Source organism: Hyaena hyaena, unplaced genomic scaffold, assembly GCF_003009895.1.
Source record: "Hyaena hyaena isolate Hyena2069 unplaced genomic scaffold, ASM300989v1 scaffold_226, whole genome shotgun sequence".
In the NCBI taxonomy this organism is placed as follows: Eukaryota; Metazoa; Chordata; class Mammalia; order Carnivora; family Hyaenidae; genus Hyaena; species Hyaena hyaena.
The window spans coordinates 2297317-2369405 of NW_024080858.1; positions in this window are offsets into that span (position 1 = coordinate 2297317).

Genomic DNA, 72089 nt, shown 5'->3' on the forward strand with positions numbered 1-72089 from the left:
CTAACCTTTACCATCTTAAATAAATTACTTAAATTTACGTCAATTTTCCAACCAAAAAAATAAAGGACAGGATGATAATAAGAATTGTCTCTCAATTGTTGGTGTTTCTTTGGTTATAAAATGAAATAAAGAAAATGCTCTCAATTCCAGGGAGGTCTTGGTAGGTAAGTTCCTTGCCCCCCCCCAAACGAAACCAATGATAAAAACAATTGTACAATATGAACACAATTTTTAATTATATTTTTAAAGTATCAGAGAACTATGAAAGAAATGAAGATAAAAGGCTTAAAAATTACAAAGACAGGAAAACAATTAGAAATATCAGTATTTTCCCTCCCCTGGAACAAAAGTGATTGTTCCTTGTGATGTGATACTCCTGAGTAGAAACTAAGGATCCACCAGTCCTCAGGTTTTGTCAGCATTCAAGAGTCTCTCATGGTTTGCCTCTCTCCCTGATGGATGTGGGAGGGAGGGGGGGATGGGCATGGAGGAGGGCACTTTGGGGATGAGCACTGAGTCTTATGTGGAAACTAATTTGACAATAAACTATTTGTAAAAAAAAAAAAAAAAGAAGAAGAAAAAAGAAACTAAGGATCCACTTGGCCATCCCACTCAGAATGCCTATATTGGAGAATGAGGAACCTGAAGCTTCTTAGTGTATAAGAGAGACCAGACTGATAGATTAGACAGTCTGGTCTAATCAGATTCAAAGTCAGTTTTCCCTACAACACATTTGCTGAAATTAGGTCCTCTGTGGGAGGCTGGGGAGACAGGTTGAATCCTTTAAAGGAAGAAATCTCTATAATCTGTTGTACTCAGGAATTAAAGACCCAGTGGAAGAGGGGGGTTTCCTTAGAACATAGCCTACCTTCCCTTTGCAATGTTAGCCTGATTTTGAGGAAGATTGGAATATAGGGTAGAGAACTGAGTTTTGAAGATTTGAATATCAGAACATAATCCCCAATTGCTTTAGAGCTGAAAAAATAGAGGCATATGGGCTCCCAGTAGAAAGTACAGCAAGATATATGTGTCTTACTAAAACTATTTGCTGACTAAACCCAATTGCCAATTGAATTGGAACTATCAGGCAGCCTATCTTCCAAATGTAAGAAAGATGAAAACTTCTCAAGACAAAAGTAAGTCTACCCTGAACCCCTAGGCTTCTTTATACATAACATGGAACAGATAATAAAAAATTATCACACATATCAAGAAGAAGAAGTTATGGCCAATGACAAAGACAAAACACCAACAATGACAGCAAAAGAGAAGCTAGAAGACATCTAAAAGATGAGTCAGAGAGTGGAAAAGATAATAATGAACAAAAATCCACCATGATTACTATTTTAGAGAAACTAGAAGGAAAAAAACTATGTGAAAGAAGATAGATAAATTTCACCAGGAAATTAGAATCCTCTTCAAGGTTATCAAAAAGATATTCTAGAGCTGAAAAAATAAAATATCTAAATACATGAAATTAGAAAACACGTTGAAGTATAGACTGAATTGTTCAATTAACTGCATTAGTTAACTAGCAGAGCAGTCAGTGAAAAAATATCAATTACATACATAACAAAAAATACTAAATATTAGGATACAGATTAGTGATATGTGAAACAGATCAGTAAACCTAAAATCAGTAAAATAGAGTCCCAGTTGAGAAGGAGAAAGATAACTGAATAGAAATAATAAAAAAAGATTGTCAAAGAATTTCCCAGAAGCATGGAAACACAGTATTTCACTACTTCAGAAAACGGAATGAATTTCAAGCAGTACAAACACACAAGCACACACCTAAGAATATCATAGTAAAACCTGAAAACCAGACACTGAGAAATCTTAAGAGCATTAAGATTTATGAAATATATAATATTTCTTAAAAGGAATGACAGTAAAATAGATGGTTGATCTGAACAAAATGTTTGAATGCAGAAGATAATGGAATAAGATATTTACTCAGTACATATAATTGCCAGATTAGAATTACTTGTTCGTAAAAACAACCTTCAATAATGAAAGAGAACAAAACTTTCCTTCGGCAAGCAAATCATTGCCAGCAGTTACCACTCAAAGAAACACTAAAGTTTCTTTTTTAGTAGGTAGAAACATGATACCAGAGAGAAGCATGAATGTGCAGGCCAGTCTAAAATACACAAGAAACACTATATATGTGGATATAATAATTTAAAATAATGTACAAAACAATGCTAATAGTATCTTCTGGATTATAAATATGTGCAGAACAGAACACATACATATTTATCATAAAAGCTGAGAGGCATGCAAATAGTTTACAGATCTAGGCATCTAGCAGAACAGGGAAGAGGTGAATTAATATGCATTGTGACATGACATTAAGGACACATGCTGCAATCTTTAAGGTAACCATTAAGGGGCGCCTGAGTCGCTCAGTTGGTTAAACATCAGATTTCTGCTCAGATCATGATTCACGGTTTCTGAGTTCGAGTCCCATGTCAGGATCTGTGCTGACAGCTCAGAGCCTGGAGACTGTGTCGGATTCTTTGTCTCCCTCTCTCTATGCCCCTCCCCTGCTTGTGCTCTGTCTCTTTCTCTCTCTCAAAAACAAACAACCAAAGGTAACCATTAAAATGATTATGTAAATATAAGAAATTAAAGAAAAAAGGCAAAATAAATGGTATTGACTGCTAAAAATATAGAAAAGTGAACAAACATAATGCAGATATGTGAAAATAGAAAAAAAAACTATGAAAGCGATGCGGCCTATGTAAAATGAATTACATTAAGTAATTAAAAGACTGACATGTTTCCAAGTATAAAAATTTAGTATTATAAAACCTAGTAGTATGCTGTTTACTAAAAACATAATTTAAAAATAGAGGGTGTGAAAACTTGAAAAATAATTTTTTATGCAAGATTAACCAAATTAATTTAGTGTTAATTCTTTGATAATGAAGACTTTGAGGAAGAAAACATTAGTAGAAATAAGGAGGAATATTTTGTAATGATAAAAGGCAAATCATTAAGAGATAGGATATCCTTAATATGTGAGCATCTACTTTTATAACTTCAAATATATAAGGGAGGACACTGGGATGGCTCAGTTGATTAAGTGTCTGACTCTTGGTTTCGGCTCACAATTGTGAGATGGAGCCCCATCTTCAGCCCCATGTCAGGCTATGCTAGGCATGGAGCCTGCTTGAGATTCTCTCTCCCCTTCTCTCTCTGCCCCTCCACCTACTTGCACCAGTGCTCTCTACTCTCTGTCTCTCAAAATAAACTTTAAAAAAAAAACAAAAATCAAATGTATAAGGAAAATTATGGAGATAGAGAAATCCACAATCACCAAGAGGTAGAATTTTAACACAATTCTCTTAATAGTGATAGAAAAAGTGGACAGTACATCTGTAGGGTAAGATTTGGGGTATATAATTAACAAACTGGATCTACTATATAAGTAAAGAAAAGAAATACTAAACTCAAAAGTGGCTAAATGAACTTTGATTCTTCTGTACCTGGACTACTACCAAAGGCCACCTTATACTGGGCCAGAAAGAAAACCCCAACAAATTTCATACGGTTTTAATCAAGAAGAGTACTTTCCTAAACCTTATGTATTTCATCTACAATTCAATCACATTAAGGATAACAGGATAAAGTCCAATTACCTGGTACAATTCTGACACTGGTCTCACATCTGATTGCCAACTAAGATTTTGCACCCAATTTCAATGTAAAGCAGTGGTACCCCCACACCACCAAACAATTCACTTATGCCATCTGGGTAATCTAGAGTTCAACTCAATCCTAGCACTCTACCGGGAGATAGCTCCAGAGCATACAGGTTAATGGCCCAGGCCTATAAGACTGCTTTTTTCCCCTAATTTGTCATCTGTACTTCTGACAGACCAGCTGTAATTTGGAGGTTCTAATGACTTCCTCCTTGGGCTTGATTAATTTGCTGGAGTTGCTTACAGAAGTCAGAGGAACATTTTACTGACTAGAGTATGGTTTTATTATAAAAGGATATAATGCAGGAAGGGATAGATGGAAGGGATACATAGGGCAAGGTAAGTAGGAAGGAAAAGGGGCTTTAATTTCCTCCTTAGTCATGTCACTCTCCAGGTCTCACCATGCATTCACCAATCCAGAAGCTCTCCAAACCCTGTCCTTTTGGAGTTTTATGGAGGCTTCCTTACTTAGGCACGATTAATTAAATCATTGCCCATTGGTAACTGAACTCAATCTCCAGCTCCCCTTTCCTCATAGAAGTGAGACTGAGAGTTCTAACTTTTTAATTACAATGTTGCCTCCACCTGGCAGACAGCCACCATCCCTAAGATTTCCAAAAGTAGCCTCATTAATACTACCAAAGACAACTGTATTGTGCTCTTCACTTGGGAAATTTAAGGGTTTAGAAGCTCTGCCAAAAATAAGGACGATGACCAAATATTTTTCTTATTATAAATCACAATACAATATCAAACATATCTTTTTAATAATCTATATGTCAATTAGGAATCAAAATAAAAATTAGGAATTTTTTTAATCTAAAATACAAATAACTACAATATATTAAGTTACAGAGTATTCAACTAAAGCAGTCTGTTAGGGAAAATGTCATCTTATATACCTATGTTTAAAAAAATGAAGATGCATAGATTTAACTTTCCATGTCAAAAAACTAGGAAAATAACCATACTTTAGATCTATGGCAATTAGAAGTCATAGCAAAACTATGACTATGAGAGTCAATGAAATTAAAACAAATGCACAGTGGAGAAAATTAGAAAAGATAAAATTTGATTAAAAGAATTAAAATATTATAAAACCTTCATTCTACTGAGGAAAAAAGTAAAAGAAAGAAAATACAGGTTACTATGAGCAGAAATGAAAAGGAGATATCACAAAGGACATCTATAATGAAAAAAATAGGAAGTCTTTTTACCAATAAACTTGACAATTTAGATAATTAAACAAATTAATTGAACAATCTAACTTACCAGGCCAACATTAGAAATAAATAGTAAAGAAACTGAATTAATGTTCAAAGAATCAGCCAGTCCCAGATAACTTTAGTGAAATGTCCCAAAAAAAATATTTTGTAAGAACTTTGGGGAAAGAAAGGAATGCTCAAACTCTCTTTATGAGTTATGGGTTATTTTAATTCTCAAACCTGGCAAGGGCAAAATTTGCAAAGCAATTTATTTTATGAGCAGAGATCTAATATTCTTTAAATGTTTCTATGGCAAATAACTTTCAGTATTTTTTGGTAAACAATAATGTATCATCATGATGAAGTTTTTAAGGTATTTCTGATTTAAAAAAAACCCCAATCTCTATGATTTATAGTAACAGAGTACCTGGAAAAATTATATCTCAATAGATGCAAAAAAATTATTTCATCAAGGTCATCACTTTGAATGTGACTGTTGGTAAGAATGTAAACTGAGCATAGACACCATGGAAAACAGTAGAAAGTTTCTTCAAAAAGTTGAAATAGAGCTATCATTTAGCAATACCACTTCCAGGTGCAGGCATGCCTTGTTTTATTGCACATTGTCTTATTACACTTGGTATATATTTCATGTTTTACAAATGAAGGTTTGTGACAAACCCTGAGTATAAGAATATTAGCACCATTTATCCAACAGCATATGCTCAATTCATGTTTCTGTGTCACATTTTTGGTAACTCTCACAATATTCCAAACTTTTTTATTATTATAATATTTGACTTGCTGAGATCTCCAGATAAAACATTAACAGATAAGGAGTTGCTTCTTATGGATGAATGAAGTGGCTTGTTAAGGTGGAATTTACTTCTGGTGAGGACAATGTGAAGATTATAAAAATAACAACAAAGGGCTTAGAATATCACATAAACATCGTTGATGAAGCAATAGCAAAGTTTGGGAAGACTGCGTACAATTTTGAAAGAAGTCCTATTGTGGATGAAATGCTTTCAAGCAGCATTGCATTCTATAGAGAAATTGTGAAAGGAAGAGTCTATTGATATTGCAAACTTCACTGCTGTCTTATTTTAAGAAATTGCCACACCACGCCAGGCTTCAGCAGCCACCACCCTGATCAGTCGACAGCCATGAGCACTGAGGTAAGATCCTCCACCAATAAAAAGGTTGCGAATCACTGAGACTTGTATGATGGTTAGCGCTTTTTAGCAACAGAGTATTTTTAAAATAAGGTATGTACATTGTGTTTTTTACACTTGATGTTACTGCACACTTTAAATAGATTATAGGAGGGGCGCCTGGGTGGCTTAGTCGGTTAAGCGTCCGACTTTCGCTTAGGTCATGATCTGGCGGTGCGTGGGTTCGAGCCCTGCGTTGGGCTCTGTGCTGACTGCCAGCTCAGAGCCTGGAGCCTGTTTCAGTCTGTGACTCCCTCTCTCTCTGGCTCTCCCCTGCTCACGCTGTCTCTCTCTCTCTCCTAGAAATAAATAAAACATTAAAAAAAAATTTAAATAGATTATAGGATACTAAAAATGTATTTTTAGTTTCATATGTACCAGAAACTAAAAAATTCATTTTGATCTATTGTGATATTTTCTCTATTGTGGCTTGGAACTGAACCCAGAATATCTCTGAGGCACAGAGATATTTATCCAAAGGAAAAAAAATCATTATGTCAAAGAGAAATCTGCATTTCCACATTCATTGCAGCATTACTTATAAAAAATTAAACATATACGCAACCTAACTGTCCATCAATGGATGGATGGATAAAGAAGAAGTGGTGTGTGTGTGTGTGTGTGTGTGTGTGTGTATCTCTAAATGTTATCTGATGACTCATATTTCCAAATCCACAAAGAGACCCAAAGGCATCAGAAAATAAAGGGAGAAGAAACTAATTATAGAAATTGGAGCCCAACTATCTTTTCAGGAAACCATACAAACCATTGCATGATTTGTTCAGTTTCCCCCAGATTAAGTTTTTCCTTCAGAATCAGATCGATTAAATATAGATAATTGTTCCTTACTGTAGCCATAAGCAAACATTTTTATCTCCTCAGTGTAAGACCCCTCTGATATACCCTTTAACTAATCAAAAGGAATTCTTGTGTTTATCATATAAACATGTGTTCTGTACATGGACAGGTGGTCTTTTTAAGTACTTATGTAATCCCCTCAGTCTCTCACATTTATTAAGAGCCAAATATAGTTGCGTTTTGGGAGTGATCCAAGACACTAGGTTTTATGTCTATGTATCAAGGTTTCACTCTGGCCCAAATTTTCTAGATTAAAATATGTGAACTGGTTAGTTAAAATATGTGAACCATGAGATCATGACCTGAGCCAAAGTCGGAGACTTAACTGACTGAGCCACCCAGGCGCCCTGGCTCAGTCAGTTAAGCCTCTAACTTTGGCTCAGGTCATGATCTCATGGTTCATGGGTTCAAGCCCCATGTCGGGCTCTGTGCTGACAGCTAGCTCAGAGCCTGGGGCCTGCCTCAGATTCTGTAGCTCCCTCTCTCTCTGACCCTTCCCTGCTCACACTGTCTCTCTCTCTCAGATATAAATAAAAAACATTAAAAAAGGGGCGCCTGGGTGGCTTAGTCGGTTAAGCGTCCGACTTTCGCTTAGGTCATGACCTCGCGGTTCGTGGGTTCGAGCCCCGCGTCGGGCTCTGTGCTGACTGCCAGCTCAGAGCCTGGAGCCTGTTTCAGTCTGTGACTCCCTCTGTCTCTGACCCTCCCCTGCTCACGCTCTCTCTCTCTCTCTCTCTCCTAGAAATAAAAAAAAAAAAAAAATAAAAAAAATTTTAAATATGATATGTGATTTCTGTGATTGTCCTCCTCCAAAAATGAAACAACTTAAACTGTAGAGACTCAAAAGACACATATAAAATCAATGGCTAAAATAATCTTAAATATATGAACAGTTCTCAACTAGTTAATGGTTACCAAGACAAAATATAACATATACCTCTTATACCTGGCTAAAGGCTTGCAAACAAGATAAAATAATAAATTGTGAAAAGACATCCATGCAATTAAATAAAGTTAGCCAAATTAACCCTTCATCCTATCCATCTGATTAAGACTAGAGTGTATAGAATATTGGATAAACCCAGATTTTTCACACAATGCATAGTGATATTCTTATGCATATATCCCTCCTACCCATCTAATATCTAGGTAAATTCAATGTTCCTATAAAGGCATTAAATTAAGAAAAAGAGATTAAAACCCTCTGGGACAAATTTTGTCCCTTTGTGAACTGGTTGTGACCAAACCTATGGAAAAATGAGAAACTCCCACTTACGGAAGAGGTATAGGTCTTTACTTATTTAGATGGAAGAATAAAGAAAGACACTCTCAGGACATACTGGCAGACAATACCAGAGAAAACCTCCTCTCTGTTTCAAAGCTAAACCCTCAAACATAATAAATAGCTAAACTTGTTTCTGTGATTTATCCCAACCAAACTGCTAAATGTAGACTTCCCAGATTAGCATTTTTAACTGCTAGCGAGTCCATTTGCCTATTAAATTTATTCCTACACTATTTTTTTGGTTGCCTCCCTTCTGAATTTTATTTTTGGTTTTTCTTGCTGACAACAATTCTCCCTTAGAGATGAGGCATATTTGTGTGCAGATACCTAATGTCTCTGAGATATTGTTTGAGATTCAAAAGAAGGGTTAGAGAAGATTATTGATGTCTGCTTTCTTTAGAGAAAGTTTAATAGTGGGGGCAAACTTTTTTTCTAGACCTTCAAGTGTTTTATTATATAATTTAATGTTAAGGAAACAATCTGGGAATAGGAAAACAGTATGAGTGAAAGTACTGAAACTGAAGTGCTTAAATAAGCATGTAAAATGAGGGTAAGTAAGTTAGTTGGATTTATTCATAATGAGAAGAAATTAGAAGTAAAGCTATGATGGGGGTGGTGAAGTCATAATCGGGAGGGACTTTAGCCAGTTGCCATGGTGTGTGAAACTGAAAAAATCTTGTTGCTAAGCAGCTAAATCTTGATCTTAATCAAATGAGAGGCACAGGGGAAGATATTTATATTTCCCTTTGCCATGTGAGGTCTCCAATAAAAATTTTTGTCCATAAGATTGGTGAGACAAACTGTAAGTATAAGGACTATAGTTGGAAGGGATCATGAAAACCTCACTGATTTTTCTCCTGGTAAGTCATGCAAGAAGTTTAGCTGAGAAGGAGAGAAGCATCCAGTGTTTGTGCATGCATGAATATATTTGTGCATATATGAATATATGAACACAAGCACACATACACACATACAACAGGATTCTTTCTTGCCAAGTGTTCACATCTTGTTTAGGATTCATGCCATTTAATATATCTTAGTCAGTTGTATTTTAGTTTGTTGAGGTGCACAAAAATGTGTTTTGGTAGGAGTTAGTTTAGAAAATATTGATTTAGGCTATGAATGAGAATAAGAGGCAAGTGGTCATTAGGGTACAGATAATGATGAATTTGAGGAAACAATAAGAAGGAAAAAGCATTTATACAAGATGCATAGAAAGCCTGGCAGCGTAATTTGAAGGCACTATACTGTGTGTCATTATTACACTTACTAATGGAAATGTTATACTGCTTCAGAAGGTTTGCTTTCTGGTGTCATCAAATGCAATTAATAAAGACAAAGATTCCGGCTCAAGGTTTCTTTGACATCTATTCTCTTCTTATCACCTGATCCCAAATTGAGGTCTAAGGAACAAATTCTGATGAAGATTTATATAGGTTAAGTTTATTCTCAACAGTGCAATTTTATTCATTAGCAATTCCTTTCCATCACAATGATATTCAGGACAATTTGCTAAACATCATTGCTGTATTCCATAGCAAATATGGAACAAGTGTATATCATAGAAACATAAAAACCAAATTAGGACTTTACACACAATTTAGAGATGCTTATCCTCAGAGGTTTCATTTTGTGATCTTGAGTTATTTTTATGAGTTCTTGGTATTTTATATGGTGCCTACCCATTAGTACCTGTAAAGTACTTAGGTAAACCAGGTACTCTTGCACCTTATTGAAGAAGATGTTTACCTGAAGCACATCCTTTTTTCCTATCTACAATAGGGTAGTAAAGTTTAATATAAATATTGAATCCTGTATTAAAAGCAAGGGCAATGAGGAATTCTTGGTTTAAACATTTAAACAACCATGATCCAAAGCAACACTAATAACTTGTGAAAAAAACGTAAAGTTTCAGTGTAGTGCTGTGTGCATTAATGAAGAAATTTAGAAATTCAGGAAGTTAAAAAGCTTGTGTGGAGAACAAAAGGCAAAGTATTCATGCATAAGAGTTTTTTAAAATAAATATTCACAATTTCAACCTTTTGACTGAGGGTGCCAAGGTATCTCATTCTAATTCTGATTGCATTGCTTTCTTTTAAGCATCTTCCTAAACATAGTATGACATTTCCCCAGTAGTGATGACATTTTGTTGTAGGAGTGAAGGAATCAGTTCATTTTAGGTTGAGGAGTTGGGCAAATGATGGTTGAATTTAATGGACTCCACAAAAGGCTATGAAAATGGAAGGGAAAATAATGTGTTCCTGAAATAAAGTGCAATAAAGTGGAAAGAAAAGTTATTTAAGTCCTCTATGAATTTGATGAGTAATTTTAGATTAAGAATAAAAATTGTGGTAAGCTATTTAAGATGGAAGAGCTAGGATAGTTGAGAGTGATAATATAATACAGGTCATGGCCATGGGCTGATGGCGAGAGATCGATGAAAGTGAGTTCTGAAGGTAAAATAAGCTAAATGTTATATAGGTCGTCCACTTGCTAGCTAAACATAAAACATGGATAAGATGGTGGAGAAGAAATTTATAAAACAAAGATCAAATTCTTCGAGCTGTAAGAGGTTTGTTTTTTTTTTAAAAGAGTGGGGGAAATAGTGATTTAACGAGATGACTAGCAAGTTTAGTGGTTTGGAAGTGGCTTTGGTAATCAAAGAAAATTATGACCATCTGTCTAGTCTGTATGGCATATGGGGATTCTGACAATGAGAATGTTTCCCTCTGCAGGGCTTCACATAGTTGAGATACAAGTTTTCGTAGAATTAAGTAGGAATAAAGAACTCTCCATGAAGAATAAAGAAGTAATTGTTGCATTTCATAAAAGGAAGTGACAGGAAAATGATTCCAGAGAGAAGTCAAGGGACACTGAATCAAGGTAGAAAAAGGAAGCAGACATGAATAAAGCATTCGGAAGATGGTAGGTGATGAATCAAGCATCTTTCATTTTTATATTACCATTTATGAGAAGTGGTATTTGATCGGAGTGTTTTAGATCTCTCATAACAGGCTTCTCTGTCTCTTTTTTTAACTGGGCCAGGCATTCTTACTGTCATTACCTTAAATAATCACATATATTTATAACCTGATAGAGACTGTGTATCCTTTCACTGCAAAAATAAAACAGGCACTTTATAGGTAAGATATTGAAGGCTATTTTACAAGCCCTTCAACACTATTCATATCATTATTCTGCCCAAATTTGTATGCTAGGCCTGTACCATTCATTTATTTTTCCCAAGGGTGTAGTAGTCTCTGTACCATTATGTGGCTTTTATTACTTCTTTAACAAAGAAAGAAGGTAATGAGAGAGTATTCCAGCTAAAGTGCCAGGGGCAGATTTCTCATTTTCACAAATATGAGATAAATACATTTGAAAGTCGATCTCCGGAGCTGGTTACCTTGCAGTTTGAAAATGCTAGAGAGTTTATTGCTTTTGTCCCACAAAAGCAACCACACCTTCCGCCAACTTTTCCTCTCTCCTTTTTGGATTCGTTAATTTCCTCTTCAGTTTTAAAGCCACCTCCTTTTGTCTAATTGATCCCTCACTCTCCAACTTTTCTTTTTTTACAAATTTTTTAATGTTTGTTTATTTTTGAGAGAGTCAGACAGAATGTAAGTAGCGGAGGGGCAGAGAGAGAGGGGGACACAGAATCCGAAGCAGGCTTCAAGCTCTGAGCTGTCAGCACAGAGCCCAATTCAGGGCTCAAACTCACGAACTGTAAGATAATGACCTGAGTCAAAGTAAGATGCCTAATCAACTGAGCCACCCAGGCACCTTTCCAACTTTTCCTGACTAAGTTAATTTGTTTGCATCTCATATGGCCACTGGATTTGAAATATGTTACTTTTCTTAAGAATAAAACCAATCAGGGGCGCCTGAGTGGCTTAGTCGGTTAAGCGTCCGACTTTCGCTTAGTTCATGATCTCACGGTTAGTGGGTTCAAGCCCCGCGTCGGGCTCTGTGCTGACTGCCAGCTCAGAGCCTGGAGCCTAGAGCCTGTTTCAGTCTGTGACTCCCTCTTTCTCTGACCCTCCCCTGCTCACGCTGTCTCTCTCTCTCTCCTAGAAATAAGTTTAAAAAAACATTAAAAAAAAAAAAGAATAAAACCAATCATATGGGGCACCTGGATGGCACAGTGGGTTAAGTGTCTGACTCTTAATTTCACTTCAGGTCATTATCTCGTGGTTTGTGAGTTTGCTGCTGACCATGCAGAGCCTGCTTGAGATTCTTTCTCTCTCCCTCTCTCTCTTCCTCTCCTCCCCTTCTCTCAAAATAAATAAGTAAACTTTAAAAAAAAGAATAAAATCAATCATAAACATAATTTGGTAACACACATCTATTACTTTAAAATATTTCCCACTCAAATTTTACCACAGTTTATTGTTGCTTGAAATAAACAAGCATTATGATGATACCAATAGTTGACACTTTGCAGTTACCACCTTACAGTTTGACAGGGTTGGAAGAGAAGAGCATGGGGAAAACAAGTAAATAAATAATTGTGCTACAGGGTAGTATATATGAACTACTGTGAAAGATTTTATAATATAATTTATGACTTTCTTGTATATACATCTCTTGAATAGTGTGACTAAATTTATCCTTTGAAATTTAAAAGAAAAACTATTAATGTTTATGTTAAGTCAACATATATAAATTGAAATATCCCCAGAAAAACCAAGATTCATGTTCATCTTTTCCCCAAGACCTTTTTGTTTTAAATATCAGGTGTGGAAATGTTTACAGATATTTATGTATTTAGAGAGCAGTAAATTAACCCGTATGTGTCCATTATTCAGGTTTAATACTTATCAACCTACAGTTAATCACTATTCTCTCCTACTCTTCCAGTATCATTAGGCTTCACCCCAATATTAAGAATATATCCAAGGCAATACATTGAGTGATGTCTTGGGCCAAACATTAGTCACTTTTATCCCAGAACTTTCTCCTTCTTCTCCACTCCAGTATCCTCATAACCATCCTCGTTCCATACTTCGTTTAATTTTCATGGTGTTGCTTCTCTGATGGTTCAATCTCTCAAAAGATACATCCTTAAAAATCAGCACTGCATGGAGCCAGCTCAGAGGGAAGAGACATAACAGTGATGTTTCATGACCTGTCCTCTTTTGTTTTCATCAGTGGATCCATACGATTGCTCCATCACAGTTATGAGTGAGACCCTGGTACAAGTGAGATTATTCTCCTGTTCTGGCAAGAGATGTTCTTGGTCCTCTCTGGGTGGTCTTTGGTTGAGTGCTCCCAATGTCATGGTCTCCAGAAGTGGTAAGTCCCTTAAGGGCAAAGGAAATGGGCAGGGACTTCATGAAGCCTCCAGGTTGACACTCTTACAGTCTGTGTTTTGGGAGTCAGAGACATGTTCTCCATTTGAAAGTCAAGAAGCATTTGCTGTCCAGATACTTCCCAGTGTTCACCTACACAGACCAAGGTTCTCTTTTCAAAGACTAGCCTTTTGCCCAAAATGGCCATTACTATTGTGATTATGTGATGAAAGACCTGGAATGCTTGCTTGCCCTCAACTCCTGTTTTGGTCACTTTCAAGGAATGTTATAGATAAATGATATTGCCTATGAAATCGAGCCCAGAAGTATTTTTACATCAAATATCTGGTGTATAATACTGAGAGTGAGAAGACAAAATTTCTACCCACAAAATGTGGCTTAACAGGAGTAGAGCAACAAATGAAGTGTTAAGGAATGGATAATTCCTCTTTGAAATACAGTTCTTATGAGGGATGGTGGGACCACATATATCTTGTTAAACTGACAGTGTTGGTAAGGCCACAATTGATTTCTTTATTCAGACAGTAATCTCTCATAGATGCAAGAGGAAACCTGCAATGTAGCCAATATTGCAGATTCTTATTTTGAGTCACTGACAATTGATGTGGTGTGCCTGGGTGGCTTAGTTGGTTAAGCAACTGATTCTTGATTTCAGGTCAGGTCATGATCTCACCATTATGAGATTGAGCCCTATGTTAGGCTCTGCTTTGGGCATGGAGTCTGCTTGAGATTCTTTCTCTCCTTCTGTCCCTCCCCTTCACACACAAAAAAAGACAAATAAATAATACAATTAAGAAATATAAGACACTATTAAATGTACCAACATATCCATGATGAGAGTTTCAGAAACAAAGGAGAAAAAAAAAAAACAGGGAAAAAAGATATTCAGGGTAATAATGACTGAAAACTCTCCAAATTTTATGAAAACAATTAATTTACACATGTAAGAAATCCAGTGAACTCCAAGTGAGATAAGCACAAAAAAGATCCATATGCAGATACATCATACTAAAAATTGTGAAAGCCAAAGGTAATAGAGAAAACCTTGAAAGCAACAAGAGAAAACTGATTTATCACATATAAGGAAAGCACAATAAGTTTGACAGATGATTTTTTCATCAAAAACAAAATTCAGGAGTACCTGGGTGGCTCAGTCGACTAGGTGGCCGACTTTGGCTCAGGTCATGATCTCGCAGTTTGTGGGTTCGAGTCCTGTGTCTGGCTCTGTGCTGACAGCTAGCTCAGAGCCTGGAGCCTGTTTCAGATTCTGTGTCTCCCTCTCTCTCTGACCCTCCCCTACTCTCGTAGTCTCTCTCTCTCACACACAAATACATAAAACATTTTTTTAAAAAAACAAAATGCAGAAGGCAGTGGAATGACATATTCAGCATGCCGACAAAAGAAAACAAATAAAAATCCTACATCCATCAAAGATACTCCTCAAAATCCAAGGATAAACAATGATGCCTTAGATTTAAAAACATAACAAGCCAAACAAGAGGGGCCGCCATGCCCATCCCGATGGCTGGAGGAGTCTGAGGGGCAGACGGAGGCGGCGGCAGAGCGGGAGCAGTTGCGGGAGTGGAGCAGCCACTGTGGGACTGGATGGAGACTCGCAGGTGCACCTGCCCTCAACGCCCATGGAGCAGCCCAACGGGACCACCTCCAGAGAGGTGGCTGAGACAGCTGAGGTGGCGGGGCATGGGCGCATCAGGCAGGGTGAAGGCTACCTCAAGAAACAAGCCAAAGAACACATGGTGGAGAGTCCCAAATATCACTACAAGTAGGGAAACAAAATAAAGTCTCAACAAGAGAAACCATTCAAAGAACACTTCCTGAATGGAGAGGCCCTGGACAGTCAAAGAGACACCTTTAATACAGCAGCATCCACAAGGGCAGAGTGTATAACAAGTTTTTAAAACTAACACGAGATAGAAAGCTAACCAAAATGACGAGACAGAAGAACTCTCCTCCAAAGAAATTCCAGGAAGAAATGACAGCTAAAGAACTGCTCAAAACAGATATAAGCAATATAACTGAACAAGAATTTAGAACAGTGGTCATAAAATTAATTGCTGGGCTTGAAAAAAACATGGAAGACATCAGAGAAACTATTGCTACAAAGACTCTGGAGCTTAAAAATAGTTGTGATGAATTAAAAAATGCTATAAATGAGATACATAATAAAATGGAAGCATCCAATGCACGGATTGAAGAGGCAGAAAGGAGAATTAGTGACTTAAAAGACACAAATATAGAAAAAGAGGAAGCTGAGAAAAAGAGAGATAAACTGATCCAGGAACACAAAAGGAGAGTTCAAGAGCTGAGCGATACAATCAAATGGAACAATATCCATATCATAGGAAACCCAGAAGAGGAAGAGAGAGGGAAAGGTGCTGAAAGAGTCCTTGAACAAATTATAGCAGAGAACTTTCCCAACCTGGGGAGGGATGTAGATGTTGAAATTCAAGAGGCACAGAGAACTCCCCTCAGATGTAACTTGAACGGATCTTCTGCACGACATATCATAGTGAAACTGGCAAAATATAAGGACAAAGAGAGAATTCTGGAAGGAGTTAGGGAGAAATAGGGCCCTAACATACAAAGGGAAACCTATCAGAGTGGTGACAGACCTATCTACTGAAACTTGGCAGGCTAGAAAGGAATCGCAGGAAATCTTGAATGTAATGAACAGAAAAAATATGCAGCCAAGAATCCTCTATCCAAAATTCATTCAGAATAGAGAGATAAAAGTCTTCCCAAATAAACAAAAATTGAAAGAATTTTTCACCACTAAACCAGCCCTACAAAAAACCCTAAGGGGGACTCTATGAGGGAAATGTTGCAAGGAACGCAAGACGCCAGAGACATCAAGAAAAGACATCAAGAAAAGATAAAAACCATATGATCCTGTCGATAGATTCAGAAAAGCATTTGACAAGAGATAGCATCCCTTCTTGATAAAGACCCTGGAGAAAGGTGGGATAGAAGGAACTTACCTAAACATTATAAAAGCCATCTATGAGAAGCCCTCATTGAACATCATCCTCAATGGGGAAAAACTGAGAGCTTTCCCCCTGAGATCAGGAACACGACAGGGATGTCCACTCTCACCACTGTTGTTTAACATAGTGCTGGAAGTCCCATCATCAGAAATCAGACAACAAAAGGAAATAAAAGGCATCAGAATTGGCAAAGAAGAAGTCAAACTTTCACATTTCGCAGGCGACATGATACTCTACATAGAAAACCCAACAGACTCCACCAGAAGCCTACTAGAACTGATCTATGAATTCAGCAATGTTGCAGGATACGAAATCAATGTACAGAAATTGGTTCCATTTTTATACACCAACAACTAAGCAACAGAAAGAGAAATCAAGAAACTGATCCCATTCACAATTGCACAAAAAAACATAAAATACCTAGGAGTAAACCTAACCAAAGGTATAGGAGATCTGTATGCTGAAAACTATAGAAAACTTATGAAGGAAATTGAAGAAGACACAAAGAAATGGAAAAACATCCCATGCTCATGGGTCGGAAGAATAAATATTGTTAAAATGTCATTACTACCCAAAGCAATCTACACATTCAATGCAATCCCAATAAATTGCACCAGCATTCTTCTCAAAACTAAAACAAACTATCCTAAAATTTGTATGGAACCACAAAAGAACCCGAAAAGCCAAAGTAATACTGAAGTAGAAAACCAAAACGGGAGACATCACCATCCCTGCTGTAGCCTCTACTACAAAGCTGTCATCATCAAGACAGTATGGTATTGGCACAAAAACAGACATATAGACCAATGAAATAGAATAGAGAACTCAGAATTGGACCCACAAATGAATGGCCAACTAATCTTTGACAAAGCAGGGAAGAACATCCAATGGAAAAAAGACAGCCTATTTAACAGATGGTCTTGGGAGAACCAGACAGCAACGTGCAGAAAATGAAACTAGATCATTTTCTCACACCATACACAAAAATAAACTCAAAATGGATAAAGGACCTGAATGTGAGACAGGAAACCATCAGAATCCGAGAAGAGAAAGCAGGAAAAAAACTCCTTGATCTCAACCACAGCAATTTCTTACTTGACACATCCCCAAAGGCAAGGGAGTCAAGGGCAAAAATGAACTATTGGGAACTCATCAAGATAAAAAGCTTCTGCACAGCAAAGAAAACAATCCATAAAACTAATAGGTAACTGATGGAATGGGAAAAGATAGTTGCAAATAACATATCAGATAAAGGGCTAGTATCCAATATCTACAAGGAACTCATTAAACTCCACACCCAAAAAACAAATAATCCAGTGAAGAAATGGGCAGAAGATATTAATAGACACTTCTCCAAAGAGGACATCCAGATGGCCAACAGACACATGAAACGATGCTCAGTGTCCCTCATCATCAGGAAAATACAAATCAAAACCACACTGAGATACCACTTCAAGCTGGTCAGAGTGGCTAAAATGAACAAATCAGTAGACTATAGATGCTGGCGAGGATGTGGAGAAACAGACACCCTCCTACACTGTTGGTGGGAATGTAAACTAGTGCAGCCCCTCTGGAAAACAGTATGGAGGTTCCTGAAAAAATTAACAATAGAACTCCCTATGACCCAGCAGTACCTCTGCCAGGAATTTACCCAAGGGATACAGGAGTGCTGATGCATAAGGGCACATGTACCCAAATGTTTATAGCAGCACTCTCAACAATAGCCAAAACATGGAAAGAACCTTAGTGTCCTTCAAATGACGAATGGATCAAGAAAATGTGGTATATTTATACAATGGAATGCTACATGGAATGAGAAAAAATGAAATCTGGCCATGTGTAGCAACATGGATAGAACTAGAGGGTGTTATGCTGAGCCAAATAAGTCAGGCAGGGAAGGACAAATACCATATGTTTGCATATATAGGTGGATTAGGAGGAAGTTAATGGAGGACGAAGCAGGAGAAGAAGGGGAAAAATAGTTGGGGAGAGGCAGGGAGGCAAACCATGAGAGACTCTTGAATGCTGAGAACAAACTGAGGGCTGAGGGGGGAGTGGGGGAGAGGGGATGGGTGATGGGCATGGAGGAGGGCACTTGTTGGGATGAACCCTGAGTGTTATATGTTAACCAACTGGACAATAAACTATTTAAGGAAAAAAAATAAAAATAAAAATAAAAACATAAGCAGCAAAACAAAACATGCAAAAAATGGAGAGGACTGTTTTTCAGGAGAAATGTCTTAGAAGAAATACCAAAATAAATTCTTCAGATTGAAAGGAAATGATACCACACAATAATTCATTTCTGTGCAAACAAAACAAAAAATACTACTAAAGGTAATTATTTAGATAATGATAAAAGATAGTGTAATTACATATTTTCTCCTTTCTTCCCTGATTTAAAAATCATGTCCATAAAACATTAATAATAAAGTTGTATTGTTGGACCTATAACATAGAAATTTACTATATTTGACAATTGCAACGCAGAAAAAGGAAAAGGTAAAGTAAAGAAAGGTAAGACTGGTGCTGTCTTAGAATAAAGATAGACAGGGGCAATTGGATGGCTCAGTCACCTGAACATCTGACTTCAGCTCAGGGCATGATTGAACGGTTTGTGAATTCGAGCCCCACAACAGGCTTGTTGCTGTCAGTGCAGAGCCCGCTTCAGATCTTCTGTCCCCCCTCTCTCTGTTCCTACCCTGCTCACACTCTCTCTCAAAACAAACAAACAAACAAAAAATACCAAAAGAACAAAAAATATTTAGAATAAGGATAGACATCATTTCAAACACACAGGAAACACTGAAGAGAGCCAGAAATGGAAACGTTTACCAGTCACCTGTTATTGCAGTAACATTTTTATGGTCAGGAAACTAAAACTTAAGGTGTGTGAAGATTTATTGGGTCTATTTTCTGAACTCATAAGTTTTTTCTCTTCTTTCTTAAAATAAATTTGAATATATTTGTTTTTCTTCCTCTGCTTGTTTTGTTCACTTTTTGAAAAGGAAAATAAACATAAAACAAAGAAAGGAGTCAACCAAATGGTAAATGATTACCAATCAGAAGGTAACTCTGCCTTTTTTTCCTGTGGACAAGATGTGGGGGAGGGAAAGAGCAGCCATCTAGAGACCACTATTTTTCTTCATTTTTTATTATTTCTTTTGTTCATATTATGAATATTGATACATATTCAAGTTCATCGAATTTTTTTATGCCAACTCAAGTCTACTGTGTGTTCCACTAAGGAGTTTTCATTGGTCTTATTGCCTTTTTAATTCTGGAATTTACATGCACTTCTTTTCAATAATTCTTATCTTTCATTGATACTCTCTATGATGATGAGTTATTATTATATTTTTCTCTATTCATAAAAGTAATTCTTTTAGTTCTTGGAACAGATTTGTAATAGCTGTTTAGAATTCTCTGTCTTCTAATTCTAGCATCTAAGTCAAAAGGAGCCATTTAGTTAAAATAGTTTATTCCTTTCTCTGACTTATTTTACTTAGAACTATACTTTCTAGATCCATTCATGTTGTGGCAAATGTTAAATATATCACATCTTCTTTGTCCATTGATCTATTGATGGACACTGTGTTGCTTCTAATCTCGGCTCTTATAAATAATGCTGCAATAAACATAGTGGCACATATATCTTTTCGAATTAGTATTTTTACTTTCTTTGGTCAAATATCCAGTAGTGGAATTACTAGATCATATGGTAATTCTATCTTTAATTTTTTCGATGATCCTCCATACTGTTTTCATAGTGGTTGCATCAGTTTGCTTTTCTACCGACAGTGTACAAGCACTCCTTTTTTCCACATCCTCATCAACACTCATTGTGGTTTTGGTTTGCATTTCCCTGATAATTAGTAATGTTGAGCATCTTTTCATGTGTCTTGGCTATCTGTATGTCTTTTGTGATTTCATTCATATATGGAATTTAAGAAACAAAACAAACAAAGGGAAAAAAGACACAAGCTTAAAAAAAACAGATTCTTACATGTAAAAAACAAACTGGTGGGTGATTGACAGAGGGGAAGTGAGTGGGGGATGGGTGAAATGGTGCTGGGGGTTAAGAGTATACTTATTGTGATGAGCACTAAGTAATGTATGTAAATGTTGAATCACTATATTGTATACCTAAAACTAATAAAACATTGTACATTCATTACACTGGTATTATTATTGCTACTACTAATAAATAAAATAAAAATTTGTACCCAAGACCTTTGGGTCAGATTTTCACTCTGGTGTGTGTGTGTGTGTGTGTGTGTGTGTGTGTGTGTGTGTGTTATTTGAAGACTTTTCACAGTCCAGGGAATTTGTGATTTTTGTCCTGTATTCATCTAGGGACTCATAGTACTAAAGTTAATTTCTTGGCTGCTCCTCAGATGGTGAAGCTATTGTCACATCATCCGTGGAAGCATATGTAGCTTAGGGAAGGCTTCAGATCTACCATGGGTCATACTCGGGTTGTCACTGAGTAGGTGCAGTCTTGAATAAATGCACAATCTTCTAGATACCTAAGGATGAGTGTGATCTCAGGATGAATCTTGTTTGCTATTTCTTTCTCTGGTTCTTTCTGTTAAAGTTCTGGCTGGGCTGCCATTTTGCTTATAGTGACTCAGTTCATTGAGCTACGAGCCCCCTCTTAATTTCTTGCTACCAAAATCTCCATTGTTTTTTACAATGCCCTTAGTCATGATCACTTCTGTTCCAAATAAAGCCAGTCCCTTTAAGAAGAGCTCTTCTCATAGCCAAGTTCTGGCCTGGGCTGTACGTGCTATGCGCTAATGTTTGGGTGTTTAGAAAAATAGCCTACTTCATTTTCTTTATTTTTTATGTCTATTTATTTTTGAGAGTATGAGTGGGAGGGGCAGAGAGAGACGGAGACACAAAATCTGATGCAGACTTCAGGCTCTAAGCTGTCAGCACAGAGTCCGATGCGAGGCTCAAACCCACAAACCATGAGATCATAACCTGAGCCAAGTCAGACTTAACCAACTGAGCCACCCAGGCCCCCAGCCACTTCTTCTGAAATGACTTTTCCACTCTACAAGAGGGCCCGGTATACTGTGTCTTCTTGGGTTTCTAGTCCTGGCATGAAATCTTGGTATGAGGAATCTGGGACAGGGAAAATTACATCTTCAGTATTCTAGGTCTGCTGTACCTAGACAGGACTCATAGCCTATGAGTGGAAGCTGGGTAGTTGGGCTGGGCCATGGGCATCTAGAATAGAGCTTCCACAAGACTACGTAAAGTGACTTGAGCCTGCTTTCATAAAATCAGAGTTCCAGAGTTGGAGGTTGAGAGTTGAAGTAGGCACCGTCATCTTGACCACACCTGCTCCGAATATAATTTACATGACATAACACCCAAGAGGCAGAGGTGAAGATTATAAGTCAAAGGCCACAGACTATTGCTGTTTTCCTAAAGATTTAGTATGTTTTATAGGTAAATGTTTCTCCATTTGTTATGTCCATTTGTTATAGTTAAATTCCAGATAATTAAAAAAAAAAAACAAACTTTTATCAGGTAAGTGGTTGGTGGGCTGCCAAGAGGGTACACTGAGTTTCTGACACAATCCATCCAAAACTTCCACTCCTGTGGTAATTTGAAGGAGAAAAAAGCAGGGGATTACACTATCATATATCCTGATATCTGATAAAGCTATAAAATTTAAGAAAGTGTGGCACTGACTGATGAAATAGAATGGAGAGACCAAATAGTCTTTTCAATAACTTATTCTGGGTTCTTTGGTTATCCATATGGATATGATGTATATCTTTCTCTGCTCACACTGAATACTGAAAGCAATTCCAGATGAATTTCAAATTTAAATGCCAGAGACGAATAAAAAATATTGGAAAATAATAACACAAGTCAACTTTATAATATTGGTAATGGCAAAGATTATTCAAACAAAAAGAAAATCTGTAAGTTTGAAATAAAAACTTAATCAGACTCTGAAATTAAGAGGTTCTCTTTATCAAAGATTTCATTAAACCAATGAAAATACATGCCATTAGCATTTTGGGGAAATATATTTGCAAAACATATATATATAAAAGGTTTGTATTCATAATGTATAGAAGTACTTCAAACCAATGAAGTAAAAGAAAGATGACCCAATAGAAAACTGTGCAAATAACTTAAATGTGTGATAGTCATAAATATGAAAAGGTGCTTAACTTTAATAGTTAAAGAAATGGAAACTAAAGCTGCAAATTAAAACTGATACCATATTATACACACCAATATGATTAACATAAAAATTTTTGGAATAGTCATATGTTAGTAAGGATATGGACTAGTTAGAACTCTCGTGTATAGATGTTAGATATGTAAATTTGTGCCTACACTTAGAACACTATTTTGAAGTTTTTACTAAGCTTGATTGCACACACTCTGACTCAGGAATTCCAATTCAAGTTCTAGGCCCTATGGAAATGTCCCCATATTTTTCCTGAATGACATGTAATAAAACATTCATAGAAATAGTTTTTTGATGGCCAAAATACTAGAAACCACCAAAAGTTCATCAGCAGTAGCCTGGGTATATAATTTGTGCTGTATTCAAATGCTGGAGTAATATACAGGAATGAGAAATAGTGATGTAAAATCGTGTAAAAATATGAATGGAATTTACAAACAAAATGAATGAAATAACCAATCACAAGAAAATGCATAGAGTAGGACTGCAGTTATGTAAGTCACAAAATAAGTGAAATTACTCTGTGCTCTTAGAAATCAGCATAGAGACTACTTCCCAGTTAAGCATCTGACTTCGGCTCAGGTCATGATCTCATGGTTTGTTGAATTCAAGCCCTGCCTCGGCCTCTGGGATTCTCTCTCTCTCCTCTTTGCTTCTCCCCCATTTGCACACACATTCACACACACTCTCTCTCTCAAAATAAATAAATAAACTTAAAAAATGAAAAATTTATATTACTTTTTAAATCATTTTCCGTTGTAAATAAGGGAAATTGCACATTACTACAGCAATTAATAAATCCTATTTGTTCTAAATCCAATATTACAGAAGACATTCTTTGTACTATCAATCAGCATGATTAAATTCAAGTGATTGAATAATGTAGCTATTTAATGTGAATTTCATTAGAAAAATTAGAAGGAAGAGGAAGATACAGTATAGTTGACCCTTGAACAACGTGGCTTTGAACTGCATGGGTCCACCTAGACACAGATCTTTTTTTTTTTTTTAGATAAAATAGTACCTATAATTGTCTTTTTCTTATTTTCTTAATAACATTCTAACTTGCTTTACTGTGAGAATACAGTAAATAGTACATACAATATACAAAATATGTGCTACTCGACTACTTATGGGTAAACCTTCCAGTCAACAATAGAACATAATAGCTAGGTTTTTGGGGAATCAGATGTTTATGTGTGTATTTTCTACTGCACAAGAATCAGGGTCCCTAACTCCCACATTGTTCAAAGGTCAACTGTACTTGGAATAATTATAATCAAACATGGGACCACTAAGCAAAATGTGAAATGAGAATTTGATAATCTCACTATTTGACTTATGAATATGCTTACCTCAGATCACAGCTGCCTAACTCAATATTGATCTAAATTTTTTTCTTGGTTTCTTATACTAATAATAATGAAAGAAAAATAGTCATGAGTCTTTATTTACTTTTTGCCATTCAGACACAGTGTCTGTATTTCCTTTAATAATGTAGCATCAATGTATGATTTAATAACTTCATTAATAAATTTTAATTATTTTTCCAAGCATTAATCTTGTGACTTTATTTCTCTTTCACCCTAAAATTCTATACCAAATATAATAGCTATGATTTCAAAGAAGCATACAGTAGAAAGTATGAATTTTGTAAAACTAGTTTTGGAACCTAGTTCCAAATAATCATGCAAGGAGATTTAAAGTAAACCTACAAAATGCTCTGGTTTCTCTTCAGATCTCATAAATCTTTCGCCTTTTAAAGTTAACCTACAAAAGGGGCGCCTGGGTGGTTTAGTCAGTTAAGCGTCTGACTTTCTCTTAGGTCATGATGTCGCGGTTCGTGGGTTCGAGCCCCGCTTCGGGCTCTGTGCTGACTGCCAGCTCGGAGCCTGGAGCCTGTTTCAGTCTGTGACTCCCTCTCTCTCTGACCCTCCCCTGCTCACGCTGTCAATCTCTCTCTCTCTCTCTCTCTCTCCTAGAAATAAATAAAACATAAAAAAAATAAAGTAAACCTACAAAAATCACACAATGAGAGTATATAAAGGAGAGATTAAAAGCCAAACTCACTTCTGAACACGCATGGTATTACGCAGTAACTCAAAAGCTGCCTGTTATTTCCCCCCGAGACAGTCATGAGAACGAAAATTACACAGAAAATTGTGATCTGACTCCCTACTACTGCGCTAGTGATAAGCTGCTTTGTTTTCATTTTTTTTGCTTATTTAAATAAATTATTTAAAATTGTCTTATTCTGTTTTTTAATGTTTACTTATTTATTTTGAAAGGGAGAGAGAGAAAGCAGGGCAGGGGCAGAGAGAGGGAGAGAGAGTCACCAGCAGGTATGGCGCTGTCAGCTCAGAGCCTGAGGTTCAGCTCCATCTCAGGAACTGTGAAATCCGGACCTGAGCTGAAACCGAGAGTTGGTGGGTAACCGCCCGAGGCACCCAGGCGGCCTTAAAATTAACTTAATTTTATTTTTTTAAATGTTTACTTATTTATGAGAAAGACAGAGGGCAAGTGGGGGAAGGGACAGAAAGAGAGGGAGACAGGGAATCTGAAGCAGGCTCCAGGCTGAGCCGTCAGCACAGAGCCTGATGCAGGGCTCAACCTCATGAACCTAGAGATCAGGACTTGAACTGAAGTTGGGTCGCTTAACCCACTGAGCCACCCAGGTGTCTCAGCTTAGAGAAATATTGCAGAGATAGTTCAGAGTTCCTGGAAACCAAATCCTACACTGAACTTATACTGTCATTAACTGTTTACATTACTTCTGTAGATTTGTTACAATTGATTTAAAAAATGCTGATACAGGGGTGCCTGGGTGGCTCAGTCCGTTTAGCCTCCGACTTCGGCTCAGGTCATGATCTCACAGTTCATGGGTTCGAGCCCCGCGTCAGGCTCTGTGCTGACTGCCAGCTCAGATCCTGGAGCCTGTTTCAGAGTCTGTGACTCCCTCTCTCTCTGACCCTCCCCTGCTCACACTGTCTCTCTCTCTCTTTCTCAGAAATAAATAAAACACTTTTTAAAAATACTGATACAATATTATTTACCAAAGCCCATAATTTTTTTAAAAATCTGATTTTATCTGACTTTTTTTCTTCCTGTTCCAGCTTCTGTACGAGATAAATACATTTAGTGTCGTATCTCCTTAAACTTCCCTTGGCTGAGACTCTCAGACTTGTTATTTTTGATGACCTTGACATTTTTGAGGTGTATTGGTCAGTCATTTTATGGACAGTCCCTCAGTTTGGTTTTTGCTGATGTTTTTTCATGATTTGACCAGGATTATGGGTTTTAGACCACAGAAGTAAACTGCCATTTTCATTACAGTGCTGTCGAGAGTACAGCTATCAGCAAGACTTATCAATGATGATGTTAACCTTAATCACCTTGCTGAGTTAACCTTTGGTTTCTACATATAATATTACTTCCTTTACCCTATTTCACTTAATTTCTTTTATTATTAAAAATTTTTAATGTTTATTTATTTTTGGAAGAGAGAGACAGAGACAGAGAGCAAGCAGAGAAGGGACAGAGAGAGAGGGAGACATGGAATCCTACTACACAGGCTCCAGGCTCTGAGCTATCAGCACAAAGCCCAACACGGACTCAAGCCTACAAACAATGAGATCATGACCTGAACCAAAGTCCCGGATGCTTAAGCTTACTGACTGAGCCACCCAGGCACTCCTCTTACTATATGTAGCCCACAGTTACAGCATGAGAAGACATGCTCCAACTGCTTGGGAGAATATCTATATAAATTATGTAGAATTATTCGGTATAGGAGATTGCTCCTCCCCCCATTTATGTATTTATTCAGTAATTTATTCCTATCAGTATGGAATCAAGGGTATTTATATTACACTTTGTCACTCAAATAGTTCTGGCCATTGAGGGATTTTCTGTTAGTTGCTGTGTCCCTTTGACATAAGGTGCCATTGTTATTATTTGAGCACTTCCTCACGCTCTGGCATTATTAGATGCACTAGGCTCATTTTGTATATTACCTGTCTCAGTCCTAGAATTAGTCATCTTTCCAAGAAACCATTATCTCTTTTATTGCAGAATATATTAGAAACTAAGATATAGGCATTGAGTTTGCATGCATGCATGCATGCACACAGGCACACGCATGCATACATTCATATATAAAGATATATTAACAATCTATATTAAGCTACAAATGAGTGCATTATGATGTGTATCTCATTCTATTCTACTACTACATGGTTTATTCTAATCTTTACCTCTTAATTATCTGTACTCTCTCACTTCCACCAATGCAATACTGAGAGATCTCATAGCATTCACTGTTTATTTGTTTTACTCAAAATACAGTGGTTTCAGGATTAACAACATTTATCCTCCTTAAGAAACAAATTTACCACACAGAGTTTGTCTTATAGTTTGTCCACCCTTTTCAAAAGTTATTTAGGTTACTGCCATTGTTTTCCTTCTCACTTCAGTCAAATTATGTCAGTTTACAATACAATTATTATTTTTCTTTTTTGCTGCTGTCTGTATTCCATTATAGAACTCTACAATTTAACATTGATTTTTGAAAGTTACATACGTGGTTTTACTTTGTGTCATAAAGTTCTATGAGTGTAGATACATTCAAGTATCATGTATCCTCCAGAATAGTTTCACTGTTTTAAAAAATCCCCTATGCTTCATGTCTTTATTTCTCCAACCAAATCCAAACTTTAGGGTTTTTAAACCGCTGCTCTGTTTTCCATCTGTATGGTTTAGACTTGCCAGAATATCATAAATTAGACCAGACTATGATACAGTATGCTGCCTTTTCAGACTTCTTTTTCTCAGTTAACACTATGAATTTAAGTTTAATCCATGTTGCATGGATTGATCATTTATTACTTTCATCACTGAAAAGTATTGCATTGTGTGTATGTACTGTAGTTTGCTTAAATAGGCACCTTTTGAAACCTACTTCTGAGTTTTGGCAATTATGAATAAAGCTGCAATAAACATACGAATGCATTATGTGCAAACATATGTTTTCAGTTCGCTAAATATCTAAAAGCATGATTGGTGGATCATGTGGTAAAACTATAAAATACATTTAATAGGCATATTCCCAATAAGATTAATGTGCACATCATTTTACACTCTATTTGCAATGTGTATATCTTCTTGGTGAGGTATCTTCTCAATCTTTAGCTCAGATTTAATTGGGTTGTTTGTTTTCTTATTGTTGAGTTGTAAGAGTTCTTTATATATATTCAGTATATCTTTTATCAGGCATATGACATACAAATTTTTTTCCCTCAGTCATAAATTTGTGTTTTTATTCTGTTAACATTGTCTTTCTTATAGATTAAGGTTTTTTTTTTAATGTTTATTTATTTTTGAGAGACAGAGAGAGACAGAGTGCAAATGAGGGAGGGATAGAGAGAGAAGGAGACACAGAATCCGAAGCAAGCTCCAGGCTCTGAGCTGTCAGCAGAGTTCCTGATGCAGGGTTTGAACTCATGGACTGTGAGATCATGATCTGAGCTGAAGTTGGATGCTTAACTGACTGAGCTGCCCAGGCACCTCAATATAAGTTTTTAATTTAAATGAAGGTTAACTTATCAATTTTTCTTTCTTTGATTGTGGTTTTATGTGGTGTATCTAAATATTTATCACCAAACCCATGAAAATCCAGATTTTCTCTCAGAAGTTTTTTAGTTTTCCATTTTAAATATAGGGTTATGACTCATTTTGAGATTTGGTGAGATGTGTAAGCTCTCTGGATGATGATAATGATGATGATGATGATTACATATGGATGTCCAACTGATCCAGCATCATTTTCCTTTATCAAATTGTCTTTGCAATATCATCAAACTTAGTTGACAATATTTGTGTATGCCTACTTCTAGACACTAGATTATGTTCCATTGTTTAATTCTATGGGGTTTTTTTGCCAGAATCACAATCCTGATTAAAATTCCTTAAGAGTAACTCTTAAAATCAGCTGTGAGTCTTGCACTTTTGTTCTTCGTTTTCTGAATTGTGTCGGCTATTTTTGGACCTCTGTTTTCTGTATAGTATATTTAGGTTGTTGCTATCTCTAAAAGCCTCACCATGATTTTCATGAGGCATTCACTACATCTACAGATCATATTTTAAAAAACTAAAATTTTAATAATATTGAGTCTTTTTGATACATGAATATGAAATATATTTCCATGTATTTATATCTTCTCTTATTTATGTCATCAATTTTTTTGTAGATTTCTACTTATAATTCCTGTACATAGTTTGTTATATTTATTACTAAGTGCTTTTTTTGGTGTTTTATAAATGGTATTTAAAAATGTATAGATTGGGGTGCCTGGCTCAGTTGGTTAGGTATCCAACTTCGGCTCAGGTCGTGATCTAATGGTTTGTGGGTTTGAGCCCTGCATCAGGCTCTGTGCTGACAGCTCAGAGCCTGGAGCCTGCTTCAGATTCTGTATCTTCCTCTCTCTCTTCCCCTCCCCCACTCATTCTCTGTCTCTGTCTCTCTCAAAAATAAATAATTTTTTTAAATGTTTAGACTGTTTTAAAGAGAATTTTTAGATTCGCAATGAAATGAAGAGGAAGCTATGGATATCCTCTATATCCCTGCCCCTCCACATAATCTCCTTCATTATTAGCATCCCCCAACAGAGTGGTACATTTGTTATAACTGATGGACACAGCATTATCATGCAAAGCCCACAATTGACATTAGGAAGCATCCTTGGTGTTATACATCGTAGGGGTTTTGAAAGATGGATAATGACATGTATCCACTATATGGTATATCATACACAGTTTCACTGTGCCTAAATTCCTCTGTACTCTGCCAGCTCATTTCTTCCTGCCCCATAGTCCCTGACAACCAGTAAAGTTTTTATTGTCTCTATAGTTTTGTCTTTTCCAAAGTGCCATATAGTTGGAATTATACAGTATGTAGCCTTTTCAGATTGGTTTCTTTCACTTAGTAATATGCCTTCATGGTTCATTTCCTTTTAGCACTCAATAATATTCCTTTGTCTGATGCACCACAGTTTATTTATCCATCCACCTACAGAAGGACGTCTTGATAGCTTCTGAGTTTTAACAATGATGAATGAAGCTGCTATAAACATCACATGCAGGATTTTGCATACATAAGGCTTCAGATATTTAGGGTAAATACCAATGAGCATAATTACTGGATTGTTTGATGACAGTATGTTCAGTTTTGTAAGAAACTGCCAACATGTCTTCCCACGTGGCTGTATCAGTGATCAGTGTGCATTTTTATCAACAGAGAGAGTTCCTATTGTTTCACATCCTCACCAGCATTTGATGTTGTCAAATAGTGGTTTGGATTTGGGCCATTGTAATAGATGTGCAGTTGTATCATGTTTTTATTTGTATTTCTCTGAACATATGACCTGAAGCATCTTTTCATGTGTTTATTTGCCATCTGTGTATCTTCCTTGGGAAGATGTTTTTTCTTTCACTTTTGAAGGAGAATTCTGCTGTGCATACAATTTTAGATTGGCAGTGCTTATTTTTTTTCTTTCAATATGTCATGTATTTGACTTTACTACCTTTATGTTTGCATTAAGAGAGAAACTCATTGCCCTTCTTAACCTGGTTCCTCTATAATGTGTCCCTGTCCACCAATTTCTTTCATGATTTTCTATTTCTTTACTTTTCTTTAATTTGAATATAATACAAGTACAACTCATTATGCTTTTTTCTTCTTCACAGATAGTGTATTAATTTATAAAATGAATATTTGCAGCAGCCTTGTGTTAAGCAAATCTATTAGCACCATTTTTTCAACAGCATTTGCTCACTTCGTTTTTCTCTATTACCATGTGATTCTTGCAATATTTCAAACTTTTTCATCATTATTGTATTTATTATAGAGATCTCTGATCAGTGATCATTAATTTTATTATTATTATTAAAACGTTTTGGATTGCCATGAATGGTACCTATATTAGACAGTGAACTACGGAAGCTACGTTGTAGCCAATGTTCATTTATCATTTAGAAAACGATAGGCCTCTTAAGAGTTATGCTAAAGCTACTTTGCCTGTGATCTATAAAGAGAACAACAAAGCCTGTATGACTGCATTTCTCTTTACAACACAGTTTACTGAATATTTTAAGCCCACTGTTGAGACTTAGTACTCAGAAAAAAAAATTCCTTTCAAAATAAGACTGCTCATTGACAATGCACATGGTCACCCAAGAGCTCTGATGAAGATGTATAAGGAGAGTAATGTTTTCATGCCAGCTAATACAGCATCCATGCTGCAGCTCATAAATCAGGGAGTAATTTTGACTTTGAAGTCTTATTATTTAAGAAATACATTTGATATGCCTCTAGCTACCATAGATAGTGAGTCATATGATGGATCTGGGCAAAGTAAATTGAAAACCTCTTGCAAAAGATTCACTATATGATTACATTAAGAACATTCATGATTCATGGGAAAAAGTCAAAAAACCAACACTAACAGGAGTGTGGAAGAAATTGATTCAACCCTTGTTGATGACTTTGAGGGGTTCAAGATGTCAGTGGAGAAAGGGACTACAGATGTGGTGGAAATAGAAAGAAAACTAAAATTATAAATGGAGGCTGGAGATGTGACTGCATTACTGTAATCTCATGATAATACTTTATTATTATTATTATATTAACTCCAATGAGGAGTTGCTTCTAATGGAATGGCAAAGAAAGTGGTTTCTTGAAATAGAATGCACTCCTGATAAAGATTCTGTGAAAATTATTGAAATGACAACTAACGATTATCAGACAAACTTAACAAATTTTTTTCAGTTAATAATAATAAATTTCTCTGAAATTATAACAAATATGACTCCATATGTTTATGTAAATAAAGATCCACCCCAGGTTCACATTGCATTGGACTTGGTTGTGCTTCTTAAGTGTATTTTACATTAGAACAGTTGCTCTCTGCCTACTGTTTTTGTATTTGGTGTTGTTACTATCTTTACTTTATTACAGGAACCAAACTGGTGGACCTGAAGAAAATATCATTCTTGTTTAAGTCTGTTTTTGGAGGTATACTAAAATTTTCCTCTATCACTTGACATCTTTATAAGTTCAATTGGACCATCAAGTTTTGATAAGATACAGACCAGGTTTTTTGGCAAGATTATATAATAGATTGTTCTAACTCCTTAGTATTAAATTATATCAGGAAGAACACAAAAATTGGTTGTCTCACCTTTGCAGATGCTGAAGTTAATGCATATACTTAGGTGCTAAGAGCTAACTGATTCTATTGGTGAAGTACTGCAACTAATTTCTCATTCATGAGTTTCCCACTTATGACATTAATCAATTATCAAAATAAATTTCTCTGCACTGAAACTATTAGGCAATCATGATTAACACAATTATTGTGCAAAAGATCTCAAAGTTTTTCTATTTTTGAACTTTATACTTTGATATGACAAAATTCGATTCTCTCAAATGAAACTTTATATATGAAATTAAATAATACATGCCAAGAAAGTGTTATAGATTGATCTCAATTCTAACTTGCTATTTCAAAGTTAATTTTCCCACCACTTCCCACACAGAAAAATTGACTACAAGTGCTTCTCTGAAAAATGGCACCACCTAAAATACAGTCATTAATTTAATAGAGGGAAAGCAATACTAAGTACACAATATGTTTTAAGTATGTAACATTGTAATGATATTTAAAGATAGAAAGTGTCCCTGTTAAACCTGAAGAAGCCAATAATAACTTATGGAGTCATAGGATTCCCACACAGTATATGATTTAACTAGAGAGGTTGTATCACAATACATTAAACATAAATTGTCTACAATATAAGTAAACAACAAGGTAAAATGATTTTCAGCATAAAATTTACTTAAGATGCAGTGATAATAATTTTTTATTTTGTTTTCTTTTCTATTCATAAATGACCCAGGACATTTTTCTATAGCATATCTGTCATACGATTTTGAAGATACAAAATGAATGTCAAAGATACAGAATTTCTAAAATTTTCTTTGAAATTAAAAATATTTTTTATTTTCTCCTCAAGTTATCAAAATATTATTGAAATATAAAATATGCAAATTTAAGCTATACTATATGATGTTGATATATGTATATATTGAAAAATAATTACAATAAGTTAGTTATTACCTCCATCCCCTGATGTATTTTTTTTTGTATATGTGTGGTGTTTTAACATTTAAGATCTTCTCTCTTTACTTTCAAGTATCCAAAATGGTTTTGTTAATTTTAGTGACCATGCTGGATGTTAGATTCCCAGAATGTAATCATCTTATGACTTGAAGTTCATACCCTTGACTAACATGTTCCAATTTCCCTCCTTCTCAGGCCCAGACAATCACCACTCTACTCTCTCTTGCTATGAGGGGGGCTTTTTTAGATTCCACATAGTGATATATCATACAGCATTTTTCTTTCTCTTTCTGATTTATTTCACTTTATTTCACTTAACACCCTCAAAGTTCATTCATGATGCCAAAAAGGTATGATTGCTTTCATTTTTTTACTGAACACTATTCCATTTTACATATACACCACATCTTCTTTAACTATTCGTACTTTAATGGACACTTGTAACTTAGGTCATTAATGGACACTTGTAACTTAGGTCATTGTGAATAATGCTGAAATAAACATGGGAGCACAGATATCTCTTCAAAATAGTGATTGCATCTCTTTCTAATTTATACCCAGAAGTCAGATTGCTGGAACATAAGGTAGTTCTATTTAAAATTTTTAAGAACCTTCATACTGTTTTCAGTAGTGGCTGTACTAATTTACATCCCCATCAACAGTGCACAAGTGTTCCCTTTCTCTAATTCTGGCCAACTTGTTATAGCTTATCTTCTTGATGATAGCGCTTTTAACAGGTGTGAGATGATATCTCACTGTGGTTTGGATTTGTATTTCATTGATGATTACTGATGTTGAGCCTCTTCTCATGTACTAGTTGATAATTTACAAAATGTCTATTCAAGTCCTTTACCAATGTTTTAATTAGATTTTTTAAAAATGATATGTATGAGTTCTTTATATGAATTACATAAAACCCCTTATCAGATAAATGGTTTGCAACTATTATCTCCTATTCTTTAGGTTGGCATTTCAGTTTGTTGATTATTCTTTTTCTTTACAGAATCTTTGTAGTTTGATATAATCACATTTATTTATTTTGTAAATTGTTGATTATCCTTTTGTGGTCATATTTTAAAAAATGTTGCCAAAACCAAAATTCAAAGATCTGTTTTCCTATGTATGTTTTCTTCTAGAAGTTTACAATTTGGGACTTCCATTTATATCCTAAATTAATTTTGACTTAAATTATCTACCTGGTGTAATACAAGTTCCCAAGTTCATTATTTTGTATGCTAATATCCAGTTTTCCCATTATCATTTATTGAAGAGACTATCCTTTCCCCACTGAATATTCTTGGTTCCCTTGTTAAATATCGGTTGACCATATAAGCATGGGCTTATTTCTTTTCTTTTGATTCTGTTCTTTTAGTCTATGTGTCTGATTTTAGTACCATACTGTTTTGATTACTGTAGTATTATAATAAAATTTAAAATCAGGAATGTGGTGACTCTATCTTTATTATTCCTTCTCAAGACACTTTAGCTGTTTGGGTTTCTTTGTGGCTCCATTCAAAATTTTAGGATTACTTTATGTCTGTGAAAAATATTATCGGAATTTTAATAGATATTTTATTGAATCTATAGATAGCTTTAGGTATATGACATCTTAAAAATATTAATTTTTTGATCCATGAATATGGGATATCTCTCCACTTATTTGTATCTTCTTCAGTTTCTTCAAAGTCTCATATTTTTCATTGTACAGATATTTCATTTGTTGATTAAATTTATTGTAAGAATTTTATTGTTTTTGAGATTGTTTTCTTTATTTCCCTTTCAGATTTGTTAGCACATAGACATGTGATCCAGGAGAATGTTCCATGTGCACTAGAGAATGTGTATTCTGCTGCTCTTGGATGAAATGTTCATTTATTGCTGTTGGGAATGAAAGAGGAAGACTATGCATGTGTGGAGGAAAGAGGTTATGGGAAATTTCATAGTAAACCTTGAACAGCTCAAAAGATCAAGTTTATTTTAAAAAACAGTTTATCACTATAGATTCATTTTGGGCGTTAGTGGGTGAACTGAAGTATCTTGTATCCATCATGAGTGTCATTAATTATCTTCTTTTCCTCTACATGAATACCATTTTCTCATTGTGAGATGGAATTTCTTCTTCCCTCTCACCATCTTTCTATCCCCATGTAGATCTGGCCTCGTCTTATACTTCCTTGACTAACAGAATGTGGCAAAAGTGACATATTGGCTTTTCTAAAGGTAAGTTCTAAGAAGCCTTCCAATCTCTGCCTGAGCCTCCTGAAATGATGGCACTCAGAACACTCTAGTATAAGGATAGCTCTATGCTTCAGAAGTAATTTGTAGGCTCTCTACTAAACAGATTTTTGGAATTAGTGGGTGAGCTGCCAGCCTTCTGTCAATCTCTATGAAGGCACCAGACATATGAATGAAAGTAATACAGGCTCACATGTCCAGCAAAACTATCAGCTACATGCCACCAGGTGAACGAATGACATGACATGGAGGAAAATAATTGCCCAAACAAGTCCTCCAGAATTCCTGGTCTATACATTTGTAAAACTTCATAAAATGTGTTTTGCTTTAAAACACTAAATTAGCATAATTTGTTAACTACCTGTACATAACCTGAACAGAGTGTGTCCAGTAAGCTTTTCTGTGGGCAAACTTCTCTTTGCTTACCCATCCAGAGATAGAGGAGTCTCCAGATCTATTGTAATATATAAAACACTCCATGAAAGGTAAAAGGAACCTTGTTAGCATATCACTGAGGAAATCAATGTGAGTTATATGTGATTATGAGAAGAGCAGTTTTGAAAAGTATTTCTGACTGATGGCTAATCATGGGATTTTTGAATCTTCTCCTTGCTATCAAAAAATATACAGAAAAATTTCACAATTAATTTTGGATTTGGAAAAATGGTATGCCTCCTTGATTTTTGGCCAACAATGTCTCTAACACTCACTCCACAAAAATCTATTTTAAATATTTGACTACCTGCTTCTGGATGTTTTTGGTATATTCCTTGACATACATCTAGATACTTCACTTGCATAATAATAACAAAATGTGTTATCTGAACAGGTACTTTGGCATTCTAGGAACTCTAAAGTACTATCTGTAATTCTCCTCTATGCCAAATTCTCTTATCCAAGAATGATTTTGGTTCTGGTTTTGGTTTGAACATCGAGAAATTATTTCTTTTCATTTGCCACATTAGTGTGAATTCTGATTTTTAATTACGTGGTACATTCATTTAGAAATTTCTGCTTAATAGCAGATGCTCTGTTAATTTTCAAGTGGCAGGTGAGTGTAAATTTATATTTTTCATGTTGTTAGTTTATTTATACATTTCTTTAGAATTCAGACATTTGCTGGTATATCAGTCTACCTGTTATAGAAGTCATTAATATCTTGAATTTCCAATCATAGAGACATCTGTGTTTCTATCATGTTCCATGAAAGTGTGACTTTTAACCCAAATGACTGTCTTTACATACCTCCCAAGTATCTTTTTCTCTTTTATTATTGAAATATAATGGACATACAATGTTAGATTCATTTCAAGTATACACCACATTAATTTGACAATTCTATACATTACTCAATGCTCACCATAAGTGTGGTCACCATCTGTCATCATACAATGTTATAATAATATTATTGACCTTTATTAACCTTTCATCTGCGACTTATTTATTTTATAACTGAAGTTTGTAACTCTTTTTTTAAATTTTTAAAAAATATTTATTTATTTTTGAGAGACAGAGAGACACACAGAGCAAGACCAAGGGAGGGGCAGAGAGAAAAAGGAGATGCAGCATCTGAAACAGGTTCCAGGCTCCAAGCTGTCATCCTGACACAAGGCTCAAACCCACGAACTGTGAGATCACGACTTGACCTTTAGTTGGACACTCAACCAATTGAGCCACCCAGATGCCCCTGAAGTTTGTAACTCTTAATTCTTTTCATGTATTTTGCCCACCCACCTACCCACCACCCCTCAGGCAACTAACAGCTTATTCTCTGTATTTAATAGTCTGTTCTTTTGTTTGTTTTGGTTTGGTTTTTAGATTCCACATTTAAGTGAAATCATATGGCATTTGTCATTGACTTCTCTCACTTAATACCCTCCAGGTCCATCCATGTTGTCACAAATGGCAAGAATTCATTCTTGTTGTTGTTTTATAGCTGAGCAATATTCTATTGTATATAGGCACTACATCTTTTTTATTCATTTATCTATTGATGGACATGACTTCCTTCCACATTTTGACTATTATAAATAACACTGCAATAAGCATAGGAGTACCTACATCTTTCTGAATTAGTGTTTCTATTTTCTTAGGGTAAATACCCAGTAGTGGCGTAACTAGGTCATATGGTATTTCTATTAAGTTCTTGAGGAAACTCCATTCTGTTTCCCACAAAGGTTGCACCAATTTATGTTCCCACCAACAGTACACGAAGGTTCCCTTTTCTCCTTATCCTCACTAACACTTGTTATTTCTTGTCTTTTTGATACTAGTCATTCTGAATGGTGTGAGGTCCAAATTTTCTTTCTTTTTTAAAATCTACTTATTATGGACCATATAGTTAATACCTACCCAAAGAATTCTTATAAAGATGATGTTTACATAAAATGATCCACTGTGGGAAAGTTTGGAATCTAGCACAGTAATATACTTATATAACACTTTAGAATAAAAGGAAAACCCAACTCTAGCACAAAGTGGTCAAGGTTTGTTTGTGTTTTGTGATGGTGGTGGTAGTAGTTAGCATAATAAACAAAACAGCAGGTAGCATTGTTAGGTTTTCAAAAGTCTTTAAATAAGACAAGAGATGGCAGAGATAGGAAAAACATAATCTAAAAAACACAAGTTACTAATTGTTGTGTAAGCAAGCACTCCAAATCTAGTGGCTTGAAACTCTACAAATTTATCTCAGAGTTTCAGTGAATTAGGTATCTGGGTAGAGTAAAACTAGGTATTTTACTCAGGGCCTCACTAATCAGTCTGTATTTTCACCTGGGGAGGCTCAACTAGAAATGAATCCATTTCCAAGCTTATTCACATTGTCAGCACAATTCATTTATTGCAGCTATATGCCTAAAGGTCCTAATTTATTACTCTCCATCAGCTGGGGGTATTTCACAGTTCCCAATCAATTAGAAAAATTACAATCCTGCTGGATTCAAAAGGAACTTTATAGAACTTCCATATTTTACCAGTGATGCTGCTTGGAAAGATCCAATGACGTTAATTATATCATTATTTACTCTACTAATCAACATTCTTAATGAAAACCAATATTTCTGTTTCAACTGTAAAACTTGTAATTTATTGACACTGTGCCCAAGATTTGATAAAACTTTCTGTCTGGGGAGCATAAACTATTTTTTAAATAAATTTGCATATTTTTCTATTATTGAGGGAATTAAGGTATCCAAATATAAATTTTGTTAACTTTTCATAGATAAAATTCTTTTGACTGGTTTATGAAAAATTAATAAGCAGTATATACACAGAATCATATAAAGGAAACAAGCTTTCTAGAAATATGTTCAACTTATGCTTTAAAATATTTAAGCATAAGCAACTCAGGGGGAGAAAGTGGCTTAGCTCTGATCATATTTATGCCCTAGGTTATTGGCTTATAAGATAAGAACTGTAAAAGCATTACTGGGAAATATTTATAAGTAAAATAAAAATTTAACATTTCAGAGTCCATTTCAGTTGAAAACAATACAACATGCCTAAAGAAGATTATCATTGGCAAAACTGAATCTGTTAAATAATAAATGTTCACTTTCTCATTTTAGCATATGGAAGTAAATTTAACATAATAGTCTATATTATGGAACTTTTTTCTTAGTTTATCTTTTTTTACTTTCTAGAAGTTTATTCATTTTTTATTCCCATGTTTATTTATTTTATTTTTTAAGTTTGTTTGTTTGTTTTGAGAGAGGCAGAAATAGTCCGAGTGGGGGAGGGGTGGAGAGAGAGGGAGAGAGAGAATCCCAAGCAGGCTACACACTGGGGGCACAGAGCCAGACATGGGGCTCGAACCCACAAAACTGTGAGACCATGATCTGAGCTGAAACCAAGAGCTGAATGCTTAACCAATAGAGCCACTCAGGCGCCCCACATATTTATTTTTTATTCACATTTCCATAAATGTATTATTTGTTTTCTGATAACACTTGATATGAGATCTATCCCCTCAACAAGTTTTCAATCACACAATACAATATTGTTAAATATAGGTCCGATGTAGAGCAGATCTCTAACTTATTCATCTTACATAACTGTAAGTATATACCCAGGGAACAGCAATTCTTTATTTGCCTCTTCCCTCAGCCCCTGACAACCACCAGTCCACTCTGTTTCAATGAGTTTGACTATTTTAGATAGCTCATGTAATTGGAATGATGTGGTAATTTATCTTCCTGTGACCAGCTTATTTAACTTAGCATAATGTCATTTGTCAATGAGCCTAACTCAGGGCTCAATCCTATGAACCATGAGATCATGTCCTGAGTCCAAACCGAGAGTTTGTGGAATAGCCCTACCCTTTGGTCTTAGAAAAGTACCTGAGCTCTCTAAAAATTTAGGTCCCTTTAAAGATGAGGTTAATTTTCAGCCTGAAACAAGCTTCTCACCAAAGATCTGCAATAAACAAGACAGACACAAATATCAGTTCTTTATTAAATGTGCACAAATAAAAAACTCTTAGTTTTACAATTTAAAATACTGTAATTGAAATTTAATCATAACTACTTGTGAAAACAAAAACAATACATTGCCAGCTGAGTGCCCTGTGTATTGATGAGGAAATTGAAAAGAAAATCAGAAAGTTAAGAAACAGTGGACAACAAAGCTTAGAAATTATTAGAATCATAAAGGTGTTGAAATAAATATTTGTTCCTGACTACATCCTCTGGGGTGAAATGTCAGGCTCTTATCCAGTTTGTAGTTTTTACCTTGCACACATTAATTCTTCAAGAGATGCTCTGATTTAGTTTCCTATAGTTTGGGCAGGTTGTTGTAGGAGTGCAGAAAGCAGGGAAAAGAATTAATCTAGTTTGGTTTGAGCCCACAGTGGTTGAATTGAAGGAATCTAGAGCCAAGCTATTGGGATAAGAGATAAAATAAAGGGACTTAACAAGTGGGAAAAAATGGAAAGAAAAGTTATTTTTGCTCAGAAATTTGAGAAGTCAGTTTTGAATAAGAAGAAGACTTGTGGTTAACTATTTAACAAGTAAGAGTTAAGACAGTGGAAAGTGGTAATAAGGGTTAGGGTGAAGGTGAGGAGTGGGATTAGGGGTTGATAATAATGTATAGGTGATAATAAGATGCAACATTTAGCCATAGATCAATCACCGAAAATAAGTTGTAAAGCTAGAATAAGCAAGTGCTCTATCAATTGTCCACATGCTCACTAAATCCAGAATATGAGTAAAATTATTGGTGGATAATGCAATGTGCAGAGGACACCCAATGCTTTCAAGTTTGTGTAGGACTAATTTGAGACTTGACATACTAATAGGAAAAAAAGACTAACTGGTGGTTTAAAGGGATGGCTAGCTACCAGGCGAGTGGTTTGGAAGTGGATTTAATAATCAAAGTGAACTGCAACCGGATGTCTGGACTGTATACTGTATGGGTATTCTGAGTATGTAAATCTTTTCTGCTGGTCTTCAAATGCTCTTCTACTGTCTACTGGCAGGTTTAGTGTAGTAGAATTAACCACAAATAAGAAGCTGCCCGTGGAGAAGTTTGATAGAGAAGTGATTGTTGTTGCTTTTTATGGAAGGCAGATTCCATAAATGACAGGGAAATAATTCCAGAGGGAAAAATGGTCAAAGAACATAAAATGAAAACTAAAACAATTAAGCAGAAATGGGTATAGGATCTAAGAGATGATAGGTGCTAAATTATGCAGTTTTTATTTTTATATTATCAACTAAGGGAAATGGATTTGATTAGTCTGTTTTAGATCTCTTATTAGTCAACTTCACTATCATGTGTTTTTTTAATCACACCAAGGGTTTTTTTTTTAATTTTTTTAAATGTTTTGTTTATTTCTGAGAGAGACAGAGTGAGCAGAGGAGGGTCAGGGAGAGAGGGAGACACAGCATCTGAAACAGGCTCCAGGCTCTGAGTTAGCTGTCAGCAAGAGACCCGATGCTGGTCTCAAACTCACAAACCATGAGATCATCACCTGAACTAAAGTCGGCAGCCCAACCGACTGAGGCACCCAGGCGCCCCTCAACCACACCAAAGGTTTTTACTTAAAGCAATCTCGCTTTAATGGTCTGATGAAGACTGTGGGTATTTCCCTTGATAAATAAAAATAAAAATTTCATATGTAAAATATTGAATTCTATTTTACAAATTGCCCCATCCAATCTGTCTAAATCTGAGCTCCATACTATTAAATGTTCATGACACATACATTCATTTATGTCTCCCAAGTGTATAGCACCGTGTCTGCACATCATGTGTTTTTATAAACACTTTATTCAAAGAAGAAAGCAACAAATAAATCACCATTGCCAGCCAGGCATTATGCTGATACCAGATTTCATTCTCACAAATATGTACTATTACATTTGTGTTATTGAGATGATTTTGTTGTTTCTATATTTCACACAAAATATGTATATTGATTTTTATTTATGAAATAAATACATTTTCCTGTCTAACCCAGGAACTGGTTACCCTACAGTCTTATAAATGCAGGCTTTGATGCCTTACCACCATAAGATAATATGACTTTCCCCAAAGTTTTCCTCCCTCCTTTTAGGATTATTGATTTCCTTGGCATTTCTGAAGGAACATTATTTTGCTTTCAGTATATGCCAATCTCCAGCTGTTATTCTTTCAGCTAGTTTGATCTCCTTCCATTTTACATGGTTAGAGGTTTTCGAAATTTTGTTCTTAAGAGCAGAATCAAAGATAAACACATTTGAGTAACGTCCATCACCAACTCAATAAACTCCCCCTTCCAATATCACCATAATATACTGATTACAGAATGAAGATACCATTAAAGTGGATACCAATATTTGTGAAAACAATTGATGCCTTGATCCTTGCAGCTTCACAGGTTTAGACAAAAATAAGAATGCAAGAAGGAGCCAGGATAATTAATAATTTGCCAAATGGAAGCTTATATTACAGATAATGATAAAAAATAATAATGTATGCGAGTAATTTTTATATCTCTTCTGAGTGATGTCACCGAATAATTCATTGAAAAAAAAGAAAGGAAGATCTATGTATTGATATATATATCTATCCATAAGTGTATATCAAGAATGCTTCATCAAAACACAATAGATGTTCACCTTTCCATTAGGATTCTTTTGTTTTATATATTTATTGTGAAAATGTTCATATTAGAAAACAGTATAATGGATCCATATGTGTCCTTCATCTAAGTTCTGTGTCAACCTCTGGCCAATCACCATTGTTTTGTACACCCAACATCACTCTGCCTTACCATTACTTAAGGGAAAACGCAATGCAGTATACTGAGTCATATCTTGAACCAAACTAATCCATTTTAACCCATACTCATACTGCTCTCTTCCTCTTCCACTTCATAACTCCCATGCTTGTCTCTGTCTTTCCTCTCATTTTTTGTCTGTTAGTGTTGTTGCTCTAATAGTGTAACTTAACAAGGAGACAGATTAAAACTCAGTACCACATCCAGCTCAGAGGGAAGCAACAGAACAGTGATGCTTCCTCAACTGCCCTCTTTTGCTCTCATCAATGGCTGAATATGGTGGTTCCATAACATCTGTGGGTGAGGTCCCAGATGTGAGGACCATTTTTCTATGTTCTGGCTGCGGGTGTGTCAGTTCCTTCCTGGATGGTTACAGGTTGGGCACTCCTATTGCCATGGTCCCTAAGAAGTGATGATTCCCTTGAACCAGGTACTGACATAAAGCAGCCAGTAGCAGCTGTTCTCCTACAGCCTGCATTTTGGAGGTCAGCAACACAGTCTCCACATGAAGATGAAGAAACTTTTTCTGTCTTGAAACCTCCCAGTATTTACCCACACAGACCAAGGTGTTCCCCTTGAGGATCAGCTTTTTGTCTCAAAGGACTGCTACTATCCCAGTTATGTGGAAGGGGACCTGGAATCCTGGGCTGCCCTTAGGACCTGTTTTGGGGGCTTTCAAGGAATGTTACAAACAACACTGCTTATGAAATCAAGCCCAAAAGACTTTCTATCACATTTGAACATCTGATGTATAGGATTAACAGTGAGGAAACACAATTCCCACTTATGAGATGTACATTAACAAATGAAGAAACAGGACAACAATGGAAGTTTCTAGAGAGGGATGCTTCCTCTTTGATGCAGAGTGGGTATAAAGATTGGTAGGACCATCAGTGTTTTCCTGCAATGGCAGCCGTGATAGACCACAATCGATATGTTTCTGAGCAAAGTAATACTTCAGATATGTAGAATACAATGTGCCTTGCTATCAGTTATGTAAATCAATTTTTAAATCACTGGATATTGATGTGATTTTCATAGGAATTGAGATATGAACCAAACAAAAACTCCTTTTGATAATAGCATTGAAGCTCTCCTAGGAGTATTTTGCAAATGGAAGAATGATGACTTTAGGACCTGCTTACCTCATGACCTTGCACTTATTTTTCTGTAGAAAGCTTATGGTGTTGATTTGGCCTTGACCTATGTGGGAACAATATGTAATATGCACCTGAATTGTGGAGTCATTGGTTTCATAGAAGAAATGTCATATCATTTTGCATTTATAGTGTCACATGAGATGGGTCATTCTCTGGGTATGCTACATGATGATAAAACTTGTACACATGGGAATCAGAGGTGCATAATGTTTTCAAGGACAGTGATAACAACTAAATTCAACAACTGCAGTTATACTGTCTGTTGGAACAATATGACAACAGAGTGCGCATGTCACCAAATGCAGACATAACCTTCCGGGATACACACTGTGGGAACAGTTTGGTTGAAGATAGAGAAGACTGTGACTGTGGCTTCTTAAATCTATGTACAAAAGATCCGTGCTGTCAGTCAAACTATACTCTGAGTCCTGGGGCTCCTTGTGCTTTTGGGCTCTGTTGCAAAGACTACAAGGTCATGCCATCAGGTGACTTGTGTAGACAACAGGGAAATGAATGTGACTTTCCAGAGTGGTGCAATGGGAAAGCCAACCAGTGTCCAGAAGACATGTATATGAAAGACAGTCAAATGCACAGGTGGGAGCTACTGCTATGGAAGTAGATGCAAAATCTGTGATGAACAGTGTGCGAAATTTTTTGACAAAGAGGCTATAAGATAATGAACATCCAAGGTGACAGTTTTGATAGCTGTAAAAAAGGTTCTACACACGTACAGTGTAACAGATGTCCTGTGTGGGAGGGTTTCGTATGAGAATGTGACAAATTCCTCTTCTGAGTGATCATTCTACTGTGCATTGGACCCACCTTCATGGTGTCACCTGCTGGGGTACAGACTACCATACAGGGACGAGAATACCTGATATTGGTGTGTCATTGATAGATGGTACAGAGTGTGGTGTGGAGCATATCTGCATTGGAAGGAAGTGTGTCCATGTGTATATGGCAGCACTTGTGTACCTAAGACCTGCTATATGAACGGGGTCTGCAACAATAGACACTCTCCTAATGGTGGAGTTGAAGGCTTTGGAGATAGTCCTGAAAATGGCCTAACCCTTCACAAGAAGACAAAGATACAAAAGAAGTTTTACATAACGCTACTTGGGCTAATTCCTTTTTTGATTCTGTCATGTCATTTGTTACTTGTACTTTTCCTAAGAAATGACAAAAGGATAAGAGAAAAAAGCAGAATGATCCACTTGCACCAGCTTCATTAGAGAATCAAACCCACAGTGTTCATACTTCATTGAAGAAAGAAGAGCAGGGTGTTTGAACTTAACCTAAGAAATACGACCAAAAGTTATTTCAAAAAAGAAACCCAAGTCCAAATGAACTTTCCTATGTATTAAGTCTCAGTCACTGGCAGAAAAAAAAAAGTGTTACAGCACGTGTCATAGTTTAAAGACAAAAACCTCATGATTTTTTATTACTGGATATCATAAAAGTTAACCATTAAAAATTAGCAAAATACATAATTCCTACTATATTTCTACTTATTTTAAGTGGTTTTAGTGGTTCATTTTTCATGGAATTAATCTCTTTGTATTCTTAGGCAAAGGCACACCTTACAGATGGTGTGTGTGTGTGTGTGTGTGTGTGTGTGTGTGTGTGTGTGTGTTTAATTTGCTGCCTCTCCCTTCCAAACATCCTTCCTTTTAGTACTTACCCTAAGAAAGATGACTTTTGTCACACAGGAAATGGGAACCTGTAAATTGCATTTCTTCTTGACAGAATTCTCCCTATCTGCCAATTGAGGGGACTGGAGGAATTCTGGAAACCTGAGATATTTTTTGATTGGTCTACGTGTAATATTGCTTCATTATAGCTTTCACCTTGGCATCAACAGTAACTTTCTTTCTGTATAATATTTCTACAGATATATAGATGATATATATGTGGAAACTAATTTGACAATAAACTATTTGTAAAAAAAAAAAGGATATATAGATGATATATAGATGGTAGGTATAGATGATAAATAGATTGATAGTAGATAGATAAAAATAATGTGTGTATATACACATATTACATATATATATTACACATACACATATTACATATATATATTCCTTTACGTATGTAATTTTCAGAACTAACTGGTAATTTTCAGCATTAGAGATACTGACACAGCAATCAAGTGTTATCCTTGGAGTTTTAGATCCCAGGTCTTTGAAGCCTTCACCAAATCCCCGAGGTTCAGCATCAGGCTGGCCAACCCTCTCTTCAGAGGTCAGAGTTTAGAGTCATGGGACCTACTCCAAGTGTGAGTTTCAATAATGACACTTCATCCCTTTAATCTACAGTCTTAGGAGCAAGAGCTGCACTTCCTGTTATCAAAACATGGCTGCCTCAGAGTAGGGCTTTTCTTGTGACTGAATTCTGACTGATAGAGTACATACCTTGACATAACAGAGACATGGGAAGGAGTCTGACATCAGAAGGTTTTGAATTTTTCACACCACTGCTCTTACTATCTTGGAGACATGGTTTCTACTTAGATAGAATTGCTTCAAAATCTCAAAAGAGAAGGAAATGATATTGCCTATCAACCCGTTGGTAACTTCACTTGTAAAATAAGATAAAGAAGATATTTACAATTCCAAGTAGGATACATAAGTCTTAGTAGACCATGTTTCCTCTGCAAAGCAAAAAAAAAACCTAGAAAACATAATTCTATTTTGAGAACCATATTTGAAGGACACCAGAGAGCTGAGGAAGCAATATAGAATAGGTGAACTAAAATTACAGATAGGGTAGAATAATTCTGAAAAGCACTGAATCTTGCCAGCCATCTTGTCTTCCGAGCATTTGCTGATGCCAGATGTGAGTTGAGCCCAGGCTTGGCCCCGTGGAGCACCCCTGCTGAGGGAAAGAGAAAGTCCCAATGTCTTACTTACTACACGGGTTAGACAGACTGCAAACACGAGACATCGAGGGCCTCTAATTCCAGTCAGATTTCGCCAAGTCACGACTGCTTGAGAGCTTTGTGGGATGCAGGTGAGCTCCTCTGAAATTTCTCGAAGGCATAGATCCCCCAATCATGTTATATCTTGAGCATGAGATATATATTTTGAACAAAAGCTCCTCTCTGAAATTTTATAGAGGTGTCAGTTCCCAAAATAATGTTATATTTTGAACACAAGACAGCGCATGTACTATCTCCCCATAACACACCTACCTGATTGGTGATGTTGCATGTGACACCATGTTGGAGAGCTGGGTTGTGAATTTCTCGATGATAGAGCACAACCCCTCATAAGCTTTCAGAGCTGCGAAAATAGAGTCACAGAACTGAAAGACCAGTGAGCCCGTGCCTGACCAACATAGAAAGAATTCCCCAAGATTTACTAAAAACCACTCACCCCTGACCTCGCACAATCTACAATTAAATAGAGGTGACCAGCTCCTCAGGCTGTCTTCCTAACAGAGGGAAGACAGAAAACTCGGGAGGAGTCATTTGGAGCGGCTCTGGTTGTTTTATACACAATTCCTGCACACATTAAACATTACCACACTTGCTAAGAATAAAAATTCGTGACTTAGTACTAAGAGAAAAATAAAAGGAAGGAAGAAAAAACGACAAACTGCAAGTATGATCCAGATAATGGAGGAAGAATACATGAAAAAAAAACTATGATTAATACATTTAAAATAGAAAAAAATATCTACCAAATATAAGAACGAATGCAGAAGGTCCTCAGTAATTTGGAATCTATATAAAAGTTTCAATAGATATTGCAGAGTTAAAAAGTATAATACATGATAGATAATTCAGTGGATGGTTTGAAAAGTAGTTTGGACATAATCAGACTACAGAATAACTTCTCTGGAAAGGTCAATGGAAAAATGCCCACACTGTTATACACAGAAAAATAAAAGATAAAGTAAAAGGAAGATGTGAATACAAATGATATTCAACAGCTATTTTTAGCAATTTTGATTTTAATTTTTAACGTATATTTATTTACTTTTTGCTAGAAAGAGAGTGTGTTTGTGCATGCACTAACGAGGAGGGGAAAGGGCAGAGAGAGGGAGAGAAAGAATACCAACCAGGCTTCACACTTGAATTACAACATGGGGCTTGAACCATGAGATCATGACCTGAGCAGAAATCAAGAATCAGAAGCTTAACTGACTGAGCCATCCAGGCGCCCCAAGTTGTTGGCAATTTTTTTAAAGGAAGACATTTTTGGGGTGCCTGTGTGTTCAGTCGGTTAAGCATCCTACTTCAGCTCAACTCGTGATCTCACGCAGCTTGTGAATTTGCACCTTGCTTGGAGCTCTGTGCTGACAGTTCAGAGCCTAGAGCCTGCTTCGGATTCTGTGTCTCCCTCTATCTCTCTGAACATCCCCTACTCATGTTCTGTTGTCTCTGTCTGTCAAAAATAAACATTGAAAATTTTTAAAAAATAAAAGAAGAAGACAGTTTTTCACTGTGGGTCACTTATTTCTCAGATGCATGGTTAATTTGTATCCTTCTTGGTTTTTTTCTTTTCTTCAGTTTATGAGATTCTTAATTACCATTCTTCAAAGTGATAATTCTTTATTCCACTTGCTGAAATCTTCTGCTGATCTGTTTCACTATTTTTTTACTATTATTTGTTTCAGCTCACTATTTTCCATTTGATTCTTCTTGTCTATTCATCCTGGCTTCTCTTCAAATATATGGCTCATGATAGAAAATATGAGATTTTGTCTCTTTTAGTCCATAGAATAGTTTTAAACATAAAGAAACAGAGATATAGAGGCAACCCGGATGTCTCAGTAGGTTGAGCATTGGACTTTGGCTCAGGTCATGATCTGGCAGATGGTGAGTTTGAGCCCCTGTATCAGACTCCCTGCTGTCAGTGAGGACCCACATGGGATCTTCTGCCCCCTCCCACTGTGCCCCTCCCCCGCTATGCATTCTCTCTCAAAAATAAATAAAAACCTATAAAAACTGAGAGATTTAAAAATCAAAATGGTGGGGACCCTGGATGGCTTAGTCATTTAGGTATCTCTCTTTGGCTCAGGTCATGATCTCACAATTCGTGAGTTTGCTCAAGAGCTCTGAGCTGTTAGCACAGAGCCTGGAGCCGGCTTTGAATTCTGTGTCTCCCTCCCCTTCTCCACTCTAATCAGTCACTCCTTCTCTCAATAAATAAATAAATAAATAAATATTAAACAAAAATCAAAATGGGAAAACTAAACAAAATGGTGAAATCAAATGGGAAAGTCATTTTACAAAATGAAAGTGAATCTATCTATAGGTGTGTAAGTGTGAGTGTACTAAGTGAGTACACAAGGAAGGAGCTGGATACTTAAAAATAAAAGTCATGTACTGGATGTCATGTGTAAGTGATGAATTACTAAATCCTACACCTAAAACTAATTTTACACTGTATGTTAACTAACTGGAATTTAAATAAAAACTTGGAGAGAGAAGGCAAGATGTTGGAGAAGTAAGGAGCTCCATACATTTAACTCGCCCCCATCTCTCACACGGAGAAGGCCTGAAGCCATAGGAACCCTTACAGAATCCAGGAGTTTGGGAGGAAAAGGAGACAGCGTCCGCTGAGAAAACCTTACAGTGTGAGTGCGACCTGGGGAAGATAAAAACGGGCCGGGACTGGAGACACGGAGGCAGGGGAGGGAGCCCCCTTTGCCAGGAAACATGGTGAGTCGAGGGGAAAAGAAAGAGTAGCTGAAACTGCTCAAGACACTGTCCCTGTCCCTGAAGAAGAGAGAAACTTCAGCTTGGGACACAGAGTGACCCGGTGTTCAGGTGTGCAGGTGACCTCAAGCTGGACGCCCCGGTCCCAGGTGACGCCAGGAGAAACTGCTCCTCTGCTGCCAGCTCGACCTGAAGGGGAAGCGGCGCGCCTGAAGCTGCACAGCCGCTAATCTAGCTGGGATCAATCCCCAGTGGGAGGTGACAGGCTTGAAACTGCTCAGAGAGACTCAGCCTGAGGGTTTATATTTCGGTCGATATCAATGGGGCGCAAGGACTAAGATCTGAAAATGAGCTGTGGCTTGGGACATAAAGCACGGCCCACCTCAGCTATACCCGGGGCACAAGGAGATTGGACCCAAAAGAGTGAGTTGCAACGCTTGGTTTGAGAGGGGACTGGGGCACCGTCATTTTTCTCTCTGCAACCACCAAAGTGGGACCTCAGGGAGCAGCCCGAGGGATGCAGTGGAGGCTAAGACCCTCCTGCACCAAACCATGCCCATTCACCCCCTAGAGAGCTGCCTTATTTTTTTTTTTTTTACCAGAGCCCGGGGCAAGACCAACATGGATTGATTCTAAATCAATTCTTTCTATTCAGATATATTCTCCCTTGTCTCATTCATATCCCTCCCCTCTGCTGGACTGGGCACTCTGGTCATTAGTTTCCTTAAACAGTCACATTTAATCCATTCTCTAGATGTATATTCTACACCTCCTTTGCTACCTTTCTCTCTCTCTCTCTCTCTCTCTCTCTATGGAGTAATCAGACTATATAGTTTCTCTGAGTAATATTATCTTCATTTCTTTCTCCTTGCCTCTTACCATATTTTACTCTTTCTCTCTCTGAATTGAGCCTCTTAGTCTCTCTGTCTGGTCATTGTCTAATTTCACTTCCTCCCTGCTCCTGTAATTTCTCTCTTAGTATATGCTCTTCCATCAGCACTGCACACACCCTGTTCTTTATTTGTAGCTGGGAATTCTGGTTTTATGATTTTAGACTGTCCTTTGCTTTTAAGTTTTTTTCTTTTTTCTTTTCTTTTCTTCTTTTTTCTTTTTTTCTTTTTCTTTTTATTATTTGCTTTTCTCCTTACTCTTTTTTCTTTTATTCCCTTCTTTTTTTTTCTTTTTCTTTTTCCCTTTCTGTTTCTGTGTTTGCCAGATTTGTCTGTGTGTTTGTGCGCCTTTGCTCCCTGTGTGTTTGTCTGTCTGTCTTCTTTTCCAGGGCTTTCTCAAGAAACAAGCCAAAGTACACATTGTGGAGAGTCCCAAATACCACTAAGAGTAGGGAAATGAAATCACCAAAGTCTTAAAAAAAAAAGAGACCAAGAGACACCATTCAAAGAACACTTCCTGAATAGACAGGCCCTGGACAGTCAAAGAACTTTCTTTAATACAGCAGTACTCACAGGTGCAGAGTACATAACAAGCTTTTAAAACTAACACGAGATAGGAAGCTAGCCAAAATGATGAAACGAAAGAACTCTCCTCTAAAGAAATTCCAGGAAGAAATGACAGCTAAAGAACTGCTCAAAACAGATATAAACAACATAACTGAAGAAGAATTTAGAACAGTAGTCATAAAATTAATCGCTGCATTTGAAAAAGGCATGGAAGACATCAGAGAAACTGTTGCTACAAAGACTATGGAGCTTAAAAATAGTTGTGATGAACTAAAAAATGCTATAAATGAGATGCATAACAAAATGGAGGCATCCAATGCACAGACTGAAGAGGCAGAGAGGAGTATAGGTGAATTAGAAGACACAATTATAGAAAAAGAGGAAGCCAAGAAAAGAGAGATAAACTGACCCAGGAACACAAAAGGAGAGTTTGAGAGCTGAGCAATACAATCAAATGGAACAATATCCGTATCATGGGAATTCCAGAAGAGGAATAAAGAGGGACAGGCACTAAAGGAGTCCTTGAACAAATAATAGCTGAGAACTTCCCCAATCTGGGGAAGGAAACAGACATTGAAATCCAAGAGGCACAGAAAACAAGCCTCAGACGTAACTTGAATCGATCTTCTGCATGATATATCATAGTGTAACTGGCAAAATATAAGGACAAAGAGAGAATTCTGAAAGCAGCTGGGGAGAAAAGGGTCCTAACATACAAAGGGAAACCTATCAGAGTGGTGACAGACCTATCTACTGAAACTTGGCAGGCCAGAAAGGAATGGCAGGAGATCTTCAATGTGATGAACAGAAAATAATATGCAGCCAGGAATCCTCTATCCAGTAAACCTGTCATTCAGAATAGAAGGATAGATAAAAGTCTTTCCACATAAACAGAAATTGAAAAAATTCATCACCACTAAACCAGCCCTACAAGAAATCCTGAGGGGGACTCTATGAGGGAAATGTTGCAAGGAATGCAAATTACCAGAGACACCACCACAAGCATGAATCCTACAAAGAACACAATGACTCTAAACCCATATTTTTCAATAATAACACTGAATGTAAATGGACTAAATGCTCCAATCAAAAGACATAGGTTAGCAGAATGGATAAAAAACCAAAATCCATCTAATTGCTGCCTACAAGAAATGAATTTTAGACTTGAGGACACCTTCAGATTGAAAGTAAGGGGATGGAGAAATATATATCATGCTACTGGAAGTCAAAAGAAAGCTTGAGTAGCCATACTTATATCAGACTAACTGGACTTTAAAGTAAAGACAGTAACAAGGGATGAAGAAGGGCATTATATAATAATTAGAGGGTCTATCCATCAGGAAGAGCTAACAATTAAAATGTCTACGCACTGCATACGGAAGCACCCAAATACATAAAACAAAAACAAACAGAAACAATCTTATGGACAAGATTGTGCTAATAGTAGGGGACTTTAATACTCCACTTACAGCAATGGATAGATCAACTAGACAAAAAAATCACTAAAGAAACAATGGACTTGAATGCCACATTAGACCAGATGGATTTGACAGATATATTTAGAATTCCACATCCTGAGGCCATGGAATTCACTTTCTTCTCAAGTGCGCATGGCACATTCTCCAAAATAGATCACATACTGGGACATAAAGCAGCCCTCAATAAATATAAAAGAACTGAGATCATACCCATGCACACTTTCAGATAAAAATGCTATAAAACTAGAAATCAATCACAGGAAGAAGTCTGGAAAACCTGCAAAAACATGGATGTTAAAGAACACCCTACTAAAGAATGAATGTCCCAATCAGGCAATTAGAGAAGAAATTTAAAAATATACGGAAACAAATGAAAATGAAAATAAAACAATCCAAACTATGGGATGTGGCAAAGGCAGTCCTAAAAGGAAAGTACATAGCACTACAGGCCCATTTCAAGAAATTAGAAAAAGTGCAAGTACAAAATCTAACAGCGCATCTACAGCAACCAGAGGGAGAGCAACAAGAGCATCCCAAACCAGGTAGGAGAAGAGAAATAATAAAAATCAAGGCAGAAATAAACAATATAGGGGAAAAAAACCCAATTGAACAGATCAATGAAACCAAAAGTGGTCTTTTGTAAAAATAAACAAAACTGACAAACCTTTAAGCAGGCTTCTCAAGAAGAAAAGAGAGAGCACTCAAATAGACAAAATCATGAATGAAAATGGACTTATTACAACCAATCCCTCAGAAATACAAGCAATTATCAGGGAATATGATGAAAAATTATTTGCCAACAAACTGGACAACTTAGAAGAAATGGACAAATTCTTAAACACACTCACTACCAAAATTCACATGGGAAGAGATAGAAATTCTGAACAGACCCATAACTAGTGAAGAAATTGAATCAGTTATCAAAAATCTCCCAACAAATAAGAGCCCAGGGCCAAATGGCATTCCTGGGGAATTCTACCAGACATTTAACACAGAGTTAATACCCATTCTTCTCAAGATATTCCAAAAAATAGAAATCGGAGGAAAACTTCTAGATTCATTCTATGAAGCCAGCATCACTTTGATTCCCAAGCCAGACAGAGACCCAGCAAAAAGGAGAACTACAGGCCAATATCCTTGATGAATACAGATGCAAAAATCCTCTACGAGATACTTCCAAATCGAATCCAACAGCACATAAAAAGAATTATCCTAAATGATCAAGTGGGATTGATTCCCGGGTTCCAGGGCTGGTTCAATATTGGCAAATCAATCAATGTGATACATCACATTAACAAAAGAAAAGATAAAAACCATATGATCCTGTCGATAGATTCAGAAAAAGCATTTGACAAGATATAGCATCTCTTCTTGATAAAGACCCTGGAGAAAGTTGGGATAGAAGGAACTTACCTAAACATTATCAAAGCCATCTATGAGAAGCGCTCAGCAAACATCATCCTCAATGCGGAAAAACTGAGAGCTTTCCCCCTGAGATCAGGAACACGACAGGGATGTCCACTCTCACCACTGCTGTTTAACATAGTGCTGGAAGTCCTATCATCAGAAATCAGACAACAAAAGGAAATAAAAGGCATCAGAATTGGCAAAGAAGTCAAACTTTCACTTTTCGCAGGCGACATGATACTCTACATAGAAAACCCAACAGACTCCACCAGAAGCCTACTAGAAGTGATGCATGAATTCAGCAAAGTTGCAGGGTACATCGTCATCATACAGATATCGGTTGTATTTTTATATGCCAATATTGATGCAACAGAAAGAGAAATCAAGAAACTGATCCCATTCACAATTGCACAAAAAACCATAAAATTCCTAGGAATAAGCCTAACCAAAGATATAGAGATCTGTATGCTGAAAACTATAGAAAACTTATGAAGGAAATTGAAGAAGACACAAAGAAATGGAAAAACATTCCATGCTCATGGATTGGAAGAATAAATATAGTTAAAATGTAATTACTACACAAAGCAATCTACAAATTCAATGCAATCCCAATCAAAATTGCACCAGCATTCTTCTCAAAGATAGAACAAACTATTCTAAAATTTGTATGGAACCACATAAGACCCCAAATAGCCAAAGTAATATTGAAAAAGAAAACCAAGCCGGGAAGTATTACCATCCCAGACTTTAGCCTCTACTACAAAGCTGTCATCATCAAGACAGTATGGTATTGGCACAAAAACAGACACATAGACCAACGGAATAGAATAGAGAACTCAGAATTGGACCCACAAATAATTGGCCAACTAATCGTTGACAAAGCAGGAAAGAATATCCAATGGAAAAAAAGACAGTCTCTTTATCAGATGGTGCTGGGAGAACTAGACAGCAACTTGTAGAAGAATGAAACTAGATCATTTTCTCACACCATACACAAAAATAAACTCAAAATGGATAAAGGACCTGAATGTGAGACAGGAAACCATCAAAACCCTAGAGGAGAAATCAGGAAACAACCTCCTTAACCTCCACCGCAGCAATTTCTTACTTGACACATCCCCAAAGGCAAGGAAATCAAGAGCAAAAATGAACTATTGGGACCTCATCAAGATAAAATGCTTCTGCACAGCAAAGGAAACAATCCATAAAACTAATAGGTAACTGATGGAATGGGAAAAGATAGTTGCAAATGACATATCAAATAAAGGGCTAGTATCCAATATCTATAAAGAACTCCCCAAACTCCACACCCAAAAAACAAACAATCTAGTGAAGAAATGGCAGAAGACATGAACAGACACTTCTCCAAAGAGGACATCCAGATGGCCAATAGACACATGAAACGATGTTCAGCGCTACCCATCATCAGGGAAATTCAAATCAAAACCAAACTGAGATACCACTTCATGGCAATCAGAGTGGCTAAAATGAACAAATCAGAAGACTATAGATGCTGGCGAGGATGTGGGTAAACGGACACCCTCCTACACTGTTGGTGGGAATGTACACTGGTGTAGCCCCTCTGGAACACAGTGTGGAGATTCCTCAAAATATTAACAATAGAACTCCCCTATGACTCAGCAATAGCACTGCTAGAAATTACCCAAGGGATACAGCAATGATGATGATACAGGCACACGTACTCCAATGTTCATAACAGCACTCTCAACAATGAAAACATGGAAAGAGCCTAAGTGTCCATCAACTGATGAATGGATCAAGAAGATGTGGTTTATCTATACAATGGAATACTATATGGCAATGAGAAAGAATGAAATCTGGCTATGTGTAGCAACATGGATGGAACTCATTATGCTGAGCAAAATAAGTCAGGCAGAGAAGGACAGATACTATATGTTTGCACATATAGGTGGATTAGGATGAACTTAATGGAGACCATGGGGGAGAAGAAGGGGGAAAATAGTTGGGGAGAGGGAGGGAAGCAAACAATGAGAGACTCTTGAATGCTGAGAACAAACTGAGGGCTGATAGGGGTGGGGGAGAGGGGAAAGAGGGTGATGGGCATGGAGGAGGGCACTTGTGGGGAAGAGCACTGGATGTAATATGAAAACCAACTTGACAATAAACTATTGAAGGAATAAATAAATAAATAAATTTGGAAGAAAGATATATACAATGAGTGAAATGTGACTAAGAATAATAATTAATAATTAATAATAATAAATCCATCCTCATTTAGCAGGAGTTCTTTATTAATTAATGGTGCTAATATTTTGAAATAAAAAAATAGGTTGACGGGTTGACTTGGGAAAGCAATTTAGTCTGAAATGTAATTTCTGTAGTGATGTTTATCATTTAAAGTTTGTTGAAGTACAGGCAATTATCACCTATTAATTCAGCAATTAACAAATCTTATTTACTCTAAATTAGTATTAATAAGTCATTCTTTGTACCACCAAACAGCAAGATTAACTTTCAGGCAACTTAGTAACATAGTTATGTAATGGAAACTTAGAAAACAATGAGAGAGAAAATGAAAGCTCGGTATTTAGAATACTTATGACGAGGCGCCTGGGTGGCTCAGTCGGTTAAGCGTCCAACTTCGGCTCAGGTCATGATCTCACAGTTTGTGGATTCGAGCCCTGCATCGGGCTCTCTGCTGACAGCTAGCTCAGAGCCTGGAGCCTGCTTTGGATTCTGTGTCTCTCTCTCTGTTTCCCCTGCTCACTCTGTCTCTCTCTCTCTATCCTTCAGAAATAAATAAAAAAACATTTTAAAAATTTAGAATAATTATGATGAATAGTATAACTGCTGGGAAAATTTATATGGAGAATTGATAACATTCACAGCATTTGACTTATGAAGATGCTTACTTCAAAACACAACTGCGTAATAAATAAGTAAAATTTAAAACAGAAATTAAAAAAAGAAATTCTGAAAAGAAAAAGAAAACACAACTGCATAACCAATATTTTGACCTAAACTTTTTCATTAGTTGTTATACTAAACGAATTATAAGAAGAACAGAGTTGTGGATTTTCATTTTCTATTTTGACACATTGAATTAATTTCTCTAAAGGTGGTCCATATATTTACTTTATGACTATGCTTCAGTATGTGGCTTAGTAACCTCTTTAATGAATGTTATTTACTTTTACAGTATCAATCTTGTGACAATTGTTTCACTATGCCTGAATTCTATACTTAAACAAACTACCTAATTTTCAAAGTAGCATATGAACACTGATTTCTTAGGACAAACTGGCACATTCATATTATGGTAAAATCCATATTTTCCAGATCATTGTAGAATTAGTTTAGCACATATGTATTAAAAATCACATAAAATTTACATCAATGGGTATGCATAATAAAATGATAGCTAAGAAATGATAGAGGTTAGCTTAGATCACTGGGTTATATTACATCTGAAAAAAGAAGTAAATATTAAAAACTTAAGTATATAACCAAGAAAATATTAAATTGATTGCTGAAGAAAAACAAACATAGAAAAGGACATGAATTAAGGTAATTTGGAGTGTTGACAGTATGGACTCTGTCTTTGGCCCTTCATCTTGTTCCTATCCTTTTTTGGGACTACGTGTTCCAGACCACTTAAAGATTAATATATGCACACCTGAGCAAATGCCTGCCAAGCCTGGGATGTGGAAAGGCTCGCTTTGGCCTTCCATAAATTTGTTAATGACAACAACGCTCCTTCCTTTCCTGACTCACAGATGGCACCCAGAGATCAAATGCAAAGTCACCTACCAGTTAGGTGCCTGTGAACCCTTCAATCTCACTACAACGCCTTTCTGCATGTCCCACTCCTCTAGAAAATCTGTAGACTAAGGTCCAGACATTGTGGAGAAGAGTTGTGTAGCTCTGTATTGCCACCCACCTGATCCTTTCTGTCAGTGAGTTATCCTGAATACAACCCTGTGTAAACCGTATAAAGTCACCTGCTTCATTTTCTGGTCTCACCATGCCTTCTCAGTAGGGAGGACCGTTTCCCCTCCCCCACCTTCAAACACATACTATTAGGAATTAATGGGGGCGCCTGGGTGGCTTAGTCGGTTGAGCGTCCGACTTTCGCTTAGGTCATGATCTCGCGGTTTGTGGGTTCGAGCCCCGCGTCGCGCTCTGTGCTGACTGCCAGCTCAGAGCCTGGCGCCTGTTTCAGTCTGTGACTCCCTCTCTCTCTGACCCTCCCCTGCTCACGCTGTCTCTCTCTCTCTCTCTCTCTCTCTCCTAGAAATAAATAAAAATATTTAAAAAAAAAAAAGAATTAATGGCTTTTTATACTATGAAAATCTTTGGAGATATTGATGAAGGAAAAAATGAAAGACAAAGATGAAACACTATAGGGGAAAACAATGAAGATCAGATAACAGATGCAAGAGAGGCTGATACAATGTTGAAAATAATGTCAAAACTTGATATGAGTAATTTAAAACCTTAAGTGGACTTTTTTTTAATGTGACAAATACAGAAATAAATTTTAAACCCTGAACAAATTATAATAAATAAAGGAACTGGATTATTAGTATAAAACCTACCCACACCCAAACCAGTAGTCCCAGTACAGTTATAATCATATCTCCATATATTCAAGGGTTTTTTAAAAATCTAAATTCAACCCAAATACTTCAAGTTGATATATATAATACATGACATCATAATACCTCATTTTACAAAACTAGCATAACAGAATGAAACAATCATGTAAAGATAGTATGAAAAAGCAAACTTAAAGAGCAAAGTAATTTCTGAACTTACATTATACTGTGAGATAAATAAAGATTACAGTTATTTTCTTCCCTAGCCAGTCATGACCACAAAATTACAAAATATAAAAAAGTAATTTGACTCCCTATGTTTATACCACCTTAATTGGGTAAATTTATATACTTATTTTTACTTATGAATTTAGATAACCTTTTTGCTTTAAAATAGTTGAGGATGTACAAACCTGTTCCTTAAATACTTCAGAGAATTTTGGTAAATCAAATCCTGCACCCAGTTCCTTCTATTGTTGAGTTTTAAATTACTGTCATACCTTTGTCACAACTAATGAGAAAATATTTAAACATTCTTATTAGGTAATGTCCATACGTGTTACAAATTTCATTCATCCGTATCCAAAGTTCTGTTGTTGTTGTTGTTGTTGTTGTTGTTGTTGTTCCAAGATTCCATCCAAAATACTATATTGTTTTTGTTGCCCTATCTCCTTAGGCTTCTCTTGGCTGGGACTCTTTCTGAGACGTTCTTTATTTTAATGGCCATGAGATTTTACAAGAGTACAGTTCAGGTGTTTTGTAAAAGGCCTCTTAATTAAGGGTCTCTTTTCGATGGTGAAACATGGGTGTGGGTTTTGGAGAGTAAGGCAACACAGAACAGTAACATTTTTGATCCATCATATCAAGGGTTTCTGCTATCAACACGGCTTATTCATGTGATGTTAGCAATCAGCCTGTGGCAAACTTCATCTTTTTCAAGTTCTTTGATGTAATGTCATACCCAGGCCCCATTTCCATACTGAATTATTTGGAAAGAAGTCACTATCCATAGCCCCAGTTAAGGGCTGGGAGTTGAGGGCAGAGTGTCGACATAAAGTATTTGGATTTCTATGTGGGAAAGTGATCTCTTCTCCCCCTTTTACTTAACTCTTTAGTCATCTATTCATATCAGCATGGGCTGATATTTATTTTACAATATGTTGAAAATGTACAATATGTTCAAGTTTGACCTCAGAGGACTTTCAGTTAGTTCCTGTATCCCTTTGACATTCCACTATGTTGTTTTTCAGGAACTTCTTCAAGTTCTAGTGTTACAAGAAGCTCTAAGCTCATATTGTATATTTAAAGCAAAAGGTCAAGCGTTATTGATTAACAGATAACATAGCTGTCTTCACAGTAAATCCCAAGGGCTACTTAAAATACACACACATAAAATAAAACGTACATTTAGTCAGTTGTAGGGCACTATGTAAATTTACAAAGTGAATTATATGTTTATACCAGTACCAGTTAGAAAATAAAATACATGCACAATCATATGCACAATATAAAAACACCATAGGTATTAACCAAATATATGCAATACCTCTCTTGGGAACAATAAAGCATTACTGAAATGTCTTTTAAAAGAACTAGATAAATGAAGATATATATCATGTTCATGGATATAAAGACTCAATATTTCTAAGATAACCATTCTTCCCAAATTGGTGTACAGAGTCAATGCAAGCCTAATCAAAATTCTACAGGGCTGTGTGTGTGTGTAGTAGGGGTGATAGACTGATTTTAGAATTTGTATGGATTTTCAAAGTATCTACAATATCCACAACAATCTTTATAAAGTACAATGTTGGCATAATAACACTACCTGTTTTCAGACCTGCTAAGGTGTTTTAATAATCGAGACAGGATAGTACTGGTGTAATGTTCAACAGCCAGGTCAATGAGCAGCATGATGACTTCAGAAATAAGACAATATTTATATGGTCATTCATTTTTTCAATAACACAAAATGGGAGAAATAAAAGTCTTTTAAAGAGATGATATTGAAATACATGTATATCTGTACAGAATAAAATGAACCTTAACTTCTACCTTACAACATACCAAAAACAACCAAGATGGGGTGTGAACCTCAATAAAAACAAAACTCATAAGTTTTGCAGAAAACATAGGAAAGTGTCTTCCTGACTGAAGCACACAAAGATTGCATAGACTACAGAAAAGCAAAAATATTAAAAACTGATAAATAAAGCTCATCAAAAGTAAAAATTTCTCATGACGCAAAGTCACCACTAAGGAAATGAAACTGATGACTAAAATTTACAAATATTAACAGAAATCCAATCACTATTAGTAGAAAAGTGAAACTGGTATAAGATTCTATAGGAAAAATTTCTGGCTATTTCTTTTTTAAAACTATCATCCAGTGACTCCTTGCCTGTGATGATTCATAGCAAAAGAATTAAATGAATTTGGAAAAAAATTATAGTTATGATTTTGTGAGAATAAAATAAGGAAAATAAATTAGTATTATAAAGTCTTTTTCAAAATTTCAGAGACATGTTTTAATTTAAAAAAAAAGGAAATGTTTGAAAGCTCTGACTATTTAGAACCCTCTCAGAGCTAAACCTACTTGTTGATATTTAATAATGAACTACTTGCAAATTCATGCAAATAAATATAGCACAGTTAAGTTTTCTGTCAAACTCATGCCCGAAGTATTCACCTAAGCAGTGCTTATAATAGCACACATACAAAGGCTGGAAAATACTCACTAAAACTTGAATTTTTCATTTTATCCTTCCCTACCTAAAATAGGCAATCTCTGAAAAGTTATAAAATTTCTTATGTCATTTCTAAATCTCTAAATCTTTATAAAAGCCAAAATAAAAATCACAGGATAACTAACTACAACTTTTCATATCTGTATCAGAAGTCCTTTTCCAAAAGTTGTCATAAGGATGTTTATTATTTGGAAGTAAATGGAGAAAGATAAGTGGCAGCAAAAGTGAAATGTTGGATTCTCAGAAGAGACTAGTTTGTTGGTGTATTTGGTTAAAATAAGGTCATAAATCCTACTGGCCTGAACAGGGCTTTTATATTTAACAAGATATTGTTCCATCTAGAGCTAACCTGAATCCCATTACTTATCTTTGTTTTTTTAATGTTTATTTATTTTTGAGAGAAAGACAGAGACAGAGCACGAGCAAGGAGGAGCAGAGAGAGAGAGACACACACAGAATCTGATTCAGGCTCTAGGCTCTGAGCTGTCAGCACAGAGCCTGATGCTGACCTCAAACTCAAAGACCACAAGATCATGACATGAGCTGAAGTCAGATGCTTAACCGACTGAGCCACCCAGGTACCCTTCCCCCTACCCCTGCCATTACTTATCTTATTACAGCTTTCTAAATCTTTGAATACGATTACTAAATAATGCCTTATTATGAACTGTACTGAAAAATATACAGTTTTTAAGAAATGATTTTTCACCCTTGCTTCAATACATTGAAATAAGGCATCCCCAAAATTTACTTTATTTTTTAAAATCTCACTCTTCAAATGTTTTATAACTCAATCAATAACAGTTGAGAGTTAATATGAGGATTTTTCTTTATCTGGACATTTCATTAAGGATTATACTTTAAGATTTCAGACTGATGTTTAAGAAAAAGAATTCCAGGCGTGCCTGGGTGGCTCGGTCAGTTAAGCACCCAAATTCAGCTCAGGCCAACATCTCGTGGTTCACTAGTTTAAGCCCCAAACCCACTCTGTGCTGACAGCTCAGAGCCTGGAGCCTGCTTCAGATTCTGTGTCTCCCTCTCTCTCTGTTTCTTCCCCACTCACACTCTGTCTCTCTCTCTCTCAAAGAAATAAACATTAAAAACATTTTTTTAAATCCCAGTGCATTAAATGATGACACATTCTGTTCCTGCATTCACTAATTACTTACTTTCTTTCCTTTTTTTTATATCTTGGACACTAGCGAAACATTTTAGGTAGTAAATTATATATATATGTATTATATTAATATTATATGTGTTATAATACTAATATTATAATATGTATTTATGTACTTCCAATAAAACCAGTAAGTTAATGAATTCAAAACACTGTATTTAAATTAGCTTTTCTGTATCCTTAAAACTGATTAATTTAGGTTGGAAATGTCAAACCTGGAAAATTAAAAATTAGTTAAATATTATTGGAAAAGAATTTTTACAAAAGTATTTTATTTTGTAACATATTCCAAGTATTCCATTTTCCTTCCTAAATTGGCAACATTAAGTTAAACAAAATCAATACTGTGAATAATTCACATTAAATTGATTCACTCAAAGCACTGAAGAGGTCATTTCAAAAGTTGATGGTTTGGGGGCGCCTTGATGGCGGGGTTGGTTAAGCGCTGACTCAGGTCATGACCCCAGGGTTGTGGGATCAAGCTTTGCATCAAGGTTCACACTGAGTGTGGAACCTGCTTGGGATTCTTTCTCTTTCCCTCTCCCTCTGCCCCACCCTAGCTCGTGCTCACTCTCTCTCTCTCTCCCTCTCTCTCTCAATAAATAAACAAATAAATAACAAAAAATATTAAAATTGAACTTTTAAATCAACTATACTGGAACAATATATAGTAAAATGATTAGACGAATGTTGAAACATTTGGAACCTACTAATCAATTCTTGAAAGTATTTCTAACAAGCAGCTTTTCTTACATTACTGCCACTTGTCACTGAAATCCACCAAGGACCTACAAAATAACAGCAGAAGAATATTCGCCATTGACAAAAGAATTTCCCTCTTGCCTCCATTAGCATTATATTGTGAACAGGTGGGATGTGCTTGACAAACAAGACAGAGTCAGAACATTAAAAAAAATTAGAAATTAAAAAGCAACTGAGAACTAGTATCCTGCATCTAAATTAGATACCCTCGTTCAGCGTTTCCTGGAAGTGTTGGAACATTTATTTTTATTAAATTTTTTTTTTAATTTTTAATGTGTATTTATTTTTGAGAGAGAGAGAACAAGCAGAGAAAGCACATAGAGAGCAACACAGAATCTGAAGTGGGCTCCAGTCTCCAAGTTGACAGCACAGAGCCTGACGTGGCACATGAACTTACAAACAGTGAGATCATGATCTAAGCTGAAGTCGGATGTTTAGCTGACTGAGCTAGGAGCCCCTGTTAAAGGTTTTTAAAATTTAACTTCTTATTGAGTCAAGTTACATATAGTAAAACTCCTTCATTGTAAATATATATATAAATATATATATTTAAGTAAATTTATGGAGTCATGCAATTTTGACTATGACCCAGTTTTAGAATATTGCCATCATCTCACAAAGCTCTCACATGCTATATGAAGTTTATTCTGTTCTGGCCTCCCTTCTGAGGCAACCACTGACTCTAAAATTACCTTTACTTGTCATTTCATACTATGGAACCCTATTATATGTAGCCATTTGTTTCTGGTTTCTTTCATTTAAAATAATGTTTTTGAGGTTTATATTGTAAAATGTATTAGTAGTTCATTTTTTAATTGGCAGATCATATTCCATTGTATGGATGTACCATAGTTTGGTAATCCATTCACTGGTTCATAAACAATACATTGCTTCGAAGCAATGAAATTCCAAGAATTTCAAGTACATGTCTTTGTGTCGACATGTTTTTATTTTTCTTAGTTTCTTAGTTCATACAGTATGGTTATGTGTAACTTTTAAGAAAACTATCTCACTAATTTCCCTAAATGTCTTGAACACATGACATTCCCACAAGCATGGGAGGTAGTTCCAGGAACTTGACATCTTTGCCCACACTAAATATTTCCTTTTTTATTATAGCATTTCTAGTAGATTTAGTACTATTTCTTTGTGGTTTTCATTTGCATTTCCCCAATGAGTAACAATGCTGAGAACCTTTCCAATTTCCTGTGAGCCATTCACATATCTTCTTGAGTACATTGTCTGTAAAAATGTTTTCTCTGAGTTTTTTGTTGGATTTTCATCTTTGAATTAACAGTTCTTAAGAATCCTTCAGATATTTTGAATACATATTTTTACAGATATATGATTAGCAAACATCTCCCAGTCTGTAGGTCTTTTCTCTCTAATGATTTCTTCTTCATTTCGATGAGCCCTAATGTTTTCCTCCTATGAGTCTTGCTCCTGCCTTCATCTAAAACTATTTGCCAAAAAATAAAAGTAACAAAGACATTCTCCCCTGTTTTCTCTGGGAAGTTAAAGTAGATTTTTTTCTTACATTTATGTCTAATGATCTCATTTTGAGCTAATTGTCAGATAGTATGAGGTAAGAGTTTAAGTTCTTTTTTCCCGTGCTCATGATGAGTCTGTAGTACAAACAAAATTTGTAGAAAAGACACATCTATGCCCCCTAGAATTAACGGGGCATATTTTTGGAAAAGTAATCGAACATTTATGTAAGAATTAATAGATTTATCCTGGGGCGCCTGGGTGGCTTAGTCAGTTAAGCATCCGACTTTTGCTTAGGTCATGATCTCGCGGTTCGTGGGTTCGAGCCCCATATCGGGCTCTATGCTGACTGCCAGCTCAGAGCCTGGAGCCTGTTTCAGAGTCTGTGACTCCCTCTCTCTCTGACCCTCCCCTGCTCACGCTGTCTCTCTCTCTCTCTCCTAGAAATAAATAAAACATTAAAAAATTAAAAAAAAAAAAAAAGAATTAACAGATTTATCCTCAAGTCTGCCCTAATGGGTCTTCATCCATCTTTTGTCTTTTATTCTGATGATTTGGCTAAAGTTTGTCACTTAATATTTATAAATTACCAACTTCTAATTTCATTGATTTTTTACTTTTTTCTGTCTTCTGTTTCATTGACTTATGCTTTCATCTTTATTATCTCATTTCTTCAGCTTGGTTTATGCTCAACTTGTTCTTATTTTGCTTTGTTTTTAATGTAAGTTATTGACACAATCTGTCTCCCACTAAGCACTGATTTAGATACATCCATAAACCTTATATGTTGGTTCGTTTAGCGTTTTTTATTCAATTTCACTCAGCTCAAAATCTTTTCTGATGCACCTTCGTGATACGTTTTTGAACCATGGGGTTGCATAGAAATGTGTGGTGTGTTTCCAAATATTGTAATAATTATCCCTACCATGAATATCTTACGCAGTTAAATAGATGAATAAAAGAGCTTGGATAGGATGTCATTATTAAGTTCCTTTTTATATCTGATTGCTAAAAAGACCTTATTCTAATATATATTTGAGTAGTTCCCTTTTCATTTGAAAATTCATGTAATTTTATGGTCATTCAATATATGACAATGGATACTTTGTACTTTTATTGCATTTATATTTATTAGACTGTGATCATGAAGCATTCTTAGAACTTAATAATATAAATTTGATATTGAAAAAACTAAAAATAAAAATGAAAGAAAACAAAGCTAGTAATATATATGTTAATGACAGATTAAAGGTATCTTTCTAAAAAGAAATGCCTAATATTATATAGACAAATTAACTTTCTTATTAAGCATCTCACTACTATATTTTGTGAACCATTAATCCAGGAAAGAGGTATGAGCAGTAAAGCATGATATTTTCTTTGAGTTACAGGTGCTATATATAGTGTTTATTCTTAGTACTAGAGTGCAATATGGTACCCAGTTATCATACAAATGAAAAAGAAATGTTTTTATTTTCTTTGATGTCTACTTGAAGAAAGACTTATGCTTGTCTATGGGGGATATCGACATGGCATTATCATCAATTTATTGCACATGTCAACAAGTAAGTATTATACTTTATGCAAATATCCTTAAGTATTTTTAATTTATTAGTAGAAATATATAAGTATAACCTAAATAAAGCTAAATGGAGAAATAAGCCAATAGTACCAGCTGCATAAAATCTCAGAACTAGGTATGAACTATATATTGTCCTGTTTATAATTACAATCATTTAAAGAACTCAGATGAATTTATTGTCCATACATTCTATGAAGAAACAAAGATCTAATGCATATATCAAGTGTGCAGTTTCAAAACTTAAAGGCCAAAATGTATTCACCATAAGTCTTTACTCATTCTTACTTTGGGATCTGTCCATACACAATGTTTTTGGAAAACACCCAAGAAGCCAGCTTTGTCACCTACATTGATTATTCTCCTATCAACATTATTGTTCATCCACTTTTCCCCGTTTTGAACCCTCTACCATAGACATTACATGTTTCTTCCCAACAGAGCTTCATTAAAGGCTTTACTCTATGGCACTTCCTATCAGAAGCATTAGGTTCTTACCTGTTTTGGTCAGGACAAAGCAAACATGCTCAGATCAGGTCCCCAAGCACATCATCATCTAGCCTTACCATGTACAGCTAAGAACTTTAAGTCATTTCCGTCACCCACAAACCTGCTCCACCCAATCTCCATTGTTATTGACATTCAATGAGTTCTCTCTCCTTCCATTTGGGCACATGCCTTCCCTTCAGGATGAAGTTCTCTGCAGCCTCATTGATTGTTGCTTCCACAACATCTCACATATCGCATTTAGTAATCTGTTTCATCTTGTTAGTGCAATTTTACTTCTGCTTTTTATTGAATATTGTTCAGAAATATTTGTTCTATATCTCTAAAGAGATATTTTCTTTCTTGTGGCAGATAGTCCCCAACTAGGAAACTGTGCCACAGATGAATCTCTCTGAAAACATATTTTGAAAAATGGGAGTGAAGTGGGTATGTGAACTTGAGTTAGGACTGTAGAATCAGTGCATTTACAGTACCATGTCTTCGTGTACAGCGTCCTTAATGCTTTACATAGAGTGGTTGTGGCAGTAATATTGGAAGGAATGACAGTAGCAAACAGTTATGCTGTACTCACTGCTGTACTGCGTCTTACCTCTCATACATCTCTGTGAAGCGGATGAAAACACTGCTGCGTACACATCTTAGGTCATTAGCTCAGGAAATCTGGCACCAGATTACATTTTTATCACAATATCAATCCTCCACAAAAAGTAGATTTGCTTGAGTTAAATACTTAGTTGACTTTTATATGAAAGTTCTTTAACAAATAAAAATTGCTTACATTTATTATCCCATATCTGTAACCAAATGTGTTGCAAATCAGCAATGCCAAATATGGGAGACTGATCTGTCTTTCTTATTGGGTAATTTATTTCTCCTTTCCTCATACTCTCCCCAAACACACACAATGTTTAGGCTTTTTTACTCTTTACATCAATTACAATAGCTTCATATATAATCATTGATTTTGTATTAATGTGAAAATTAATTGCACTATCAGGACAGGGAAGACCATCTGTCTCAAACGTCTTCAATAATTCAACAGAAAGTACTTATGTCACAGTTTTGTTTCATTGTGCTGTGAATATCCTTAACAGATACGTTTACTAATGAATATTTATTGAGTATCCCCTCTGCAGTGAACGTACGGCTAAGGAATATTTCAAAACAGGGAATAGACTATTACTTCACAGCTTCCTGTTACTGTTAGCTGGGTATCTCTGAGTATTATTTACACCTATTCAGCTACTGTATTGCATCCAGTTGGATATAATACCCCACAGATTTTCATGCCCACTGTGAGTCCTACTTCTGCTTTCAGATATTTGGTGTCCAGAGACTGTAACGCTTGATGCTTTATTTATTTACTTTTAAATATTTATTTAGTTTTGAGAGAGAGAGAGAGAGGAGGAGGAGCAAAGAGATAGAGACAGGGAAACAGAGAATCCAAAGGAGGCTCGTAGCTGTCAGTGCAGAGCCCAGCACAGGGCTCGCACTCATGAAATGTGAGATCATGACCTGAGCAGAAGTCTGACACTTAACCAACTGTGCTGCCAAGGTGCCCTTAAAGCTTAACACTCTAGAGACTCCCAGCTATAAATGATTAACTGTTGCAACAGTTTCTGTCTATCTAGCAGCAAAAAACAAAGCATCAGTCATCAGACATTTCTCTTTGTTCCCTGATCTATCTAAAGGAAAAGGACAAATGCTTGGCTGGCTCAGTCTGTAGAGCATATGAGACTTGATCTCAGGGTTGTGAGTTCAATCCCCACGCTGGGCATAGAAATTACTTAAAAATAAAATCTTAAAAAGAAAGAAAAGGAAGTGACTATAATCCAGATTCAGGCAATCTGTTATTATTTATCAGTTAGAAGACTGTTTTGAGTGTCCACAAGATGTCTTTATTCACAATTTTTAAGGATTGTTTTTGAGATTTTCCCAATCACTTTGTGTTGTATTTTACAGGCTTTGCGTGAAATGCAAGTATAGTGAGGTCAACATGAGTTTCAAATGACATGATATAAGATGCAAGCTGTTTGGGCCTGACAATGGCTTCTGGAACTGAATTTATGAACTCTTGACTCTAATTGTTTGTTGCTTAAGATCACGGCTCTTCCTCCTTGGATTACCTCTTAATTGGTATGGAAGCTTATAATCACAGCAGCCCTTGGGAATCCTTTCATCAAAGGTACTCAAGCAGAAACTTAAAATACGTCCCAAACCATCTATCTGAAAATCTGCATACAGATTGTTTTCTGCCTCAATTAAAGTCCAGCTCAGATGCTAATGTCCTTTGTGACATCTGTAAAAGGATTAGCCCTCTACCATCCACACAAAATGACAAGGCATCCTTTCAAAGTTCTAAGCCTGCTTAGCTGGACACCTACATCTCATATGCAGTAATTTGCACTCTGAAGTGTTGCTTTCTTTTTCTTTAACTAGAGAATTTGTGTGTGAGTTTCTGGCGATTAATAGTTCTTGTTTCTTTTTAACTATTGTTTTCTAATTGGCACATTTTATTTATTTTTAGCTAGATAACAGGGATTTAATTGGTGGATCCCTTAGCATTCTTCTTCAAAACATGTTAGCCGATCTGCCAGCTTTGGGCAATGTCTGATTTAGGGTGAGAGTCTCAGTATATGTAACTAGAAAGCTCAGGAGAAGGGCAAGTCCTTCAGAGGGTAACAGACACTGAAATTACAGTTTTCATGGACACCTCATCAAGCTGTTTACTGCAAATCCTAATCGATTTTTTAAGTTTTACGGGTTGTTTTTTTTTTACTATTTTTAAAATTTATTTTTGAGAGATAGACACAGAGCATGAGCAGGGAGGGGCAGAGAGAGAGAAAGAGACAGACAGACAGACAGACAGACAGAATCTGAAGCAGGCTCCAGGCCCTGAGCTGTCAGCACAGGGGCTCAAACCCACATACTGTGGGATCATGACCTGAGCCAAAGGCAGACACTCAACCAACTGAAATACCCAGGTGCCCCTACCAATCCTAAACTTCTAAACTTCCGATTCTAACTGGAAGATAATAGGTCCCAGTGGGATAATAGAAACTTCTGGACTATGCAGGTTATCACTTACTTCTCAAAATAGGACAGGAATATTATAAGAAATACTTCTGATGTCACATTTCTACACTCCTAGTACCTTATCAGATTCTGTAGAATCAAATTCTGTGATGGAGAACCACCTTCAAGGACTTTAGAAAGATGACGCTCTGACAGAAAAGTGGTAGGAAAGAGAGGAAACAGGATAGGGAAGGGGACAGCTCTGAGGAAGAACATGTTTTTGCTAGAATGCAGTGTGAGCTCACCCACACAGGTACCTCTGGAACATGAATCTTATCATTGAGTAAATTCCATGCTGAGGCAGGAGGAATGGACTTTTGTTCACTCAGCTCAGTACTCCAGCATCCATCGGGCATGAGCTGCAGGCTGCTTGGGTGAGCAAGTGCTGGAGAGAAAGGGAGGAAAGATTATAAAACCATCCAGCCTCAAATGCCTAGTCAAGCTGATTCAAGGGCAATTCTCAAGAGAAGAGTACAGCTGTGAGCCAGTAGCAGCCTACCATCATGGCAGTTTAGGTGAAGATGGGGAGCTGGCTGGAGGGGAAGGGGTGTGCCAGCCCACTAAAGGGATCTTAGGTGGACCATCAAGTGTGTTTCCTGTGCTAGATAAATATGGAATGTATTACTGGGATGCCTGGGCATTTTTAAAAGGAAACAAAAGGACTAAAGGAAGGGAAGTACCATATGAGTCCCCAAAATGTGATAATATTCCAATTAAACATAATGTTCCAATTAAACATTCTAATTTACTAATTAGACTCATTTTCTCCGGATTTTTTTTTTAATTTTTAAACTTTATTTATTTTTGAGAGAGAGAGAGAGAGCAAGTAGGGTAGGAACAGAGAGAGAGACAGAGTCCAAAGCAGGCTCCAGGCTCTGAGCTATCAGCACAGAGTCCGACTCACGGCTTGAACTCAGGAACAGTGAGTTCATGACCTGAGCCGAAGATGGATGCTCAACAACTGAGCCACCCAAGTGACCCTCTTAAGATTATTTTAAATTACCTCACCTTTCAGTAGGACTTTTGAAGGAGTTTATCAACCAATTCACCACTTCGCTCCATGTCTGGCTAGATTTCTAATAAAATATCTGAGATGTTATGTTTCGTTTGACTTTATGACAGATTTCTCTATTCAACCAATTGAATGTATATCAAAGTGTTAAATGTGAAAAATGTATAAAGGGGTACTGAGAAATTATCATAGGCTTTCACATTTTCAAGCACTTTATTGCGTTGAAATGATAGGAAACTATGACATGGTTATTGAACCATTGACTCAAGTTCTAAAATTACACTTTATTTCACTATTTCAGTCACCGGTACAAGTTGTCTCCTTTGCCAGGTGGCTTCCTGCCAACAGGGGGACGCTCCAGAACTCCTGACAGGAGATGGTGGGAGAAGGTGCCTATGGCTTCCTGTGCTTTCTGTTTCTGCTTCATGCTAGCAATTTCCCTTGGTCCTGAGAGAGGTAATGGGTTCTAGCTGCACTTACCCCATCTTCCCTTTCTATGTCTTCCCAGAAGAATGTATTATACATCTTCTCTAAAGTACCAGCCTTTGGAGTCAGAAAACAGTCATCATTTCTTTGTTAAATCTGTAGTACCTTTCAGCATAAAAATGTACTAAGCCAAAATTATATTTTATTTTGTGTGAAGAGAGAAGGAGGAGAGGAATTAAGGAAGGGAGAGAGAGAGGGAAGGAAGGAAAAGGGAAAGAAAGAAGGAAAGAAGACAGGTGAGAGGGAAGGAAGGGAGGGAGGAAGGAAGAAAAAAGAAGAATGAAAGTATAATGTAATTTGGTTTGGTTTTGCTTTGGTTTTGTCTTTCCAGCTGGAAATGGGAACCAGTTGAATATTCACAGAATTAATCCTTTAAATAAACTGACCTATTTCATTTCCTTTATGTTATAATATATGTAATTTTTAAAGGATATTAAATCATTCAAGAGAATAAGCTTGTTGTTAGATTTCTGGAAGCTTTAACTAAACATGGACCTTCCCCATGGGGTTGCATAATAATAAATTACTCATAAGTTAAAAATATCATAAGTTGAAATGTAATTAACACACCAAACCTATAGAACACCATACTTAGCCTAGCCTAACTTAAATGTTCTCAGAACAATTAGATTCGACTGCAGCTGGGCAAAATCATCTATCACAGAACCTGTTTGATAATAAAGTGTGGAATATTTAGTGAATACTGCACTGCAAGTGAAAAACAGAATAGTTATATGGGTGCAGAATGGTTCTAACTGTTATCAGTTGTTTACCTTTGAAATCGCATGGTCTAGGGGAAATGCAGCTTGCTACCAAAAGTCGGCATCACTGGAAAATGTCATCTCACATGTTCCTAGCCCAGGAAAAGGCCAAAAATCAAAGTAAAGTTTCTTGGGTGCCTGAGTGGCTCAGTCGTTCAGCATCTGACTTTGGCTCAAGTCAAGATTTCATGGTTTGTGAGTTTGAGTCTCACATCTAGTGAGCTTGAGCCCCGCTTTGGGTAAGCATGAGCCCCGGGTCAGGTGAGCC